At 40.9% G+C, this 58,503-nt stretch overlaps 1 protein-coding gene across 3 annotated transcripts; it reads right to left on the bottom strand.

Annotated features, from left to right (window-relative positions):
- Window positions 1-2,320: 2,320 nt before the first annotated feature.
- FMO4 (flavin containing dimethylaniline monoxygenase 4) lies at window positions 2,321-57,734 on the bottom strand. Of its 3 annotated transcripts, none has more exons than XM_042466072.1 (8): window positions 57,533-57,734; window positions 45,902-46,090; window positions 33,286-33,448; window positions 29,770-29,912; window positions 21,528-21,727; window positions 19,143-19,300; window positions 5,926-5,998; window positions 2,321-2,897 (listed from the first exon to the last, which is right to left on the bottom strand). In XM_042466072.1, the coding sequence occupies exons 1-8, from the start codon at window positions 57,662-57,664 to the stop codon at window positions 2,519-2,521; spliced, it is 1,437 nt and encodes a 478-aa protein (XP_042322006.1). In that variant the 5' UTR covers window positions 57,665-57,734; the 3' UTR covers window positions 2,321-2,518. The 3 variants fall into 3 exon arrangements, 2 of the variants coding, with proteins under 2 accessions (XP_042322006.1, XP_042322005.1); XM_042466071.1 differs by having other exon boundaries at window positions 18,948-19,300; XR_006103786.1 differs by lacking the exon at window positions 19,143-19,300 and having other exon boundaries at window positions 2,820-2,897.
- Window positions 57,735-58,503: the final 769 nt, after the last annotated feature.

Consider the following 58,503-nt stretch of genomic DNA (forward strand, 5'->3'; position numbering starts at 1 on the left):
TTGAGAAAGGGGGGCTATAGAAGGAGGGCTAGATGGGGTACCTAGAGGGGGTTAGGGTTAGATAAAGAGGAGTAAGATAGAGAGGGCTTAGAGGGGGGCTTAGAGACATAAATAATGGAGTTAGATAGAGCGGGTTAAAGAGGGCTTAGATAGAGGGGGGTTAGATGGGCTTAAATTCTAAAGCACCAGAGTTGTTCTCTCTGCAGGGCTCTCAGACTACATACACACTGCAGAACTAACCCAGTCTGACAGTACTTTAACTGTCCTGGATTAATGCTATGGAATTCTGGGAAATGTAATTTGTTGTGGCTCCAGAGCAGAGCTCTGCTTGTTCAGTGCCAGGAGCTGATTTGCCTGTGTAGTTTGGCTATCTGTGAATTTCACAAACCGCTCGGATTCCCAGTGATTGGGCGGTATATAAATAAATCATCATCTTCTTCTTCTTATTATTATTATTATTATTAAATAAGGGGGTTACAGCAGTGGTTCCCAAACTGTGTCCTTTAAGAGATTTTGGACTTCAACTCCCAGAAGCCTCAGACATGTTGCCCAATAGTCTGAGATTCTGGGAGCTGAAGTCCAAAATTACTTCAAGAGCACTGGGTTAGAGAGAGGGGGGAGTAGATAGGGGTTGGAGGGGAGTTTAGATGGAGAGAAGGAGGTAGATAGAAGGGGGTTAGAAAGGGCTCAGTTAAAGTGGGGTAACGGGGAGAGGGAGTCAGAGAGAGGGTTAGAGAGGAGAGGGGGGGGGGTGGGGGGGGGGGGGGGGGGGGGGCGTCGGAGGGGCGGGGGGGGGGGGGGGGGGGGGGAGCCTGGGGCCCAGGAGGGGCCTGGAAGGTGCCCTCTTGCCTCTCCCGGGTGCCAGCCCCTTCCTCCTCTTCTGAGCCTTGCCGAGGCTCTTCCTCCTCTTCCTCTCCGATGGCTGGGTCCCTGAGGCGCCCCTCCCCTTTAGTGAGGCAGCTCTCCCGGCTCTTCAGAGCCCCTTCCTTGCAAGAGCAGCAGGAGGAGTAGGGCTGGGGGGCAGGGGTTCCAGGAAAGGGCCCTTTCCTTCCCCAGGCCAGGCTGCCCCAGAGGCCAGGGCCTTTTCCTCCCCTCTCCCAGCGGCCTGCCTGGACGGGCGGGGGGGGGCACTGCTGCTGCCGACCTGCCTGGCCCTGCTCCTCCTCGCACCTTGTTGCCCTGCCTGACTAACAGTGTTGCCAACAAGCCTCGAAGATAATTCCCCAAACGTTTGGCCAAAACTCACCAAATCCCCCCCATATCTCACCAAATACTTATTTCAACTCTCAAAATTACCATGAAAACCAATCACCAAAATCACACCAAAGGCTCTGAAAAGTACCCATTTTGGTGTGAAAGTCACCAGATTGTCAACACTGTAAAGCCTGCTCCTTGGGAGGGCTGGCCAATAGGGGCAAGGCAGAGCAGCAGAGCCCTCCCCTGCCAGCTCCAGCCCTGGCTGTTACGCTCATCACAATATAGGGATGCAGCAGGGCCAGGAGCCGAGCAGCCACCCGGGAATTGAAGAGGGCATGACGGAACTGGGAACGCCCCCTAGAAAGCAGGGGAGCCACACCTCCCACCGGGTTATGGCAACCCTATCTAGGAGTCCAGGTAGGCTACGAGCTGAACATGAGTCAACACTTCAATGTGGAAGCTAAAAAGGCCAATGCTATTTTAGCCTGCATCAATAGAAGTACAGTGTCTAGGTCAAGGGAAGTAATAGTGCCACCGTATTCTGCTTTTCAGTTTCCAGTTCTGGGCACCACAATTCAAAAAGGATGTTGAGAAACTGGAGCATGTCCAAAGGAGGGAGACTAAAATGGTAAAGGGTCTGGAAACCATGCCCTATGAAGAATGACTTAGGGGGCTGGGGATGATTAGCCTGGAGAAGAGAAGGTTAAGAGGTGATATGATAGCCCTGTTTAAATATTTGAAGGGATGTCATATTGAGGGAGCAAGCTTGTTTTCTGCTGCTCCAGAGAACAAAGACTCGGAACAATGGATGCAAGCTACAGGAAAAGAGATTCCACCTCAACATTAGGAGGAACTTCCTGACAGTAAGGGCTGTTCAACAGTGGAATACACTCTCTCAGAGGGTATTGGAGTCTCCTCCTTTGGAGGTCATTAAACAGAAGCTGGATGGCCATCTTTCAAGGACGCTTTGATGGAGAGTTTCTGCATGGCAGGGGGTTGACTGGGTGACCCTTGCGGTCTCTTCCAATTCTACAATTCTGTGATTCTATTGTTTGCCTCTTGTGTAAAATATCTTTAATGTATGTATTGACCACAAATCATGAATTAAGTATTTACAACAAAATGATATTACACAGTTCTTATTATTATTTATTGTATTATATATAATACTCTGTATAATCAGTATTCTTTTGGTTTTTTGGTTATTATTTTTAGAGTCAGGTCTTATTTTCTTCTTTTTTGTTTTGCTGTGTTCAGTAGACAACTCACCCACATAATGAAACCAAGAAATACATATAATGTGAAAAGGGCACCTCTTATTTTACTTTAGCCTGGGTAACCATGAAAGAGATGAGAATTTTAAAATGACCAGGGCTGTCCCAAGGAAGGAACAGCCAAGGACCTTAAACCAGAAGGAAGCCATGGAATGTGTGGGAGAATGATTGGTAGCTCTAGTCTTCAGGGGCTTTAGAACTCGGTCCCACTCAGTCAGTATTGCACTTCTGGCTTTTTTCCATTTCCCAGGTCCAGTCAGACGATACTGATAAGAAGTGCAGGGCCCACAAAGAATTTTCCAAGCTAGCTTGGGGTCTAATAGGAAGAGCAACAGCAAGTTGGGCTTGACCCCTGCACAAGCAGCAATTTCATCCATGTAGGCAACAAAGCTTGTCTTTATGCTGTCCTTTTCAATGGGAAAACCCCTGCAGTAGAAAAAAAATGGAAATAACATCAAGATTTCAAGCAACTTCAGTCATATTCTAGTTGTGACGCTTAGCACAGACAACAGAAGCCCTAGAATTATAGAATTGGAAGAGACCTCAAAGGCCATCAACTTCCTGCCAAGCAGGAATACACAGTCAAAACAACCCCCTCGCTCACCAGATGGCCATCCAGCCTCTGTTTAAAAACCTCCAAAGAAGGAGACTTCACCACAATCTGAGATAGTGTGTCAAACTATCAAACTTCTCCTAACGTTGAGGTGGAAACCTCTTTTACTAGTACACCCATTTCATTAAAAGCAAACCATAGCGTTTCATGATATACAATCAAAGGCTTTGCTATCATAAGCATAGGCTGATTTTCTTTTGAAATTCTTCATTTTTCCTCTTCCTTTCCTGAACCCAGCTTGCATCCTGGGGGCAGAAAGTTGGCCCCCAGACCAACCATAGTTCCCCACCTCTATATTAGAACAAAACAGGCCTTCCTAACCTCTTTTCTTTCAGAACAAAATGTGATATGCAGGGGGCTAGGAAACCTACAAGTTCCATGCATCCTGAAATGTTGGCATGGCTCAAGAGGAGTCTTTGCCAGGACTTTTCAACCTACCTAATTCTGTTTTCCTCCCAGGAGTTTAATTTCCCCACCAATGCTATGTATCTCACTCTACAGCTGTTATGTGCTTTTTTTTGCAGAAGACCAAATGCAGACTGCAACCATTCTCAGACTTGGCTACTGGGTAAGGAAGGCTTAATTTCTTCTCTTCTTCCAATCTAGAATGTGCAACCAACCATACCATGTTATCATATCAAAGAACCCTTGACATAATATTTGGACCATGATTCTATGTGCTTTTTCAGTAAGTTAGAAGAGCATTGAACAAAATTACTGAAGTGTTTAATATAAAATATAGAAGAAGAATAAAGAGTCTTCTGACATCTTAAAGACTTAAAAGTAATATCTGACATAATTTCATTTGAACAGCAGCCTGCTTCATCACATGTTTTCATGGCTGGAGTACCTGAAAACTCATGGCATATGCAATCAGTAAGGCCTGTTATAGACTGCCAAAATAAAGCTGCTTCGGGTCTCTTTGGAGGTATGCTGTTTAAATGATGCATGCATCCTAAGAATCCGGAAGCTGCACCAAAGCTGCACTCCAGTGCTTATGAATGGAGTGTGGCTTTGGCGCGACCTCCGGACTCTTAGGACACATGCATCATTTAAATAACATACCTCCAAAGAGACCTGAAGCAGCTTTATTTTGGCAGTCTGTAATAGGCCTAAGTCTTTAAGATGCATCAAGACTAGGGTTGTCATATTCCACTTCCTCAAATCTTGGTATCTATTTAGCATATTATGCAAATCATCTGGATTATGCAAATTACCCTAATTTGCATTCTACTGATGTAAATTCTGCACAGTACTTGTTGTATTTGCTTTTCCTCCTCTGTTTCAGTTTTAATACCACTTTCTGCAGTTAAAACTAATCAAACTGAAACAGTGCAGTGTAATGTTTAAAGTGCTGGACTTGGAACTGTGCAACCCAAGTTTAAATGTCTACTTGGTCATGTAATTTACCATATAAACTTGGCCCACCACTGTCTTTCAGCAAACCTGCCTTACAGGTTGCTCCCTTGCTTTTTGAACTTCACCACTTGCATTACTAGGGGCCCATACAGACAGGCCAAAATAAAGCTGCTTCGTGTCTCTTTGGAGGTATGCTGTTTAAATGACACACGGATTTTAAGAGTCCAGAAGCTGCACCAAAGCCGTGCTCCAGTCCTTAAGACTGGAGCATGGCTTTGGCGTGGCTTCTGGCCTCTTAGGATGCATGTATCATTAAAACAGCATACTTCCAAAGAGACTCAAAGCAGCTTTATTTTGGCCTGTCACTCTCCTTTCCCTTTTATTCCCTCCCATCCCTCATCTTGCACCCTCATAATGGCTCTCTCCCTTGCTTTTCATACACTGCTGTTGCTGCTGACTTCTTTTCTCTTATTCCTTACCTTGCCTTGCAAAGTGCACTTTTATAGCTTTTTGTACTCTGCGACTTGCACAGCTCACTCTCCTGCTCCCTTCATCGTCTTTCTTGGCACCCTTTTGATATATTCCTCTCTTGCTTCTTGCACTCCATTGCTCCCTCTCCCATCTTTCCTGCTCCTTCTCTTGTCTTTTCTCGAGCTCTTGTAAATCACACCCTCTTACACTCTGGTGCTTGCACTGCTCACTCCTTGCACACTTGCAGTGTGTCCATTTGCTTCTTGCATTCCACTGCTTGTATTACTCACTCTTATTTCCCTAATGCCCAAAAGGTGAGGCAGACTTGCCCCTTGCAGAACAATTTCTTTTATATTAGAACAAAACAGACCTTCCTAAGCTCTTTTCTTTCTGGGTATATTTTGCCTGGAAGAAGAGAAAGATAAGAGATGATATGATAACCCTGTTTAAATATTTGAAGGGGTGTCATGGAGCAAGCTTTTTTTCTGCTGCTCCAGAGAATAGGACCTGGAGCAATGGATTCAAACTAGAGGAAAAGGGACTCCACCTTGACATTAGGAAAAGTTTCCTGACAGTAAGAGTTGTTTGACGGTGAAACACACTCCCTCAGAGAATGGTGGATTCTTCTTTGGAGATCGTTAAACAGATCCTGGATGGCCATCTGCCAAGAGTGCTTTGATTTTGTGTTCTTGCATGACAGAGGTTAAACTTGATGGCCCTTGTGATTTCTTCCAGCTCTATGATTCTATGATTTTGACAGAAGAATGTGCCCACACTTTGTCCATATCTCTGTTTCTGCAAACACTAGAGACTTTCTTTTTAAAAACACGAAGGCTTGGAATATGAGCAAATTGATTGTACAAACAGGCACTTGGTGGCTTGCATATAATCTGGGTAAATCCTGGTTATTTGGGTAGTATGGCAACCTTGCTGAAGACCCTCAATTGGTGTTTCTGCAACAGACTAACATGTCTACCCACCTTTCCCAGTATACAAAAACATGTAACATACATTTTAAGAAGAGTCTTCTTCTTTTTAGCAACTTCACTCATCAGTCTGCTCACTGGTGGGAGTTTACATGACCCTGGATATAAAAAAAAACACGAACTGTTCACACACAAATGGCTGTATTTAGTTTAATCTGATTTTAGTAGTCTTTCTATATTGATCAGAATTCCTGTAAGTCATGTCTGGCTTGGAGTATTCACTGCCTTTATTGGAATATCTTTGGGCCCAAACAGACAGGCCAAAATAAAGCTGCTTCAGGGCAGTTTGGAGGTATGCTGTTTAAATGCTGCACGCATCCTAAGAGGCTGGAAGCTGCGCCGAAAGCCATGCTCCAGTCCTAAGGACTAGAGTGCAGCTTTGGTACAACTTCTGGCCTCTTAAGATGTGTGTGTCATTTAAACAGCATACCTCCATAGTGACCTGAAGCAGCTTTATTTTGGCTTGTCTGTTCGGGTCCTTTGTTAATCTGTGATCCTGATTAGACATCATGATAGCAATATACCCACCTTGGTTTTTACATATCAAATCAGTAGCAAAAGGATCAGAGCATGCAAAACAGAAAATACAGGCCACATTCTTGCTTTTATAAATAACAGGTTTTCATAGTTTTGGTTTGACAGGGTACTTGCAGAAAAAAAGGTACTTGGAAATTAAATTAATAGAACTGTATTTAAGGACAAGGTTCATGGCAATCATAATTCTGACCCATTTGTGTGTAAAGCAGGGGTGGCGATGTTGGATTTTAACATCAGATAGAACTTAGGGGTACATTTAGAACTAAACATTTCTCCTTCTTCTAAACTTGTAGCAGATTACTTTACTTCCAATCTAATCTATTTCTAAAGTAGAACAGGAAAAAAAAAAGAATTTGGGTGGCCAACTTTTGGTAGACAACATGGGGAAAGGATGGTAGAGTCTGATCCTCTCACACATACTGTACATCCCTTTTCTTGGTAAAAGCAGATTCTCACAGACATACAGAATTTGGAAACAATTCATTGGAAATAATTGTTGCAATTTGAATTTCTACATCTTGAAATCTTTATATAGGAGCAGATAATGACCCAGCCCACCATCACCACTGTTGGCACTCAGCTGCATCCACTGCAGGAAGAGAGAAGGGATAAAGTTGAGGGACAGTCTTGCTGCCAGCCAGCAGCATACTCACATGGAATGCAAGGAGGCAGAGCAAGGGGACAGCTCGGCCCACAATCACTTTCATGCGAAACTCACTACTGGGAAGAGGAAAGTGTGGGGATGACAACAGAGCAAGAAGAGACAGAAGTACTGAAGGATGGAGAGCAATGGCAGTGTAGAAACAGAGAGCGATGACCAGAGGAGGATAGAGTCTGAGGAGTAACAGAACTTGAAGGAAGTTGGAACAGTATTGAGCATGATGTATGCTGATATTAGCATTGAGGTGACAAACAATTACTGGGCAGCAGCTGTAGCGGAGGGTGACATTGGTGGAGAACCTCTTGGAGATAACAACAGTGACACCATAACTAACACATGTTCTTACTGAATGTATAAGGAGGCAATAGTGACTCCTTGCAGGAACCCTTCACTGAGGAGTTTATCAGACAAGGGATATTGGAAGTATAATCCAGTGGCAATCCGAACGCAATCATGGGGTTTAACGTTGTTGCATGAAAGATGATCACACGCAATTTCAGGCAATGGCAAGCTATTTTCGGGCAATGGGAAGTCAGTTTGAACACAATTCGAATTCATGTAAATTTGCTGAACTAGCGAATTCACGTGAATGCATTCTGGTCCCACTTTCTTTTCATTAAAAATTAAGAGAAATTCCTTCCGTGTGATAAAACTTCTGAGAAAACTCTGTGATGAGACAATCCAAAATGAAACAAAAGGTACTAATAAGACACAAGCAAGGCACTAAAAGGGCAGAGCAAAAGGTAATTATAAACAGGGATGGAGAAAAAGGCACAACTGAACTCAGGCAAAAAGGAAAACAAACAGTAGACATGCTCAAAAGCTAAAAAGTACCAGAAGCTGCAATATACATAAGAACATGAAATGTATGAGTCAAGGGAAGATAGATATAGTAAAAAAGGAAACAGAACATATAAACAGCAAGACTAGGGTAGGTGAGCTAAAATGGACAGGAAAAAGACATTTTGAGTTGGACAAGTCCACAGTGCATTACTCAGCAAATGAAAAGACAAGAAGAAATGGGGTGGCATTAATAGTGAGATGAGACTTAGTAAAATCAATCAAAGTATACAGCACAAAGTCAGATTACATCATGTCAATAAGACTTCAGGGGAAACCAATTAACATTGCCATAATTCATGTCTAAGTGCCAGCCACAGATGTGGGGAGGAAAAAGGAAAAAAAAAAAAGAAATTGAGAGATTTGAAAGAATTTGACACCACACTAAAACAGGATTTCTTGCTAACCATCGATGATTGGAATGCAAAATTAAGAAGAGGAACAGTTTCAAAAACAGAAGACCTATTTGGACTAGGATCAAGAAATGAAGGAGGAGATCAGCTGACAGAGTTTTGAGGCCAGAAAACTATTCATAGGAAACACTTTCTTCATACAACCTGAGATGAGATTATATACATGGACATCACCAGATATATAATACAAAGATCATATAGATTAAATAATCAGAAACAGAAGATGGAGAAGCTCTATATTCATAGCAAAAACAAGACCAGGCACAGACTGTGGCACAATCATTGAACTATTAATACCAAAAATTAAAATAAAGCTGAAGAAGAATACAAAATCAATCACCATGCCAAAATATGAGCTGAAGAACATCTCAGCTGAATTCAAAGAAAAAGTGAAAAATAGATTTGCATTGTTAAGCATAATTGACCAGGAAGCAAAAGAACTATGAACAAAGAGTTAAAGATGCTGTGGCCAAAATTAAAGAGAAGAAAAACAGATGGAAGATGAAAGACTGCGAGCAGTGAAAGAAAGAAGAAAAGCAAAAAGAAAAAAAAAGTAGAAAGAGAATTATTATAATAATCAATGCAGAGAAATTGAAGCTAAGAACAAATTAGGAAGAACCAAAGACCTCTTCCACAATAACTTAAGAAATGAAAAGGAAATTTTAATCAAGAATGAGGATGTTACTTGACCAGCAGAGGAACATAATACACTACAAAAGTGAAAATATTTTTTTAGGCAATACATTGAAGAGCTATATAAAAGAGAAAGAAGGATGAATCATAAATGGGAAGAAGAATCATATGAAGATAAAACTCAAATTTTGGAAAGTGAAGTTAAAGTGGTAACCCAAGCAACTGAGAAGAATAAAGCATCAGAGAAAGATGATATAACAATAGAATGGTTGCAATCTATAGATAGAATCGACTATAATTCTGCTAACAAAATATAGTCCACAGATTGGAAATGATCAATATACATTCCCATCACTTAGATGTTTATCACACTATGCTCTTAAAGAGGTACTATTCCAGTGTGACTCCTCTAGCAGCCTCCTGTTGCATGCTGGGATTGGCAGTTTTAAGGAGCTGAACTTCTCTGCCTGAGAATTCTAAATACCCCTCCTTAAAACTGCCAATCCCAGCATGCAACAGGAGGCAGCTAGAGGAGTCACACTGGAATAGTACCTCTTTAAGAGCTCGTCTGATAAACACCTTAAAAAGGAGATATAAAACAGTACAGTAACTACAGGACTATTGCATTATTTCTCATGCATTGCAAAGTTATGTTTAAAATTCTGTAGCAGAGACTCCTATCTAGGATTGCCATATCCCGTTTTTTCCTGGGACATTCCCAGTATTTAAGGCACTTTGGGATGTCCCATCAGGTTTTGGGATCATGTCCCGGACCTAGCAAGGCCTCCCTGACTCTGACGCAGTTGTGTGGGGCCTCAGCCAACTGGCTGTCCGGGAAAGCAGCCAAAGGGCTGATAAGGCAGCTAGTTCTCAAACAAACAACCCCCTCCCAGCACAGCAAAGTCAGTGTAAGCTACACAGTCCTAGAGAGTTGCAGTAGCTTTACCAAAAGGGATTACCAAGAGAATTGTCAGACGGTCTGAGGTTCAGGGTAACAGATAGGCAGGTCGATGAAGCAGTCCAAGGTCAAGGTTTCCGGGTATTCAAGACAAGAAGCCAAGGAGCCAGAGACAGAGTCTTTCCCCTAAAAGAGTCAGATATCCACTGGCAAAGAACCACACATGCTCCAGGTGCTTAAGAAGGCAAGGAGCTGGCCTTCAGCTGTGCCTGATTACGAAGACGCTTCTGATAAAGCCTCCGAGATCTTCGAAGGCCCTCTCTTTCTGCTCGACGCTCATTGAAGGTAGGCACACTGCCCAGATGCTCCTCCATGTCCACAGCCTCGGCACCAGGCAAACTTGACTGCTGAACCTCTGGAGGGGCCATAGACTCTGCTCCAGCAGAACTAGGGCCAGCCTCTGGCTCCTCCATTACAGGTTCAAGCCCCTGGGGCTCTGGCTTCTCCATTATAGGTTCAGATCCCAGAGGCTCTAGCTCATCCTCTGAGTCCTCCAAGCCATCTTCCAGGCTGGGCATGACACTGGCCAATAAGTCAGCCTCCAAAACATCCAGGGGTCAAGGCCTCCCTGCTGTGAGAATTGCGTATTCTAACCAGACCTTAACAACAACTATTGTAAAAACAGAAATTTATTATCAAGGAAAGTAGAAATACACTGAATCACGTCTTTGCTGAATCTGGAGAACTCCAGCACTTTAAAATCCCCCAGACCCCCCCCCTTTGGTTGCTTTTTTCCAAAGGCACTTTCTTCTGGTCAGCTTTGATGTAGAATTCCTCCCTTTGTGCTGAAGGGGAGAAGAAGGGGGGGGAGTAACCATTTGGTTCCTAGTTCCTTTGACTAGGAGAGATCTAAGGATGTATGCATCTATGGTATCTGTTACCCATCCAGCCCTCATAAAACTGCCTGTCTGCGATACGTGACCATCCGGCCCATTCCCCATGGTGGCAGTCCTCCTTCCCAAAAATGCCTATCTATCTATATCTCTACTCCCTCTCTATATATGCTTATCTATCTCTATCCCTATTTGTGTGTGAGAGCCTATTCACTGGCCCCCATTCTGCAGTTTATCTATCTATCTATCTATCTATCTATCCATCCATCTATCTCTACAAGGTCTATCCATCTATCTATCTATCTATCTATCTATCTATCTATCTATCTATCTCTACAAACCTCATGGCAGAATACCCCCTGAATGGCTGCCTGAAGGTGGATTCTGACACCTGCCACAGGGCCTCTGCCAGCTGGAGGAGATCCAGAGAGAGTGGGAGGCCTAGCCCACAGGCTGTGGCGGTGGGGGTGGTCAGATAGGCAAGCAGACCTGGCTGGGACCTCTGGGGGCAGCCTGGTGGTCTTGGGGGCTGCAGGTGGACATTGAAAGCTGCCATCACCTTTAGTTGGTCGTGTCCTCCATTTTTATTGAATGTCCTCCATTTTGTCCTATATTTTGTCCCAATTTTGTGGAAGAGAATTATGGCAACCCTACTCCTACCACATATGAAGAGAGAAATTTCACAGTTGCAAGGTGGGTTCAGGAAAGGAAGAGGCACTAGGGTGCACACTGCAAACATATCATGGATCATTACACCAGGGAATTACAGAAGAAAATCAGCATGTGCTTTATAGACTACAGAAAAGCTTTTTACTGCATAGATGATAGTGGCCAAAAAGACAAACAAATGGATCCCAGAACAGATCAAGCCTGAATTTTCTCTGGAAGCCAAGATGAGTAAATTGAGGCTGCTGTACTTTGGCCACATCATAAAAAGGGATGACTCACTAGAAAAGACAATAATGCTAGGAAAGGTGGAGGGCAGTAGAAAGAGAGGAAAACTATATACCAGATGAAGAGAACAAATCAAGGATGTCACAATCCTGAGCCTGCAGGACCTGAACAGAGCAGGGGGGCTTGGAGGACTTTCACTCACAAGGTCCCAATGAGTCAAGGCCTACTTGAGGACACTTAAAAACAACAACAATGGACAGAGGACTTTCACATGGGGAAAATCGGGGGTTTAAACAGTGATTATCCCATGAAAATTGCGTAATTGCAATTATGATTTTCACATGATGTCATGACTGAAGACCCATTATCCCAGGAATTATCAGGTAATAAGCAGCAACAAATCATTCACAGGGAAATTCAATGGTTTTACCTGAGTTGGATTGGCAATTTAGGCCTTAGTCGTTTAATGTGAGGGAACCATTGGATGAATTGCCCTGGCATGTGATTTACCATTGATTTTTGCACAACACAGTTAAAAAAAGTATTTCATGAATGTGTTAGAACATCAATCAACTAGACTCATATCGACTTCCCAGAAAGCCTTCACAGGAGCTGCTCCAAAACTGTCGAACGGTCTTCTGGAAGAGATCCGTCTTATTACCTTCTTGGAGACATTTAAGAGGGCACTTAAGATGGATCTCTTCTGGTGAGCTTACCCACCTGACCTTATGTAAGAGACACCTTCAGACCATTCTATGAATCTATTGCATTACCACTTGACGATGAGTTAGCTTTTAAGATTAATTGTATTTTTATTGATGTATTTTTATATGTACTTTATTACTGATGTATGCGTTTTAGCAGACTGTAATCCTGCCTTGATCCATCTGGGAGAGGCGGGAAAATAATAATAATAATAACAATAATAATAATAATAAATGTTCAGAATCATTCAAAATTTCTCTGATTAAGACTTTCACATTTTCTGTTCATCATCTGATGTTTATACCACTTCTTGATACACTTTAAAATTACATTGGATCAGTGTTCTGTAAATGGAATGAACAGATAATTCTGTTGCAATCTAAACAAACTTTGTGGTTGTATGCCTTCAAGTCATTTCCAACTTATAGTGACCCTAAGAGCCAAAACACACTGCCAAAAGAATCCACTTTGAAGCTAGTTTAAGTGCCCTGGCTCAATGCTAGGAAATTCTGGGAACTGTAGTTTTATGAAACATTTAGTTTTTTTCTGTCAGAGCTCTGGTGCCACAACAACCTACAATTTCCAGGGCAGTTAACATAGTCTCAAACTGGATTATTTCTGCAGTGTATTTTGGACCTAAGACTACCCTATCATAGGTTTTCTTTGCAAAATTTGTTCAGAGGAGCTAGTACTACTGCATCTTTTTTCTCACCCACAGCTTTCTTCCTCTCAGTTGGGCCCCAACCCTGCTATCTTCTGCAGCAAGGTTGGACCTGCTAAAAATCTTTACTATTTTGTAATACAGAATTTTGTATTGAGAAACTGACAAAAAAGGAAGCTACCAAAAAAAAAGAAGTCAAAAAATGTGCAGTATTATTGAGTACTGGGGCCCCTTCCAGACTGTTCAGCCCAAGTACCGATCCCCTGTCTCATCAGCCTTGTGTAACTGATCAGCGTATCTTTTGATGGGGGTAGAAAGAGAAGAAAAATGCAAATCAGTGATCAAGTTTAGGCCATTAGGTCTCATACTTTAGGACAGACTTTCCCAATCTGGCAGTTTCCACACACATTAGGCTACAGTTACCACAATTTCCAGCCACCAAGATTAGGGGATTAGTAGAGCAAGCAGTTGAAAAGTGTAAGGTTGAGGGAGGTAACTTGAAAACTACAAAAATATTACTTTTGAAAGAACAAATACAAATATGCCACTAGAGGGCAATAGTGACAAGCCAACAGAAACCCCATGCTTTCTGTGGATCCCATGATTTTTTTTAAAAAAAGATAACCATCTAATTAAGGAATTAATTATTGGTTTATGCAACACATTAGATTTTGTTTGGGGGGACTTGTTTATTTTGTCTCCCCCCCGCATTTTTTCAAGAAAAAAAATGAAAAATTGATTATGGAATGTTTTCTATTAGGTAAAGGTAAGTCCCTTGCAATGAATGTCTAGTCGTAACCAACTGTAGGGGGTGGTGCTCATCTCTGTTTCTAAGCTGAAGAGCCAGTGTTATCCGAGGACTACTCTGGTGGTCATGTGGTCAGCATGAATGCCCCAAACGCTGTTACCTTCTCGCTGAGAAGTGGTACCTATTTATCTACTTGCAATTGCATGCTTTTGAACTGCTATATTGGCAGAGGTTGAGACTAGTGACAGGAGTTCACCCCATTATGCAGCACTTGGGCCTCGAACTGCCAACCTTCTGATCTTCCATTTGTCAGAACTGGTGTTTTAACCACTAAGACATGCTTAAGAAAAGATGTTTAGATATTTTTACTGGGTCCACATTATTTTAAAAATTTATCTAAGAGTACTTTTACATAATATTATGTATAGTATAATGTTACAATTCCTGGTCTTGGTTTCCTTTTCTGTGCTGTTTATGGCTATGAATATGTTATGTCTGCTTGACACTATGGACAACTACTGGAGACAAAATATTATTCTCTGTTTTACTAATGAGAGGCCCCTTCCCCACCACCACTCCCTTTGTGACGTGTCTTTTTAGATTGTAAGCCTGAGGGCAGGGAACCGTCCAATTAAAAAGATTGTATGTACAGCGCTGTGTAAATTTACAGCGCTTTATAAATAAAGGTTAATAATAATAATAATAATAATAATAATGATTGTGTCTTCTGTTTTTAATTTGTGTGTGTGTGTTTTATTTTTGCCTGCTCTCAAACTGGCAAAAACAAAGAGGTTCAAGTTCAGGTTTTCTTTATAGTGCAGGACCTTGTAATTCCATTTGTAAAAATAAATACATAATTTTTTTAAAAAGTAAATTCCATTTGTAATTATTTTCTAAATAAATTGTAATTTTAATATAGCAAACATGACAATTTTATCCCAAACCAAGTTATACAATGAATTTTATGCCCCTAAAGAAAAAAAGTGACTTTTAAATTGTACAGTGGAAATACTGCATTTCTTCAAGTTTTTTAATGTAATGGCTTCAAAATTCTGAAAATTTTACACCTCTGTCCCCAACCTTTAATTGCAATGAATTAATTCTCCATTTTCTAAGAATTATTCAGCTCTATGAAATGTTTTTGAGACAATGGTCCAAAACACACTGCAGCAATAGTCCAATCTGACACCACTTTAAGTGCTTTGGCTCAGTGCTAGGGAATCTTGGGAACTATCACTTGTTGTCACACCAGAGCTATCTCTGACAAAGGGGTTTATCACACGGGAAGTTTACCATGTGTAAGTCAACATTAAATCGTACAAAACTGTGCAAAACTTGCAATCAGCGTTCATACCGGTGTGTGATGCTCCCATTTGTAAACCATAATGGAGGCATCGCCACTCACTTGTCCACTCAGTAAAGTGTGCATGGAGCTGCTATTTGGCAAAAACGGAAGTTCCTGTTGTTGCCAAATGGCGGGTCCAATGCATGCTTTACTGATGGGACAAGAAAGTGGCGACGCCTCCTTGATGTTTTACAGACGGGAGAAATGCACACTGGTGTGAATGCTGATCACAGGTTTTGCACGATTTAATGGCAATTTACACATGGTAAGCCTCCTGTGTGATAAACTCCAGAGAAGGCTTAATGTTTTATAAAACTACATTTGCCAGGATTTCCTAGCATTGAGCAAGGGCAGCTAAAATGGTCTCAAACTGAATAAGACCACATCGAGTGCATTTACCTTAGCTTGAAGACCAAGGAGAGTCTGGGGATTTTGTTGGTTTATTGTCCACCCTGTAACCTAACAGACTTCCTAGCCGAGCTGACATAACTAGTCTCAGAGCTGGTGTTGGAGTCGCCTAGGCTGCTAGTCCTGGACGACCTCAACATCCCCCTTGAGACTGGGCTGACTAACCTTACTGGCGCGGCTCGAGAGTTCATGCTTTCCATGACAAACATGGGCCTCTCCCAGATAGTCTCCGAGTCTACACATTGCGCAGGTCATGCCCTCGATGTAGTCTTCTGCACGGAACAGGCATATCTGTGGGCAGAGATAATTAGTATCTCTGCTCTGTCATGGACGGATCATTTCCTGGTTAAGGTTGGACTGAAGGCCACTATCCCTGTCTCCGGGGGTGGAGGACCGATTAGAATGGTCCGCCCTCGAAGGCTGATGGAACCCGTCAGGTTCCAAGAAGCCCTAGAGGGTATTATGGTTGACAGTGCTGGCGATTCTGTCGAAACTCTGGTTAATACGTGGAATATCAACCTTACCAGAGCTATTGACATGATCGCTCCCAAGCGTCCTTTCCAACCTGCTCAAAATTGCAACGGAAGATCTTAGACAAATGAAGCGGGTTGGACAACGACTAGAGTGCCATTGGCAGAGATCTCAACTCATATCCGATAAGACACTTCATGGGACCTTTCTTAGGTCCTATCTAGTGGTTATAGATGCAGCTAAGAAATCTTTCAATTCTGCATCTATTGCGTCTGCAAAATCTCGTCCAGCTGAACTGTTCAGGGTAGTGAGGAACTTAACCCAACTACCTCCTACCCAGAACCCTTTATTAGATTCTTCTGAAGCCTGCTGTGACGTTTTTAATGATTATTTTGCAGATAAAATCTCTCGAATAAGAGCTGATTTGGATGCCAATTTGAGGACACAGGCAACTAGAGAGGCATCCAGTGCCTCTGCCATTACTGTTAGACTGGATCAATTTGAGTCGGTAAGTACTGATGATGTGGACAAGCTTCTTAGTAGTTTGAAAAAGACAACTTGCCCTCTTGACCCTTGCCCAACCTGGCTGGCTATCCAGGGGGAAATAAAATCATGGTGATGCTGAAAAACATAATTAATGCATCCTTCAGGGAAGGCTCCCTGCTCCCCTGTCTCAAGGAGGCAGTAGTTAGACCACTCTTAAAAAAGCTTTCCCTGGACCCCCTGTATAGAAATAACTGTAGACCAGTCTCGTTATTACCATTTTTGAACAAGGTGATCGAGAGAGCGGTTGCCAATCAACTACAAGCAGTCTTGGAGGAAATGGATTTTCTGGATCCATTTCAAACCGGATTCAGGATGGGATACGGAGTTGAGACTGCCATGGTTATCTCCGTCTGGGCATCGACAGGGGAAGTGTGATTATCTCCGTCTGGGCATCAACAGGGGAAGTGTGACCCTGTTGGTACTCTTGGACCTCTCAGCGGCCTTCGATACCATCGACCATGGTATCCTTCTGGAATGCCTGAGAGAGTTGGGTATTGGAGGCACTGCATTGCTGTGGTTCCGGTCCTACCTCTCAGGCAGATTCAAGATGGTGTCGCTTGGGGACAGTTGTTCAGCCAAGAGGGCACTCAAATCAGGTGTCCCCCAAGGAGCTATTCTGTCCTCAATGCTGTTTAACATTTACATGAAGCCGCTGGGTGAGATCATCCGGAGACATGGGGTGGAGTATTATCATTACGCTGATGACACCCAAATATACTTCTCTATGTCTCGGACTGAAGCAGTGACTAAGGATGGCGTCTCTCCTCTGAATGCCTGTCTTGGGGCGGTAATGGACTGGATGAGGGAAAACCGACTCAAGCTGAATCCAGGTAAGACGGAGGTACTTGCTATAGGAACCCCAAATCCAGGAATGGAATTGTGTCAGCCAGTTCTGGATGGGGTCACACTTCCCCTGTAGGATTCTGTTCGCAGTTTGGGGGTGCTCCTTGACTCGTCGCGCCAACTGACAGCTCAGGTAGATGCGGCAGTCAAGAGCGCCTGCTATCAAGTTCGTCTGATACGCCAACTGCGCCCCTTCCTGGAGCCGAGGGACCTAGAAACAGTAGTAGATGCACTGGTAACCTCTCGATTGGACTTCTGTAATGCGCTCTACTTGGGGCTACCCTTTTCCAAGTTCAGAAACTTCAGTTGATACAAATATGGCAGCCAGATTGATCACGGGAACTTCTAGGAACGACCATATAACACCGGTCTTGAAGTCCCTGCACTGGCTGCCTATTAGTTTCTGGGCAAAGTACAAGGTGTTGGTGATTACCTTTAAAGCCCTACATGGCTTGGGCCCAGAGTACTTGAGGGAACGCCTTCTTCCCTATTGTCTGTCCCGCACACTAAGGTCCTCTGGAAGAAATCTACTACAGCCAAAAAAATCTAAGCTAATATCAGTTTCCCAGAGGGCCTTTTGTACTACTGCTCCAAAACTATGGAACAACCTGCAGGAGGAGATCCATCACATTCCCACTCTGACAGCTTTTAAGAAAGCACTCAAGACGGATCTCTTCCGGCAGGCCTTTCCAACTTAGTTACCCTCCCCAGATATAGAGATATTTGCCCCCTCATCTGCCTATTCTTCCCTGCCTATCTTTATGTCTATTTTTTATTGAATATTTTAAATGTTTTTAATGTTATATCATCATTGTTTGATGATGATATAACATTAAAAAAACATTAAAATTTTTTTTTACTGTAACTTGATGTGTTTTATTGTTGTAACCCGCCCGGATTCTCCATGATTGGGTGGGCTAGAAATAAAGCTATATTATTATTATTATTATATCTGCCATGTGTTTTGGAGCAGCTTTGCCATGGCAAGATTTGTTCAGAAGGGGTTTGCCTTTGCTTTCTTCTGAAGCTGAGAGAATGTAACTTGCCCAAAGTCAGCCAGTGAGTTTTCATGGCTGAGCTGAGTCCAGTGACGTCACTTTTTAAAAAAGATCCTGGCACACATACTTGCAGAAGAACATCTGAAAATCTGATAAACTATTAAAATCTACCTAAAGTCAGGGATGCTGTGGCTCAAGTGATTAAGACACTGACTCTGTTGATTGCAAGATTGGCAGTTTGGCAGTTTGAAGGTGCATGATGGGGTGAGTTCTCATCATTAATTCCAACTTCTGCCAACCTAGCATTTCGAAAGCATGCAAATGCAAGTAGACAAATAGGTATCACTGTGGTGGGAAGGTAAATGGCATTCTGTGCTATCATGTTGGCCACATGATCACAGAGTAGTCTCTGACAATGTTGGCTCTTTAGCTTAGTAACAGAGATGAGCACTGCCCCTGTGGTCAGACACAACTTGACAACTTTATCAATGGGGAATATCTTTACCTTTACCTTAAAATCATAATCCTTTTGTCTCTAGCTTAGATTTCTTACCATTAAATACTCTTGTGACCCATCGGGCTTGAAGTTCTGCCACAGGTAGAATGGATCCATTTATTGCTATAAAACCAATGATTGCCAGTGTAGGCTTCTCCAAGTGAGGAGGGAAGATGTGCTTATAAAGAGATGTGCTGCTTTTGCAGATATTATGAATAGGCTCTTCCAAGAAAGGAAAGGAAGCACTGTAACCTGTAGTAAAGATGATAACATCTATATGATTCTCCATTGTTCCATCTTCAAAGATGACTGAAGTCTCAGTAAATTCCTTCACATTTGGCTTCACCACTATAGCACCAGAGAGGATGCAGCTGGGCAGCTCATCATTCAAGATCACAGGTGTCCATGAACTATTAAGCAATTGAAAGTGAAAAGGAATCCCATGATGAATTTGGTGAATGTGTGGGATTTAGGATTAACAAATTAAAATCAACCTTAATTACATGTAATATGATGAAAAAAATCAGGATTGGCTACAGAAGAAATAGGAATTCAAATTCAGAAAAAATTTAAATATTTGGGAATATATATCACAAAGAAAAATGGAGATCTATTTGATAACAACTAAAGAAAGTTTTGGCAGGAAGTCAAGAAAAATTTAGAGAATTGGTCGCAACTACAAATATCTTTGTTGGGTAGAATAGCTATTATAAAAATGTGTGTGCTCCTGAAAGTTATTTTTTTTTGTTTCAGAATCTACCGATTGTGTTAAATGATTCAATATTTAAACAATGGAAGAAAGACTTACTAAAATTCATTTGGGCAGGTAAAAAAAATCAAGAATAAAATGGAGTTCCGTAATAGACATAAAGAAAGAGGGGGTCTAGCTGCACCTGATCTGAAACTATATTATCATGCATGTTGTGTTCATTGGATAATGGACTGGATATATCTAGAGAATGAAACATTATTACATTTAGAAGGATTTAATATATTTTATGAGTGGCATGCGTACCTATGGTATGAAAAATTGGCATACAATAAAGAATTTAATGATCATATAATTAGAAAAGCATTATTAAGAGTTAGGAAAATATATAAAAAGAAAATTTACAGATATATTCCAGAATGGGGTTGCCTGCACGAAGCTCTCCTGAAAAGTGTAACATTGACAGGCAGAGACTGGTTAAAATATCAATAAATTCTAAAAGAAGAGAATGGGAAAAAGAGGAATAAGACAAGAGAAGAATTAGAAGAAGTGGAAATAAGACTGCAATAGTTTCCGTACCGTCAACTGGTGGAAAGGTATAGAGTGGACAATAGGCAATTTGGAATTGGAAAAGAAAAGACAGAACTAGATGAAATTATCACCAAAAAAGAAAAAAAGGGAGGATTTTGAAATTGTACAAATTATGCTTAAAATTAGATTTAGAAAAGGAATTACTTAAACCTTGTATGATCAACTGGGCAAAAAACATAGACCATACTATAGATTTGGCAAAATGGGAAAGAGCTTGGGGAAAAGATCTTAATTTTACACTATGTATAGATATAAAAGAAAATTTGTTAAAAATGACACATAGATGGTATTTAACACCATCAAGATTAGGTAAGATTTATAAGTATAACAAAGGGCTATATTGGAAATGTAATGAGAATATTGGCAATTTCTATGATATGCGGTAGTCTTGTCCCAAAGTTAAAAAATTCTGGAAAGAGATACATATGGTAATACAAAAGATATTTCAAATCAAATTTAGTATAGAACCGTAACTATACCTTTTAAATATGGCAAAAAATAAAGATGTAAGAGAAACATTAAAAACAATATTTTATGTACTTAATTACAATAGCAAGAATGTTGATAGCACAATATTGGAGGAATACAGACATCCCCAGTGTGGACATATGGTTGCATAAAACTTTAGATATAGTATAAATGGACAGAATTACAATGGCCTTAAGAGACAAATCCATAAAAGGAATACAAATATGGGCTCCACTAGTGAACTTTTGTAAAGAGAGATGGTCAAGTTAAGCTTCTACAGACAGAAGATTGGTTATTTGTATTAGTCTTATTTGAAAACTTTACATGAAGATTTTTTTTTGTATGTAAACCAGAAAAGTGCGTGAAGTAATGCATGATCTACATCAGTTAACAAAATATATAAGCATAAGGTGTGAGTAGAAGAAACTTGGAATTTAACAATAGAGAAATATATTAAGCAGAGCTGTAATCACTGTTCTACTGTTATCAGCAATGGGGGGGGGGAGAGAAGGGAGAGATAAAGAGAACCTGTGAAGAGATTGATGAATATGTAAAAACCATTTTTATATTGTAAACTTTCAATAAAGACTATTTAAAAAAATAATGTAATCATCAAATAATGAGCAAATATTTGACAAACCTGGCTGGTGATCCAGTGATTTTTAGAATTGGTATTTATAAATTGTTCATTTCATTCAAAAATGAAATAATCTTGTTCTAGTCTTTTTCAAAATGCATTGAAAGTGATTCTCAAAGCACAGATTTATATCAGCTCATAAATATAGTTACTTCTTTTCTAGAGCCCCCCACAACTACTGTAAACAAGGCTTTCTGGTACATGTAATTTCATTCACAGTCAAGGAGAATACCTTTGAATGGGAACTAATCCATAGTTTTCATGGTTAAACCATCGATTGAATATCTTTGCCTTCATCCTGCGCAATATGCATCCTGGAAAGAGCCACTGAATGTATGTCATCAAGCGAGTTCCCAAGACCATGTCAGAAGGCCAGCCAGATTCTGCAAGGCGACTGAGCACCCATGTTCCACTTCTGGTGCTAAGGAAGACCTAAAGGGGAATCAAAGCTGAGTTTTGATTGCTCATGACAAGTGATCTAGTGTAATCGCTATAGAATGGAGAGCCAAAACTTACACATGCCACCATGGTGTAGTGATTTGAATGTAGTACTAGGATATGGAGATCATGGTTTGATTCCTCACTCAGGCATGGAAACTCACTGGGTAACGCTGGCAAGTTATACCCTCTTAGCCTCTTAGAATACCCTATACCCCTCTCGCTGGATATGGGGTTTCATAATTAATATCTTGTGTCGGGCATATTTTGAGAGGTCATGATGGCCAGTGGTTAGTAACTCAGAAGTTGCACATGTAAGGAATCACAGTGACCTAATGACATGTGGGAGACCTAGATAGGAATAAAATAAACACTAAATATGTTCGCTGATCACTTCATCCCACCTCTCCCAGGCTCTTCTCATTTCCTTATGCAATTGAAACAAAGTGAATCCCATCACAAAAACAGTGAAACACTCACCACCTCACTCTAGGTCATGTTCGACCAGGGATTGTCTCAAATCCAGTCAATGTCTTATTACTATGGAGTTAAAGCCATCAGCCATTCTGAATCCCTTTTTTCAGTTCCATGGGAAAACTATCAAAGTCTTTGTTACACCATGAGGTAACATGGTGTGCACAAGGGCATTAAATAGGATATAAGTATCCACTCCAAGCATAGCCATTTTGCTCACAGACCCTGTGCTCACAGCCCCATGTATGTCCAAACAAAGAGTCTCTATTAGACAATGGGTTTTGCAGCTCCAATCCGGAGTCACTTCTGGTCCATCCATGCGAATTCACGTTAAAACGTGATATATTATCACACATGATTGCTTTCTATGGGGAGTACTTCCAAGCCAGATCCAAAGCCAATCCAAAGTGACTCCTGATTTTTGTGAATTCAGTAACAAGCGAATTCACAAAAATTGTTTCCAAGCTCACTTCGATTTCAATCCGAATTGCTCTGGTGTGGAAGATCACCCTGATGTCCCTGGCCCCTTTCGTCCTGCTCCTTCGTCCTCCTCCTCCTCCTGCACCCCAATCCAGTTCTCCCTGGCCCCTTTTGTCCTGCTCCTTTGTCCTTCTCCTCCTCCTGCACCCTCCTGCATCCTCCTCCTCCTCCTGGATATGGGTAAGGAGATATAGTTTACTTTCTAGCCAGCCCATCCCTGTCCCCTCCTAGCAGATGAAACCTCCACCCACCACTTGGCCAGAGAGCACCCTCCCCCAATGTACAATAGATGTGCACAAGGTGCTCCTCTCAAAGCCATGCAGTTGGTTGGTTTTTTTCCCCCCGGGCCAGGAAAAGGAGTATTCCCTTCACATGCAGGATGGGGAATTAATGATAATACTGAGCAATCTCCTGTGCAACACTATGGCCAACATCTGCCAGACGTTGATAAGAGAATTATGCTGGAGCATCTACGAATGCTTAGAAAAGTGTCTCTAGCACAACTCTATAGTCAGCATCTGAAAGAGTTGTGCCATAGGACCTATAGATTCCTAGACAGAACATATTAATCAAAACCACAAAATAAAAACCACAAATCATCAAATCTGCAATAGTCTAAGCCGCAAATATGGAAGGTCAACCATATTTTTCTTTTATACATGGGGTTCTGAGAACAGTACCTACTGGAAAGCTAAAGTTCAGGTACATGGTGTCTGCAGTGGTAGGAATTTATCAAAGGTGGTGATATTTGGTGAGGATAGAAGGTGAATAAAATCGCACAAAGAAACCACAAAGGCATCTAGGAGGTCTCCACAGTAGGTAGCCACAGTAATGGGACAGGAGGATGTCTACATATTTTTGGCAGAGACTGGCATATCTGGAACCCTTGAGGTTCACCTATCATGGGTTATTGTTTCCATGTAGAATTCCTGATGAAACTGACTAGGATTCTGGGAGCTGAAGTCTAAAACATCTGGAGTACAGTTGGCCCTCCTTATAGGCGGGCTTGCCTTCCATGGCTTTGAGCTTATGCAGAAGGTAAGCCCCAGCAGAAATAATGGGGTGCGTACTCATGCCATTATTTTCTATGCGGCTTGAGCGTACACTCTTTTTCCCATACGCAGTGTGTGTGTGTCCAGAATGGACAGTGGACTATACTTGTTAGAATCCTAAAGTATTCTACCAGGTGTATTCTAACTGTGGATGATGGGGGGGATGGGTTGTGCTTCGCATAGCTTGTAGAGATGGTGATACGTAGTGCTAGGCTGGACCAGGTGTGAGTTATCTAGTGTCCTTGAGAGGCTGGCCTGCAGAGACTTGGAATGCAGTTTCGTTTCTCAGGGGATAGGGATGGAGGATGGGAACTAGTGCTGGGAAGGAGGGGTCCTGCTGGGGGTGGAGTGCTTTGGCTTAGGGGGACTTATGCATTGCTTTTGCTGGGAGGGGTCAGTCTCAGCTTAGAAGCTGGGTGAGGAGACATGGCTGATCTTGGAATTGAAATGGACCCCGCCAAGGTACAGACTGTGTTGGATTGGGCGCCCCCCAAAACCAGAAAACAAGTACAAAAGTTCTTAGGATTTGCAAATTTTTACAGGCATTTTATCCCAGAGTTTGCTAGAATTGCCTTGCTGATAACGGACCTGCTTAAGACAAAAACATTGGAAACGAAAGGGATGGGGGCAGGTGCCAAAGAAAGAAAACAGCCTAAGCCGTCTACACCCATTCTCTGGTCAGACAAATGTCAGGAGGTTTTTGATCAACTGAAGCGCCTGTTCAGCACTGAACCCATTTTGTTGCATCCAGATCCTGATAAGCCATTTGTGGTACAAGTTGATGCCAGTGACTATGCTATGGGGGCTGTTTTGTTGCAAAAAGACAACAATGGGTTACTAAGGCCCTGTGCTTACCTTTGCAGGAGATTCCAAAAGGGGGAGGTAGGGTGGCCCTGCTGGGAAAAAGAGGCCTATGCCATTAAGCATGCACTAGACAGCTGGAGACAATTTTTGGAAGGGGCATCCCACCAGTTTGAGGTGTGGACAGACCATCGTAATCTGGAGGCCCTACAAGCTCCTCGAAAACACCCCCAAGCAAAGGCGGTGGGCCAAAGACTTTTACAAGTACAAGTTTAAATTAAAGTTCTTTCTGGGCCGACAAAATATTCTGGCTGATGCTTTGTCCAGACTGCCTCAGCACATGGGGAAGGAGACTGTCCCCCTTGAGACTATGTTCACACCTGAACAGTTGGGCCTAGCGGTGGTGACACACAGTCAGGCTAAGAAGGAGGGAGACAAGGGGATAGGGATGGAGGATGGGAACTAGTGCTGGGAAGGAGGGGTCCTGCTGCTCGGGCTTTTGCTGGATTTGGAGTGCTTTGGCTTAGGGTGATTTATGCATTGCTTTTGCTGGGAGGGGTCAGTCTCAGCTTAGAAGCTGGGTGAGGAGACATGGCTGATCTTGGAACCTTCAATAAAGTTCTGTTGTTTCATTAAACAAGCTGACTGGTTGATTGTCCAGGATTATGGTCCCACACTCTGACAATACTAAAGTTTGGGAAACACTGAATGCCAGCTGCTACACAGATGCATCAACTAACCTGGTTTCCTGAGTTGCAATTCAAAACTTGAACCACTACACTGCTCTGGCTCTCTTACTAATACATGGTACAGTATATGTGCAAGGAATCCTTTCCATTCATGCACACTTTATATGCTGCAGGACACACCTTTGGTACAGCTACAGATGTGTGTGAAAATGCCTTTTCACACTGACAAGTGTGCTGACACCACAGAGGTGCTCAGTGCTTCATCAGAGAAAAGCAGATTAGGTAATCTTGGGGCCCATTCACATTACAAAAAAAATCGGTTCTGAAACCGATTCAATCATGTGAAGTTCCTACTCACCCCGAATCTCACACAAGCGAATCCGGAGCTTGCACACCCGTTCCGTGTTAAATGGCCCCTAGCGCGGGTCTTTTGAAATCGGCGCAAATACCGTTTCTTTTTAAAAACCCCGGGTCCTGGGAATGAGAACTTTGGCCTCAATCACGATCGAGGCAAATTGAGGGAGGGATTTAGGCCAGAGGGTGGGCAAAGGGCAAGGCATTTCCTCCCCTCATCGGAGGGGAGGGGGAGGAGGAAAGAGCCCTGGGAAGAAGGGAGCAAGGGAAGGCATTCTTTAGGAGCCTCTTTTCCCTGCATCCCCTGCCCAAAGCCCTCTGTCGCTGGGCATTCCTTCCCTTGCAGGAGGAAAAAATCAGGTCATGAACGGAGCTCATGTCAGGCAAACCCCCCCCCCTTTTCAAATTCAAACAATTTTTTTTGAGCGAACATGCGCATTGTTTATATTCCAGAATGTTGCAAACAATCAATGTTACATTTTTAACAATTTTTTTGAGCGAACATGCGCATTGTTTATATTCCAGAGGCAGATGGAGCCAGGCTTGCACTTGGATATCCTTGGATCTCCTTGCTTTCTGCAGAGGGAGAAGCTACAAATGTTGCAAACAATCAATGTTACATTTTTAACAATTTTTTTGAGCAAATATGCGAATGATTTGTCTTCTTGAGCAGATACAGCAAGGGAAGCAAAGGGAAAGCTAATGTTGCTTTTAAAAGCAAAAACAAAACAAAACAAAACAAAACAAAACATGGCAATCCCATCCTTTGCCTGGAACAGGGGCAGATCTGACCCAAAAGCCCACAGGTTTATAAAAAGAGAGAGAGAGAGAGAGAGAGAGAGAGGCATCTCTCTCCCTGCTTCAGCCACTGAAACCCCTGTGCCTGGCTCTTTAAAAAGGGAGGACACTTCCCCCGATGCCCTGCAAACGTCACCATGACGTTAGCTTGATTGGTAGCGGCCAATCTACAGAATGCATTCGATTTCTGTCAAAATGCATTCGATTTCAAATTTGTAGTGGGCACTTGCTAACGGAGCGATTCGGGGGAGGGGCATCCGGATCATCCCAGTTTCCTCCATGTCTTTTAGGCCAGTATGAATGGGGCCTTGGTTTTTGAAAGTAACACATTTGAAGGAATTTCAAGTGAAGAGTTTTTACAATTTTCTAGAGAATTCATGGCCTGGTTAACAGTGGCGGGATATAGACCGCCCAAAAAGGGCGGTCTGCCACTGCCTCCATTTCCGCCAGCGGGAAGCCTCAGCCCCCAAACGGCGAGGCTTCCCAGCATCGGAAAAAGAACCTGCAAAAAGCAGGTTCTTTTTGCATTGTGCTTGTGACGCCTGAGTGCGCAAATGGCACACTCATGATGTCACAAGTGCAACGTGACGTGCGGATGCTACGCGTCCATCTCATCAAAATGGTGGCACCCCCCTCACGTACTAGGCATGAGGCCAGTATGGATGGTGCGTCCTTGGCCAATCCCTAGCATGTGATGGGGGCGCCGCAAAGGCACATCTAAATTGGGCCAGTGCTGACAATTATAACAGAGTAATTTTTACTTTATTCTGTGTACTTTCTGCCCACTGGTATTTAGTTCGCACAACTGTTTTGTATGTGGGAAACAGTGCACTTGAAACTGATTTGCTTTCTTGGAAGCTTCACAACATACTAATTGTGGTGATATTGCTGTCATTACCACAGTGGCTGATGTCCACCACCCCCCCCCCCCCCCCACACACACCTTCTTGATGGAGGCAGAGTCTGCGTATGGAGTTTACCACATGGGAGACTAAGTGCCCAAATCCCATACAGAAACTGGATTTAAATTCTGGGAATATCCCACAAAAGTGGGATCATTTTCAGACACATCAGGGCCATTGAGCATTAATCTGACATTAACCTGCAGAGAAAGTGGACAACATCGGCTGTTTTTGACTTTTGGGAAAATCCTGAAAATAAAAAGCGATCGATTTTGTCCACTTTCTGTGCAGGTTAATTTTGGATTAATGCTCAATGCATCTGAAAATGATCTCTTTTTTGCAGGATTTGTGGGTTGTGTACAGGATTTGGCCAATTCCCTCTCATGATTCCTCCCAATTTTTGCCCTCTCCTGCCTCTATGCAGGGGGTGATGAAGGTGGCGGTTTGGGGAGGAAGGCTGCCTCTCCTCCTTGGTTGTGAGACATCACTCTCTGCATGTCCCTCCCTGGGCTAGGTTCTCTCTCTTGTTTCCTTCCCTCCTTCTTTCTCTCTCTCTCTTTCCTATCAGTTGCTGTGTCTTCTTGTGAAGCCTGAAAGAGGACTCCTTCCTTCCTCTCCTTTAACTTGTAAAGGGGCACCTCCCTTGGCTGAAAGCAGCTTTTGTAGCCCAAAGAAGAACCAGATTTAGAATGGAGGCTGGGAGGGAAGTGCAGGAAGAGAAGCTGGGTCCTGCGAGGGCATGGCAGCAGCCCCAGAGAGCAGCCTTACTTCCCCTCTGCCACTGTGTAATTCTTCTTCTCCCCCCCCCCCCCCCACCTGTTAGCATTTATGTGTTCCCCTATATGTATAAAGTTATACATGTGTAAGCTTTGAGATTATTATGTATAAATGATATGCCATAAATTTTGTGTTTATTTTCAATATTTTCTGTAACAGTGAAAGTTGGCTGGCATTCTGTATGGTCAACAATATTGTCCCATATGTTGTTTGGTCACTAAATCTTTTCTCTTGCTCAGATCCCCATCCCTAAAGTGGGGACTAATTAGGGATGTCCCTTATTAAAAGGTACACCTCTTAATGAGGACCAGAAATCCTATTCCTTATAGGACTGGTAGGTGTCCCTTAAAAAGGCTGTGACCTATTTGAGGGTAGGAAAACTTCTGCTTTTATATAGACTGGAATAAAGATCCAAAAATGTTATACTGTATATACTCATGTATAAGTCTAGAAATTTTAGTAAAAAAATTGGAACCTAAAAACAGAGTCGACTTATCCATGGGTCAGTATGTACTGTACTTTAAATCTTATATTTAAAAAGAACCATCCTCTGTGAAAGGCAAGAATATAATTTGTCCTGGAGGCATTAACCCCCCTCTCCCCTCCCATCTATCTCACCTTTAGTGTGAGCAAAAACAGTTATGCCTTTTTGTGTAAGTTTTTTGGCATCATTTTTCTTTTCCTTTAAATTCTTTATTTCATGCCCCTAAATTTTACCCTTGACTTATCCATGGGTTGTATCAAAATCCCTAATTTTAGCCCCAAAACCAGCCCTTGACTTATGCATGGTCAAGTGTATATGGTATATTTGGATTTGGGCTCTTCATAAAGACAGAAGTGTGTGCAAAAAGCAATTTATTGTTAATGTATATTTCTATTTGTATTTAAAATGTTCAGATGTGACAATGGTTTGCTAAAGTAAAAAATGGTTCCTGTTGATGGCCAGGAAGACTAGGCTTGAAAACAAGATGTTCAAGGACAAATGGCCGAAACAAAATGTAAACATGATATGCTTGTTGTTTGTACTGTGATTGGTTCCCTATGTGGGAAGAGGCTGGACAATTTTTGGGAATTTTTTTCCTGGAGAGAACAAAGGACTGTTCAAGAAATTGTTGTTGAGCATGGACTCTGGAAGAGAAGGATGTGATATACAGTACTTATAGTTGTTAGTTTTGTAAATAGTAACTAAGACAAATAAACCCTCATTGAGTGAAGTCTGCTAAAGTCTGTTTCATTAATTAAGCAGCTATTTCACTAGGCATTGTTCCAGAAAGCTTTTCCTGTGCTGGAGTTTGCTTTGATCCTGAGTTCCAGAGGAGACTGCATCTGATCCAGTTGGTACCAGCTCGGGGCTTCGAGGGCAAGAGATATCACCCATCACAAAGATTTTTCTAACATTTATGATTGTGGACAATATGTTAATTTTATAGAGAAATACGTAGCTAAGTTAATTGATATCAATACTTTCATTTAGTATTTAGGTAGAACACAAACATGTTTATATTTACCCCCTGATTGTCAATCCTGAATATCATGAATTCTGATTGTCTTTTATTGCTATTTTGATAACCTGGCAATGCAAAGAATAATAGGTATGATGAAGCTTACAGGATTGTTCTAAGAACGACACAATAATGCATATAGACCACTGTGTTGTTAATACTTTGTGGCAAACCCCATACAAACCAGTTTAGCAGCAAATTATTTACCTTAGCAGCTGTGCGGCAGACCTCTGAAGCGATGTCCCCTCCAGTATTTCCAGCACCAATTACAAGGACATTTTTCCCTTCAAACTCTTTTTGATCTCTGTATTCCCAACTATGTAAATAGCGACCTTTGAAGTTCTCAATTCCTGAGGGGAAAAAGGCTGTCTTATATACACTTGTTCAATAAAATATTTCTTACTAGACAAGTACAAGAATGAGGGATGTGAAGCACTTCCAACAGCCAAATCCAGCATCATGGGAGTTGCAGTTCAGTAATATAAATAATAAATAAATAAAAAATAAAATTTTTATTTATATGCCGCCCTTCCTACGATCAGGGCGGCTCACAGCAGGTTAAAATACATACATAATAAAACACATAATTACATAAATAAATCAAACCAACAAGTAAAAAGCCCCATAGCCCAACCTCTCGGCCACGGAAAAGGAGGGAGGCCCACAGGATATTTATTCGGGGAATGCCTGTTGGAATAGGAAGGTTTTAAGGTCCTTCCTAAATTGGGCCAGGGTAGTAGACGAGCGGAGCTCTGTGGGCAGCGCATTCCAAAGGGCTGGGGCAGCTGTGGAAAACGTCTTCCGAGTCGTGGAGACTAACCTGGCCCCAGGCACCTTCAGTAGCTGCTGCCCAGATGTTCTGAGGGTGCGAGGCGGAATGTACGGGGAGAGGTGGTCCTTTAGGTATCCTGGGCCCAAGCCATTTAGGGCTTTATAGGTAATTACCAACACCTTATATTGAGCTCGGAAGCGAATGGGCAGCCAATGGAGATCTTTTAAAACCGGTGTTATATGGCTGGTCCTGGGCGCGCCAGTGACCAGCCGGGTGGGCTGAATATGTGGTGGGCTGAATGTTCCTACCTCTGGCTTAATATTACCCATAGCTAGTACTGTGCCAACGGAGTATCTCAGTTGGAGTCTTATGTTATTATGACAAAAGAACTAAGAGAAAAACACCAGGATGGCCCATTCTGCTGAAATGGGAGTATAAAATATATGTAATTTTCATCCTTAAAATACAAGATTTATTCCCAATGTTCTGAGTAGATGTATGATTGCATTGTTAATGAAAATGGAACACTTACATGTGTGTGTGAGGAGAAAAAAACATCTCTCTCAAAATAAATTAGACATTAAAATATATCTCCCAAAAAATCAAATCAGGAATGTTTCTCTGCAATATTGGTCATATTTTAGGGGAATTATAAGTGGAAGGGAATCCGTAGAGAAAGAAAGTTTGAGAGAGCACCTAGTGCACATTTTTGGGAGTACTGCGATTCAAAGGGAACCTCAAGGACAGCCCCTTGTGTGGGCTTTACCCACACAAACTGTATAAACCCGACAATGAGAGGTGAGGAAGAAGAGGAAGTCCACAGCAGAGACTGCCATTTCCTCACAACCAAGGGTGGGATTTCCATCCTCATTCCTCTTAACTGGCAAGGCTGTCTCCTTCCCTTGCTTTTTACAAGCTGTGTTTACTTCAAGAAACAATTGGACACACAAAGAACAGATTGTTCTGTTCCAAAGACACTGCAGCAGTGTGTTATTTCCTGAGCAAGCTGAGAAGGGCAAAACTCTGCACTCTCTTCTCTGCCCCTCCCCCCCTGCTGAGTTAATTGAATGTACACTACTTTTGCACTTTGAACTCAGTTTGCAGCTACTGAAGGGGGAAGGGGGAAGGGGGAAAGAGGAAGGAGGAGAGAGAAAATGGAACACCAGAGGATTAACCATGGCTGCCCATACCAAACTGGGACAGTTGCAACTATGCTTGTGATTTTTTCAGAAGTAGCTCTGTAGCCAGCATGTTGTAGTGGTTTGAGTGCTGGACTAGAACTCTGGAGACCAGGGTTCAGATCCACACTCAGCTATGAAAACTGAACTCACTGGATGACAAGTCACACTCCCTCAGCCTCAGAGGAAGCCAAAGTCCTTCTGAACAAATCTGGCCAAGAAAACCCTGTGGCAGCCTTAGGGTTGCCATAAATTGGAAACTACTTGAAGGTGCACAACAACAAGCTGGCTATTGCCTAACGGAAGAAGTATTTGATGGAATAGACCTTTGAACTGAACCCAAAGAACTCTTGCACAAGCAAATCTACACAAGCTGTAAATGGGAGTGGCCATGGTGACAGTATGGTCAGGGTGCCAGTGGTAGTTGGAGCCAGTTCAAGACTCTTGCCTTGCCACTAATTAATTCTAAGTAGCAAATGTGCTGATCATAGTTATTTTTGAAAGCAGGGGAGATTTTCTCAGTTATAGCTATCTGTCTCTACTGTCCTTAACAACATTTATTATGTTGTAAAACATAATAAACACAGTACTATAAAATATTGTGTCAGTACTTCACTTTGCATCTTGGTGGGGTAAGCTCTAGTAGTATAGTCAGCCCTTCTTATACACGGATTTCTTATACACGGATTCAAGCATCCACGGTTTGAGAATGTTCAAAAAAAGTATAATTTTCAAATATCAAACCTTGATTTTCTATTTTTTTATAAGGGACACCATTTTGTTATGTCATTATATTTAATGGGACTTAAGCATCCACAGATTTTGTTATCCACACGAGATCTTGGAACCAAACCCCAGCGTATAACAAGGGTCCACTGTAATCAGATACAATAAAATATACATTTTTTTTTCTATCAGTAATTTAAGGGCCAAGCTACATGTAGTATTTGTTGCACAGATAGCTCTAGGATGTATAGAATTTAAAATATGAGGGATTCAGCTGGCTAGTATGATTAGGACACCGGGTTAGTCTCTTATTTCCCTATATGGTCATGAATACTCACACCCACATAAGGCTTTGTATTGACATTTGGTCACATGAATTAAACAGAAGCTGGTCATTGGGAGTACTTTGGTTGTTATTCTTGTGTAGCAGGGGGGTTGACTGGATAGCTCTTGTGATCTCTTCCAGCTTTGATTCTATAAGTCATGTTTGATCCTAAGATAGGCTTGCCAAATCCTGGGAACTGGTGGGACTATGTTGCTTTCTGGGAGGCGGTCACGGTCCCGTCCTGCTCTCCCTCAGTTCCTGGGACAGGCAAGGCCTTCTCCAGAGGTGGAGGAGCATCCTCCGACTCTGAGAAGGCCTTGCCACCGAGCTGGGCTCAGCGCTTTGGCCTGGGCCTTCCCGTGGCTGGAGGAGGCCCAGGCCGAAGCGCGGAGCGTTGCGCGGCCTCCACCAGCCCTGGGAAGGCTTCGGAGGCATCGGCATGCTCGGCACTTCGGCCTGGGCCTCCTCGTGGCTGGCGGAGGCCCAGGCCGAAGCCCCAAGCATTGCACTGCCTCCTGGGCCTCCCCAGGGCTGGCAGAGGCCCAGGAGGCAGTGCAACGCTCGGCGCTTTCGCCTGGGCCTCCCTGCATTTTATTTATTTATTTATTTTGTCCCGGTTTGGTGGGAACCAAATATGGCAACCCTATCCTAAGATAAACATTATACAGTAACTTCTACTGAACTCTGACTACCTATGTGCTTGACTTACCAGGGAGACTTACCCGGAAATGAATCTAGTGGTAGATTTGGCTCTGCATAACGGCCACTGCAAATCATAACAGCGTCGAAGATGTCTGATGCCTGCTGCCCACCAGTCTCTGTATGAACTACCCACTGTCCAGTAGATGTGAAATCTGGGTGTTTTCTGATGCTATATACTGTAGTCTTGTAAAAATCCCCAGAAAAGAATAAATAATCCTCAAATCATTATAAGTTACACTTTCTGATGTCATCTTTTGACAACTTGCTGTATTTTGGGAGCTTTGGTAGGCATATTTGAACCTTAGACAATAAGCACATGGAGATTGTAAAAACAAAACAAAACAAAACAACCCCCTCACAAGTCTAAACAAGTAACAAAAACAAAATCAGAGCACTCAAAATCAAGAGAAATCCATTGCTTACAAACTTTGCTGTCCCTTCAGCTTTACCTAGCCTGGAGGTTTTTCACATCACACAAATAAAAGAGGAATCATAGCACTATAACTGGCACAGTAACATCCTATGGAATCCAAATATTTGTAATTTAGGAAGTTTTATTTTGTAACCAAAAAATTAGTGCCTCATTAAACTCCAGGTCTCAGGATTCCATAGCATATTGACATAGTAGTTAAAGTGGAAACACTGTGTTATAATTCTATAGTGTGAAAGGGTTCATGGTTTAACCTCCAGGTTTTGATGGACTCTGCAAAGGACCTCCAGCAGGCTGGCCCCTTTCCTTGCTTGACTGTGAATGAGAGAGTGAAAGCAACAAGGATTTATAGCAGAGTGATACAATCACTGCCACCACCTTACATACGCATACAAAATGTATAGAGGCCAAAGAGATATTTCAGGAAAATAAGACAGGAGGACCCAGAAGTAAATGAAAAGTTCAGCTGTTTTTATTTAAAAGCCTGCTTTTGCTTCAGAGGAGCAAATCTCCCTGGTCTGAAGCAAAAAACAGAACCGCAGAGCAGTCTGTACCAGGAGCAAAAAAAGAACAACTTTATTGATCAGATTCTGCCCTGTTCCCTGCTCTCTTTTCTCACTATGGTGCTAGATGGTTGTGGCTACTACTATCACACAGGTCTGCTGCTGACATATGGGCCATTTACTTCTTGTGCTCTCAAAGATAATTTCCATGTTATTTCATAAAATGGGAAGAAAATATGCATCAGCACAGCACCATTTTAATAGTCCCCAAGATATAATTTGTTTTAGATTTTATTTGTTCCCCCCGCCCCCTAAAAACCCACACATACTCAGTGCTGCCACAACATGTGGAAGTTTTTCTTCCCTAAACCTAGTCCTGAAAACTTTCAGGAAAATATCCCAAATGCTACAACTGGGTTCAAAAACACTTGCACACACAATCCAAAAGAATTAGCTTTATTGTGTATGTTAGAAATGTGCGGTTCTTTTTAGCTTTCCAGCCCACAACATTCATGTAAACACAGAATGAGTAAAGGACAAAACACTCTTACGTTGTTATCTGTAAAAGTGAGCTGTAGTCACTAAAAGCCCAATTTGTTTTACTGTTGTGATATCTCATTTTCCTAAGTCCAATAATAGTGTTTTGAGATGAACCTTTAGAACTCAGGTGTTGAGGAGAGAGAAGAAAGTGAATTTGTGTTTTTAGGGTGAACTTGATTATTTGCTTGTCCTGTTTGGCGACTTGTGTGGGTTTTTTGTTTGTTTTTGACAATGTGCTCTCCCTGAGCACATGATCTAAGGTAGTGATGGCAAACCTTTTAAGAGACCAAGTGCCCAACCTCAGTGGCATTCCTACACCGGCTGTCACTGGATGCTAGGGGAATTCCAGGGAGTGGGAATTCTGGGGGTTGGGCAGGACATCCAGGAAGGGAAATCAAGCAAGGAAAAAATGGAGGATCTGACTAAATAAAAGCTCAAAACAAAAAGAAAACAAAAAAGCTATTCATAGAAATATTAAATCAATCCTTCTCTGCCCTGCTCAGAATGGAGGACCTTTTGGAATCTCTCCTGGACAGGAGGTTGAAATGGAGGACAGATCCTGAAAAGGAGGACCAAGTCTGGTCACCCTGAGCTAAGGACATCCATATAGATATAAATCCATGCATCCCAGCCATGCTGAAAAATGGGACCACCCGATTTATCGAGCTGGTCCAGGTGCTGTGTATGTGTGTGGGGGGGAGCCCAGCCGGCTCTCCCTGGTGGTCCAGCGGTTGTGCAGCTGGAACAGCTGGGCAAGGCTGTGGGGCCCCGTTGGGTTGCGGCCCCACCACGGCACTTGGAGTCCACGTGGTGTGTGGACTTCAACTTCCAGGAGGCCTGGGAGCGGAGGCGCCATGCTACTTTCCCAGACTACTTCCAAGCCAGGAAAGTCCAATTCCCAGGCTCTTCGGTGAGGGTGGAAGTGGACCAGATTGGTAGGTGGTGCGGGAGCTACCACCTGCCGATTGTCTAGGAGGCTGGGATGGGCAGGTCCTCCCTGGCTTCCTGGCTGTTTGTTGGTTGGCGGGCCTACATAGGCCTGCACTGTGCCGGCTTCCAGCGCCATTTTTGCACCGGCTCCACAATTGGCTTACGCTTTGTAAACCACTTAAGGAGTGCTTAGAAAAGAAACACTGGCTTAACTGACTGGAAAGCAAGCAGTTCCAGTTCGGGCCCCAGGATTTGCCTTTCAGCCTGCCCTAAGTGGGAGACAGCACATCGATCACTAGGTTCCAGCTCATGCTGGTGCTGTGAATGGCCCTAAGCAAAGCAGGGCTCCCCACAAAAGATTTTGGAAGCCATTCATTTCGTATCTGGGCTGCAACAGCTGCAGCTCAATGCAGGATCACAGTAGATGCCATTAAGCGATTGGGCAGATGGAAATCCAGGCCTTTCACGGGATACATCTGACCCCAAAAGGACCTTTGCTGGGACCCCAGGGATGGGGGTCTTAGAGGCATTCATATTTGATGGCTTTCGGCAGTTGAGGGTTGGCGGAAGGTGGGCCTTGGGGGGCCTCGCCTTTTGTGGCAGTAGCATATGCCCTGGATTTGGTGGGCGTGGTTTCCGGTGCTGCAGAGCTCTGGATTGGGAGTCCCATCGGGACCCGGTGGTGCTGAGGGTTGCGATGTCACCGGTGGGGGGGAGGTGACATCGATTCAGCATTCCCCGGTGACATGGGGTGAAGATGTACATTTGCGCATAACCGGCTACTTAAGTGGTGGTCATACTTTAAGCCAGTTACTCCTCTGTTATCCTGAAGCCTGGCCGTGACCAGGCAATTTGGCTCATCAACCAACACAGGTTGGTGGACGTCAGATCCAGACCTCATGCTTTCAGGTCAACTCTCTTTCCACTTGTTTCCTGTATTCAATAAAGTTGTGGCCTTTTTCTTGCCAATTGGTTGTCCTTTGTATTATTTCCACCCTCTCCCCTTCCCTAGCAATGGGGGACTTTTTGAAATCCCTCCTGGACAGTTCCTGGTTTTTTTGGAGCAGCAGCAGCAGATAAGCTTCGCACCCAGAGCTCAGGGTGTTTTTCTTTCTGAGACAGGAGAAGGACAGGAACTGTGTTAGGCAGTTGGCTGCTTGAGGACACAATGTAAATGTTAAAAGGGTTTTTTCTCTTAATTTCTGCATAATGGGCAAATGAAAGTAATAATTTAAACATAGACTCAGTCAAGGATTTGTGGCTAGTAAAGTACAATTTTAAGTCTGTGTCTTGCTCAGCTCTATAAAGATATTGTAAGCCAAAAAGCCATTTTATCATTCATCAGAAAGATAATAAAGTGAGAACCATCATGGTTTAATTATTTGAGTGTTGGACTCAATTCTGGAGACCAGGGTTCAATTCCCAGCTCAGCCATGAAACCCACTGGGTGGCCTTGGACAAGTCACACAGTCTCAGCCTCAAATTATGGGAATGACAAAAATCCACTCTGAACAAATCTTGAAAACTTGAAGACACAACAACAATATGTAACATAGATGTAAATAAACCTGATGAACTGAATTGATGTTTCTGACTGTTGTTAGCTTTTATGTTGTCATTTCTTCCACTTTTCTTGAACGTTCCCATTTTAAGCATGGCTAAAAACCATGAATTTACATTTAATAAATATAAATAAAATTTTTATTTACATCTCATCCCTCTGTCTGAGACAACTGGGGCGGCTTACAAGTTAAAACAGTACTGTCTCAAATCCCAATATTCCCCCACCCCTAAAATAACAATTAAACAATTCACAGTTTAAAACATACCTTATAATTTAGGAGCTTACAACAAATAAGCTGGTTTTACCTCTTCCGGCTTGAATTCAGGATCTGGGATGACCCCAGACATTATCATACCTAAATCATCACCTATCTAGCTAGGATACCACCACCAAGATGCATCCTGGGTCAAAGTGCCATTCAGCCAGAACTTTTTTTTAGTCTGGGAGCTTCTGACTTCAAAAATTGGCTGGCTGAGCAAGGCTTCAACCCAGGATGCATCCGGGCAACAGCATCCCAGTTGGATAGGTGGCAATTTAAGTATGATATCATCCAGGGGCATCCTGGATCCTGAATTAAAGACGAAAGAGGTAAGCCTGTTCATTCTTGGCATCAGAGGGAGCGATCAGGCAGACCCAGCAACATCAGGGACTGCCTGAAGGAAGAAGCTCCTCCCTCTAACTGTCATCTTGGCCTCAGAGGGAGCGATCAGGCAGACCACAACATCAGGGACTGCCTGAAGGAGAAGCCCCTCCCTCCTCAACTGTCATTTTGGCCTCAGAGGGAGCGATCAGGCAGACCGCGCAACATCAGGGACTGCCTGAAGGAAGAGGCCCCTCCCTCCTCAACTGTCACCTTGGCCTCAGAGGGAGCGATCAGGCAGACCCAGCAACATCAGGGACTGCCTGAAGGACGAGACTTCTCCCTCCTTAATTGTCACCTTGGCCTCAGAGGGAGCGATCAGGCAGACTCAGCAACATCAGGGACTGCCTGAAGGAAGAGGCCCCTCCCTCCTTAACTGTCACCTTGGCCTCAGAGGGAGCGATCAGGCAGACCCAGAAACATCAGGGACAGACAGCCTGAAGGACGAAGCCCCTCCCTCCTTTAACTGTCACTGTGTATTTTGTATTGTATTCTATTTCAATTTTTACTGTACACTGCTATGATCATTGCGGAATAGCAGTCTATAAATAAAACGTATTATTATTATTATTATTATTATTATTATTATTCATGGGATAAGCTCCTTATATGGATGTTTTTAGCTTTTATTTTGTCATGTCCTGAGCTTTTCTTGAACGCTCTCCATTTTAACTATGGATAAGAAGCATGGATTAATATTTATAGAAGTGTTTTCTAGTGCTTATTTTGTAATGTCCTCCATTTGAACATGGCTAAGAAATGTGAATTGACATTTCTAGTAGTGTTTTTAGCTTTTATTTGGTCAGGTTCTCCATTTTCCTTGAATATCCTGCCTTTTTAGCATGACTAAGGCCCCAAACACCCTACAGAAATAATCCTGTCTGAGAAAGCTTTAACTGCCCTGGCTCAATGCTAGGGAATTCTGGGAATTGTAATTTATGGTGACACCAGAGCTCTCTGGCTAAATATTTCACCAACCTACAAATCCCAAGATTTCATAGCATTCAGTCCTGGTAGTTAAAGAGGCACCAAACTGGATTATTTCTGCAGTGCTGATACAGACCTAACACCAGTGGCCGAATATCACTATTTTGTGGATTTTGGATGTTACCGTACTTTGCTATATGCCAACAAGAGCCAGCATGGTGTAGTGGTTTGAAACAGAAACCTACTGGATAACCTTGGGCAAATCACATTCTCTTATGCTCAGAGGACAGAAATGGCAAACCCACTCTGATGAAACTTGCCAAGAAAACCCCATGATAGGGTTGCCAGTAACGACGTGAAGGCACACAACACCCCCACACACCCCCAGGTCACACTCTCTCAGTTTCAGATGGCAATAGCAAACCACCACCACCTTGACGAAGGTTACCAAGGAAACCCAGTGATAGGGTTGCCTTAGGGTCACCAGAAAGGACTTGAAGGCACACAACCCCTTCCTGCCAAATCTGGGGGGAGGAGGAGGAGAAGGTAATAGCATCATACCTAAACTAGCTCTTTATACATCATACCTAAACTAGCCTGTGTTATAGGCAGGCGTGACTTACATGGCTTTCAGCATACACTGAAAACTGCACCGGGAGAAGACTCGAGACCCCCCCCCGGAAGGGGTAATGGTGTGCGCACTGCACTGCAGCGCAGGCACAATTATTTTGAATGGGGCTTGAGCATATGTGGAATTCCCCTTATACGGGGGGATCCACTGTAGTTGCTGCCTCCAGACTTAGAATCATAGAATTATAGAGCTGGAAGAGACCACAAGGGCCATCTAGTTCAGCTCCCGCCATGCAGGAACACATAAAGCACCATCAACAGATGCCCATCCAGCCTCTGTTTAAAGATGTTCAAAGAAGGAGACTTCACCACACTTCCACTGTCAAATAATAAATAATAAAACTTTAATTTATATCCCACTTTTTGTTACCACAATCGAAGCAGCGTACAACCTTTAAAAAATACAATATATACAATTCCCCCCCTTAAAAAGGATTAAACAATTCTATCCATTAAAATTACAGATGATAAAATCTAAAAACAATAATACAATAATAAAATAACGGTGGGCAGAATCTTCGCTTATATATGTCTGTGGGGGGAGTGTTACGTGGCCGGGTTCTATTCTGGGAAGGCCTGCCGGAAGAGATCCGTCTTGACAGCTTTCTTGAAGCTCTCTAGGTTGGTAATTTGACGGTTGGTGAAATATTTAGCCAGAGAGCTCTGGTGTCACAATAAATTACAATTCCCAGAATTTTGCCCCAACATTAGCGTCCAGGTGGGCTCTTATCTGAGAGATTTTACCTACAAAGTAGTTGTTAAATGCATCACAGCAGACTGTTGTCGGGTTAAGTATAGGGTTCTGGGTAGATGGCATTACCATCAGTTCCCTCACCACCCTAAACAGTTCTGCCGGACGAGACTTTGCTTTTATTGCCTCTCTATAAGAATAAAGAAATTTCTTATGACAAGTTCTGTCAGATAAGAGTCCAGTTGAGCGACATTTGCGTTCTAGTCGTTGTCCAACCCGCTTCACATTCTTCAGCTCTCTGGTGTACCAGGGCTTTTGATTCAAAGCAGGTGGGAAAGGACACTTGGGAGTGATTGTGTCAATAGCCCTGGCAAGATTGGTGTTGCATGTGTTCACCAGAGCTTCGACAGAACCACCAGCATTATCAAACAACAAACCCTCTAGGGCTTTCTGGAATCCAATTGGTTCCATTAGCCTTTGAAGGCAGACTATTCTAATAGTCCTCCACCCGCGGGGAGACAGACAGTGGCTCTTAGTTCAGCCCTGACCAGGAAATGTTCCATCCATGACAGTGCAGAGGTATTAACTACCTCTGCCCACAGATATTCCTGTTCCATACTGAAGACTGCATTGAGAGTATGACCTGCAGAATGTGTTGGCCCAGTAACCAATGGTTACCCATGGCTCTCATGGCTTCCATGAACTCCCGAGCCGCACTTGTTAAACTGATCTCGAGTGGGATGTTGTTACACCAGATGTTTCCAAAGGGCAGTGAGACAATATCTAATCTAGTCCACACCCGTTATTCAGTGTCAGCTTTGCCCACGAGATGGAAGAAAAAATAAAAAGAGATAAAAACAGTCTTGGTTTGAGTCTTAACTTGGCACTAGAGCTAACTTGGGCTTCCGGCTTGGCTGGCGTCCGCTCTTCTGAGGGGATGGAGGAATGGCCTTTTAACACTGCCACTCTTGCCACACCCCTTGCTCCCAGCTGTTCACTGCTGCAGCCCTCAGCGTCCCAATGGTGAAAGGATAGCTCTAGGCTTGGGCTTCTGGTTTGGCTGAGTTCACTGGCTGGCTGGCTGGCTGGCTGGTCTTCCTGAGGGCTGGGGGAATGGCTTTTAAAGCTTACCACTCATGGCCATGCCCTCCCACTGCTGCCTTGTCTCTGCTGCCTTCTTTGGTCCCAGGTGGAGTTGGGAAGAGAAAGGGCTGTTTCTGGCTTGGCTCAGCTTTCTGCCTGACTGGCTGGTCTTCCTGAGGGTTGGGGGAGTGGCTCAAACAGCTCTTACTGTCAGGAAGTTCTTCCTAATGTTGAGGTAGAATCTCTTTTCCTTATAGTCTGCATCCTTTGTTACAGATCCCATTCTCTGGAGCAGCAGAAAACAAGCCTCTAGTAAACCATGAAGATGATACATATGTTGTATAAATATCTTAGCCAGCTGGGGAGTGGTAGGAATCATTACACAAGGTACTAAATGAGCTTGTTTTGAAAACAAATCTCTCACTACTCAAATCATAGATTTTTAAAAATGACTTTCAGGTAGATAAAGTCCATGCTAATTTCTGACCATGGCCATGATGGCATGGGCAAAGCTTGTAAAAGTCTCCAGCATGTCTAGATGTGGTACAAACAGGACAACCCTTGATATAGTCCTCTATATCTTGCCTTAACTTAGGCCTCCAGAACTGGTGCTTGATTAAATGTGATGCCTTTACATATGACCCGCCACAATAGCATCTTGGCATTGTTTTAAAATACATTGTCTTAATGTCTCTGGAAAGTAAATTCTGTCCCTTTTGTAGGGGATGCCATCCCTCATGCCAGCTATTTGTTGTGTCTTTCAGCCACTCATCCTCTCTATTACCACAGTGCTCTACAGTAACTTTAGCAATAGGAAGTACATTTTTATACTGCTCATCAGTGCACTTAAGCACTCTCTAAGCGGTTTACAATGTGTAAGATAATTTCCCCTAACAAGTTAGGTACTCATTTTAGTGACCTATAGAAGGATGCAAGGCTGAGTTGACCCTGGAGCTCAGCAGGATCGAACTCACAACCTTGTGGCTGTGAATGGCTGCAGTAAAGGCATTTAACCACTGCACCACCAGGGCTTATTTGGAGGCTGAGCTTTAGCTTGGCTTTGAGCAGCCACTGCCAACCAAATGTGTTGGGGAGTAAACATCCAGGTGGGATACAAACCGCCATATAGTACGTCTTCTATACGTACTAGGGTTAGGAAGGGGCGGTGCTTCCGCACCCCCTAACCCTAGTACGTATAGAATACGTACAACATGGTGGCGCCCCTTCCACATGGGGGCCGCCATGTTTACGTACTGGACGCATAGCGTCCAGACGTGTCGCGGCGCCTATGACGTCGCGAATGCGCCAGCGGCGCCTCGCGACATCATAAAGGCGCCGCAAAAAGAAGCTCCGAAATGGAGCTTCTTTTTTGCTCCGCGTGGGAGCCACGTGATTTGGCTGCTACAGCTCCCTCGCGGAGCAAATGGTGCCTGCGGGGGAACGCCGCAAAGCGGCGGTCTATATCCCGCCCCAATCTATGACCTCCTTTCTTTGGCTATCATGCTGTAGCTGGACAAAGTGTCAACCAAGATCCCCCCCCCCCAAAGCAAGTTAAACTTATAAAATAACGTGACCCATCTGATTTGTTTGGGGCTTAGCTTGCATGGGGTTTTTAATGCCTCCAAATTCTTATGGTCACTCCACACCTCAAATGGAACAGAAGCTCCATTTTGCAAGTACTGCCAGGCCACCAGAATTAGCTAGATCATTTGCATGTCTTTTTCTCAAATGGGCTAGTTCCTTTTTGTCTCTGGAAACTTTGTAGACCGATAGGCACAGGGCCTTAACTTAGCTTGATTGTCCTGTTAGAGTTACTGCCTCTTCTGGGCTTGATTCCTCATAACTGCTGCTGTTTAGTAAACTTCATACTGAGCCACATGGCTTCCATGTCTGCAGCCATATGCACCCATCTGAGCAGGGTATCAGGGCTCCCTATGTCAGTGACCATTCTCAGATGTCGAGATCCAAGCAGTCCTGAAAATGCTGGCTCTTTGTGATTTCCAACCAGTTAGGTATATTGGACCAGTCAGGTATATAGTCTGCCAGATGTTGGAATTCCACCACATACTTTGCTACTAATTTACCTCTGTAATGCAACTGCTGGGTGTTTATACATCTTTCTTTTGCTGGAATGGATATTCAAAGCAGGCACAGAGGCTGGTCAAGAGGTACTTAAATCTTCTGATTTGGCTGCTTCAGTATTGTATTCGTCAACCAGCAACTCCTTGGCTTCTCCTTCCAGCTGCATACCTTGTCTAATTAAAAATGATAATTGTAAGCCACTCTGATAGCCTTTAGGGCTGAAGGACAGGGTATAAATACCATAAATAAATAAGTAAATAAATAAATAAATAAAAAAAATTATCTTCTTCCAACCAGAAGGTATGTTAACACCCTCATCAGAGGCCCCTGCTTACCCCTCAAGAGCCAATGTTGCTGATTTCTCTTGCTGCTCCACTCAAGCCAGGATTTCTTGTCTACATCTCTTGAGCTTTCTCATCTGAGTGCATACACTTGAGAACTTCACTTTCCTCTCTCCACAGCTGGCCTCTCCTCTCCGGAATAGGCTGAAGGTTCCGCTTGGCCTGACACATCACTTTTCCTAGCGGCGATGCTCCATATGCCTTTCATGACTCTGCTTCCAGCACCCATGCTCTCTGCTCTGTAGGGTCACCGGCTTAAGAAGGTGCCTGTCTGGCAGCCTTCAGATCAGCTTTCCAGACTGCTGTTATCCAACTCCCACCCCTCTTCTTGCAGTCTTTAGTCATGGTCCTGGTGTCTGTGCCCTCACTGCTTAGTTTAGGTTCAGGTTCTCTCTCTGAAGACATGGTTACTCCAGGTAGAGTCCTGTACTTGAGTTCTGGCAATCTGTGATGCCCTATGTCTATCTAACTGTATCTCATTAACCAGGCTTCATGGATGAACCAGAAAGAGTTCATTGCAGTCAGAAAAGAAAGCCATTTCTTGCCAGAACAAATTTCGAAGGGTCAGTTTCAGTATTATAATTCCCCTCTATGTCTTCAGTTTCTTTTTTTGGCCAAATTACCTTGGAGACTTGCAGTAACACAGCTAGTGTCTCATGCTCTCCCTCTTTCTCACAAGTAGGCCCAGCACCTGCTTATAACATCAAAACAGAAACTTACAATAGGAACTACATCCAATTACATTTCTCCTGCCATAATAATGTCATGGAATAGGGAACTTGCATAGGGACCCCAGACAATGACCAGAGGTCTGGGAAAAAAAGCTGCATCTAGGTCTTGAAACCAACCTTGTAGAAGAGAAGATTGAGATGTGACATGGTAGCTATCTTTAAATATCTGAATGGATGGCATGTATAAGATGGAAGAAGCTTGTTTTCTACTGCTCCAGAGATTCCAATGGATTCAAATTACACTATCCTTATCTGAAATGCTTGGGACCAGAAGTGTTTGGGATTTGGTGTTTTCTTTTTTGAATATTTGCATATAGTAATGAGATATTTTGGAGACTGAATGGACATCTTTCAGGAATGCTCTAGTTGTGTATTCCTGCATAGCAGAGGATTGGACTAAAAATCAGACCTGCACAACATACGGCCCACATGCCACCTGCGCTCTGACCAAGGGTTTCAGGTGGCCCATGGGAAAAAGCCAGGCAGGGGGGAGGAGGATGGGTAAACACATCCTGCAAAGCTCCCTTGTTGCTCTGATTTCTCTTGGGAAAGAACTGGCTGGAGGAGGAGGATAGAATTAATAGTAATAATATTAATTCTTATTAATTATTAGCAATAGCAATAGCAGCTTCATACTGAACTAAGCAGTCTCTAAGCAATTTACAACTGTAAGCTTATTGCCCCCAACAAACTGGGTACTCATTTTAGCAACCTCGGAAGGATGCAAGCCTGAGTCAAGCTTGACCCCTGGCTAGTATTGAACCTTATGGTTTTGAGTAGAGGCATTTAACACTGCACCACCAGGGCTCCTATTATAATAATAAAAATAAATAAATTATTAATTTAAATCTATCTGTGGCCAAAGAAGGTCAGCCTATTTTAATTTTGGCCCCTATTTACTGCCAAGTTGTGCTGGTCTGGACTAAATGATCCTTTTCATTCCTTCTAACTCTAAGATTCTAGAATTCTTCTAATTAGCGAATCTTCAACGTTACTGCCCTCAAATCTGCAATTGATGTTTGCACTCTTTCAGATAAACTGTACTACTTCAGTACTTCACAGTGGTGAAATAATGCATGAAAGGCACTGGCAAATCATAAAATTATAGCTTCCTGGGCTTACAAATCCACATAGTGAGACAAGTCAGTTATTAGACTTGAAAATTAATGGAATTCCATTTTCAGAGGCACAATGTTTCTGAATGTCAGATATTGAGGACAGATTGCAAATGAGGGCTGCAGACTGCATACCCTACTTGTGAATTTTACCGAGGCATCTGGTTTGGCCACGCTTGAAAAAAGGATGTTGGACTAGATGAACAATTGGTCTAATACAGCAAATTTCTTCTTATATTTGTAATGTTCTAATGTGGTTTAAGTTTATAATGCAAATGTAATATAACAGCTTTAATTGAAAACAGAGACTGGCAGGGAAACCACAATCCTGTGCATTATATGAGCATGAAAGAGGCTTTATGTAACCATGGAAAAGCATAGAAAATTATTGAAAAATAACAAAATATCTACCAGTTGTATTCTCCTCACCTTAAAGTGTATATAGTCAAGAAGCTGGAAATGTTCTGCGTATGCCCCGAGGTACTTCAGGAGCACAGAGTGGTGTAGATAGTTAGGGCAATCCTCTGGGAATGGGAAGTCACTGAAGCAAGTCATTTCCTTCGAGGTATTGGTTATCACAGATCTGTACACAGTGATTCTTCTCCTTTCAGGAATTTCCTGTGCATTAGGACAATTACAACAAACAATAAAAAGACTGAAATCTGTAATAATAATGCTTTGACATTATGCTACCCATATGTTATCCATTTTATCAAATACGTAACATATTTACCTCTGCTTCTGCTGTTTATTTCTGCTGCCTCTAGTTTGAAAAGTCTTAATTTTGTATTATTATACATTTATGATTGTGAGTTGTCCAGCAAACAATGGACAACCATATACATACATAAATAAATATTCTGAAATAATGTTTGAGAATTATGCTGGTTTCAGATAGATTTCACTATCACAACACCCTCCAAAGAACTCAGAAGATTAAATCATATTAATGTCTGAAAAACCCACAGTTTGAGGAAGGAATTTTCTAGTTCATTTTTGTCATCCCAGTTTGGAAATAATTCTTTAAAAATCAGAAATCAAAGAGTTTATTGTACAGTTGTCCCTGTACATTTGTGGCTTTGACTTTTGCGGATTTGATTATAAGCATTGTCCTAATCTTCAAAAAAGGTAAAAAAGAGGATCCCAACAACTATCATCCAGTTAGTCTGACATCAATGCCAGGAAAGATTCCAGAACAGCTCATTAAACAGAGAGTCTGTGAACATTTAGAAAGGAATGCCATAATCACTAAAAGTCAACATGGGTTTCTCAAAACACAAGTCATGCCAGACTAATCTGATCTTTTTTTTCTCTCGATAAAATTACCAGCTTGGTAGATGAAGGGAATGCAGCCGACACAGCATATCTTGATTTCAGTAAGGCTTTCGACAAAGTGCCCCATGATATTCTTGCAAACAAGATAGTAAAATATGGGCTAGACAACACAACTGTTAGGTGGATTAGTAATTGGTTGACCGACTGATCCCAAAGGGTGCTCAGCAATGGCTCCTTTTCATCCTGGAGAGAAGTGACCAATGGAGTGCCATAGGGTTCTGTTCTGGGCCTGGTGCTATACAACATCTTTATCAATGACGTGGATAAAAGAATAGGGGGCATGCTTATCAGATTTGCAGATGACATCAAATTAGGAGGAATAGCTAACACCCCAGAGAACAGGATGAAAATTCAAAATGACCTTAATAGATTAGAAAGTTGGGCCAAAGCTAACAAAATGAAGATTCTCTAAAGATGCCAGCCACAGATGTAGCTGAAACTTCAAGAATAAACTCTTCTAGAACATGGCCACATAGCCCAAAAAATCCACACAAAAATTATGGATGCTGGCCATGAAAGCCTTTGACTTCACAAACAAAATGAATTTCACTATGGAGAAATGTAATGTACTGCACTTATGGCAAAAATTTAATGCATAGATATAGGATGGGGGACACCTGGCCTACATGTGAAAGGGATCTAGGAGTCCTATTAGACCACAAGTTGAACGTAAGTCAAATGTGTTATGTAATGTAATATGTTATGTGGAAAAATTTGAAAAATAAATAAAGAAAAAAAATGTGTGATGCGGCAGCTAAAAAGGCCAGTACGATTCTAGCCTTCATCAACAGAAGTATAGTGTCTAGATCAATGGAAATAATAGTGCCACTCTATTCTGCTTTGGTCAGGACCCACCTGGAATATTGTGCCCAGTTCTGGGCACTGCAATTCAAATAGGATATTGAGAAGCTGGAGCGTGTCCAAAGGAGGGCGACAGAAATTATGAAAGATCTGGAAACCATGCCTTATGAGGAAAGACCTAGGGAGCTGGATATGTTTAGAATTGAGAAGAGATGGTTAAGAGGTGATATGATAGCCCTGTTTAAGTATTTGAAGGGGTGTCATATTGAAGTTGGAGCAAGCTTGTTTTCTGCTGCTGCAGAGAATACCACTCGGAACAATGGATGCAAGCTACAGGAAAAGATTCTATCTAAACATTAGGAGGAAGTTCCTGACAATGAGGGCTGTTACACAGTGGAACACGCTCCCTTGGAGTGCGATGGAATCTTCTTCTTTGGAGGTTTTTAAACAGAGGCTGGAGGGCCATCTGTTGGGGATGCTTTGATTTTGAGTTCCTGCATAGCAGAGGGTTGGACTGGATGGCCCCTGTGGTCTCTTCCAGCTCTATGATTCTATGAATCTATGAATCTATTATTATTTGCTGTTTTGATTAATATACTCTCTGTAGGAATCTCTAGTTCTTCCAGTAAAACTCTGTCTGACATTGACCAGAGTGTTGTGCTGGAGAGCCAGACTTTCCTAGAGAAACCACTTCTCTAGCCATTTGTAGTTCTTCCAGCATAATCAATGTCTGACTGATGTTGAGCACAGGGTTGCACTGGACGACCTGGAGATTCCTAGACTGGTGTTCTTTTAGGTGAAAAGAATAGTATTTTTTTTTTTTTGGTGGCTTTTCCACATTCACAAGGGTCCTTCACCCCTACCCCCAGTGAATGTGGAAGGACCACTGTAGTTGTATTTAGCCAACAATGTGATTATCCTCATTCTTTACAATGAAAATCAATTGGGGGAGGGATATGAGGTATTTGTGTGTTGGCCGATCCAAATAATTGGGCATTATAGTCTGCACTGTAATGGGGAGAGAATTAGAGCTTGGAAAAGTTTTGAACAATAGTTTCTATAATATCTCCTACAGTTATGGGATCTGGGAGTTTTGATGTTTCGAAGCCCTGACAAAATAGATCGATACAACTGCACCAGCATTTGTAGTCTTTTCTAGGAGCTGGCTCTGAGGACTAGTATCACACCATAGTGTTTGTTTTTTCCTGATCTACACAGAAAGCTTCTTCATCAGACCATTTGGTTGGATTGCAACCTTTAAGGAGCTGAACTGGAAAACTGATCGCAGCTTCTCTTCACTATATCCTACTCATAAACTATACCAAGATACTTTGTCCCCATCAATGTAATATTTTCTATTTTAGGGCTTTCAAATTTGAATCCAGTTGTTTATAAAAACAACACCAGAACAACATACAGTTTCAACATCTCATTGTTAATATATTAAGAACAGCTTCCTGCATTGCTAAACCTTTCCAACTTGAAGACAGATGAAAGGTTTCTCCTTTAAGAAAGTTTTCTTGTACTCCAAATTTACAAAAACTTTCCTATGTGCAGCTGTTGTCCCAGCTGCAGCTACTCTGCTTTTATTTGTCTAAGATGCCCCCCAAAAGGACCAGGCAAAGATAGACTGATGCTAGGATGTTTGGTGATCAGGATTTGAATTCTACAGAAACCCACAAAGCAAGTCACAAGGAGAAAACCCTAATACTGTGCCATACTATACTATACTATAGCAGGAAAGGGGGAAAATATAAATTTGAAGGCAGCACTCTTGCCCTGAGATTTCTCCTTGGGCAACACTAGTTTTGACCCAGCTAGGATCTTCTTACATTTTTAAATACTGTTGTCACTGTTGTTGTTATCTTTTTTTGTAATAATTTTTATTGATTTTAAAACAATGTTGTTATTTTCTTTATTGATATCCTAGCTTTCCCCCAAAATTGGAACTCAAGGGGGTTTGCAATTTTCTTAAAAAGTACGATACAGCTAAAAACATTCAAAAATATTGAAAAGAGGAAAAATCCTATACAAAATACAACAGTATAAATGCAGAATCAGAATTGAACAAATGGATATATTTATGGGCTCTTTATATTTTTCTGACAGAGAGAGTTGGCTGTGTCTATTAACAGGACAGAAAAGAGAGCCTGTATCTGTGATAAAAGTTAATAATTTTCTGATGTTAGCATTGTAAGAAGCAATCCATAAAATACTGCAAAGCAATTTACCAAGATAAGTTTTTTTTTGGGGGGGGGGGGGTGGGGCTATGTGGCCATGTTCTAGAAGAGTTTATTTCTGATGTTTTGCCAGCATATGTGGCTGGCATCTTCAGAGAATTCTGGAAAATTCTCTGCTGGCGAAATATCAGGAATAAACTCTTCGAGAACATGGCCACATAGCCTGAAAAACCTACAAAAAACTAAGGATGCCGGCCATGAACGCCTTCAACCTCATAAGTTACCAAGCCTTCTTCAATTTTACTTTTATTTTTTAATTACTATTTCCCTCCTGTAGACACCACAATCTGCTGAATCCTAAATTAGTGTTTCTACTCAAAAGTAAATCCCATGAATGACAATGCAGCAACCTTGAAAGTTTTACAAAACAGTTCTTGTTGTTTATAGATAGAAGCAAACTCAATTGACCCCACCTCCATTTCACTGCTCAGTTTAAGTACGGAAGCAATCATGCAATGAAATCATCCAGAAAATCAGACTTCCAATTGAAGTGCCCATCCCATTACTTCATTTGCAAATGGACCATCTGAAAATTCTCACATTTGGGTGAGCAGGTGGCAAATTTCTTGGCTTGTAAATAGAAATTTAAAGGCGTGTAAAGGGATTGAGAAAACAAACATATATGTTTAGCAAACTGCAACAAATTATCGTCATATCCCTACAGCTAATGTTCTTTCTCTTTTTTAAAAAATAGTCTTTATTGAAATTTACAATATAGACTAAAACAAAGATATTTGCTTATCATCTTCTTTGTCATATTCTCCCCCTACCCCCTCACCCATATGTTTGACTATAGAAAATACCATCTTAACAGCTGTTCAAATATATATTCCTCTATTAAAACAGAAACTGTATGTAACTACAACTCCTTCATGACACATTATCTATGTATATATATAAATGTCTATATAAATTGATAAACACAGAAGATTACACTTTTATCTAATGTCTTTCCTTATATCTCCACCCCTTACCAATTATATTATAGAAAATGTTTATTTAACCAAAAAAAGATAAAATTTACTAGAAAAACTGTTTAAGTTGTCCATTTATCTTTGCAATATTTTATTAGGGGATCCCAAATCTGATTTACGTCTTCAGCTATGTCTCTTAATGTCATCGTAATTTTTTCCATTTCCACTATTTCCAGAGACTTGTAGAGCCATGTATCCACCGTGGGGACTTCTGAATTTATCCAGAATTTTGCTAAAGAGATCCTTGTGATTTTTATTAAATACAATATTGGTTTTAATTTCTGTCTTGCTTCCTTACTGTCTACCATATTTAGCAAACACAATTTGGGTTCAAAATTAATTTCAATTTGAAATATCTTTTGTATAGTCTTATGAATCTCTCTCCAGAATTTTTTGACTTTAGGGCGTGTCCATTACATGTGGTAAAAAGATCCAACATTTTCGTTACATCTCCAACATAATCCCGTGCTATTCTTATATATTTTACTTAATCTGGGTTAAATACCATCTGTGAATCATCTTCATTAAGTTTTCTTTTATGTCCATACATAGTGAGAATTTTAAATCTTTTCCCCAGGCTCGTTCTCATTTTTCTAGTTAAGATGGTGAGGGAATAAGTCGCAAACCACAATAGCTGGTGGTAAGTGAGTCCTTTCACAGTAATAAAGCTAATTTTTACAAAAAATTAACAAAGAAGATACAAAATCTAAATTATAAGCAACACATTTTATTGGGTGACTAGAACGGGGTCATTGACCCAGCCTTAGATAGAATCTCTCAGAAAATAATAGATAAGAAACAAGGGAAATTGCCACAATCACTCTTTAATATGCTGGAAACACTCTCTTTAATAGATCCCCAGAGAAATACGATATTAAATTATTTTGAGGATTTATTTAAATGACCGAAGGTAGATATATCAAAAATTAAGAAATATTTAGATGCTCAAAAATTATTAAATTTACGGATAAACAGAAAGAAATCTTAAATAATCCAATTTCTCTAGAAGAACTGACTGACACAATAAAAAGAAGTAAACTGGGGAAAACCTCAGGTCCAGATGGATTTCCGAATGAATATTATAAAAAATGCCAGGACCATATCATAGAGCCATTGCTAAATATACTGAATGGGATTATCAAAGGTAGGGTACCACAAACATGAACACAATCTGATATTAGTTTAATACCAAAAGAGGGCAAAGATTTGACAATGGTCAAAAATTACAGACCGATTGCACTATTAAATACAGATTACAAAATATTTGTATCAATTTTGGCTGAGAGATTAAAAAAAGTTTTATCCAATTGGATTAATAAAGATCAATCCGGCTTCTTGCCTAACAGAATGATTAAAAATAATATAAGAAATCTAATAAACCTAATTGAGATTCATGAGAAAAGTATAGATAAAAATTAGCTATTATATTTATCGATGCAGAAAAAACATTCGATAACATTCATTGGCAATTTATGATTGAATTAATGGAAAATTAGATGTAGGTTTAACATTTCAGAATTGGATTGAAGCAATTTATGAAAATCAGGAAGCAAGAATATGGGTAAATGGAGAAAAAACAAATTCTTGTAGTATCAATAGAGTAGTGAGACAAGGCTGTCAATTATCCCCACTACTGTTTATAGTAGTATTAGAAATACTATTAAATGAGTTAAGAGAAAATCAACAGATACATGGTTTTAAACTGAAAAATGAAGAATATAAGATAAGAGCATACGCGGATGACCTAGTATTAACAATAGCGAATCCGATCGAAAGTAATGAAATGATATTAGATATCTTCAAAAGATTTGGTAATATAGCCAGATATAAAAATTTGAATTGAAATTCGGCCTACATGGATACCTTCTCTATGACAAAACAAAAGTGGATAATAATTTCAATAACCATATTATCAGGAAATCCCTGTTACGGGTTTGGCTAAAATTTAAGAAAAAATGGTGCCCCGGAATTCCTTTATGGGCGTCTACAAATGAGGCAATGTTTGGGAGAGAATGATTGGGTGACATATAACGATATTACAAAATTGGTTGATTTGGAAAGAATAATGAAATCACAGGAAGATTTACAAAAGGAAGAAATTTACAGCAATTGGCTTGCATATAGACAAATTAGAGAACAATTCCTGTATGATATGAGAGAGGGAGAAATTGGTGAAGCGGAAATAAAATTAGAAAAAATAATTAAACAACCGGAGAAACAAATTTCTAATTTATATAAATTGATATTGGAATATGAATTGGAATCTGAAATAATTAAAGAATTCATGATTAAATGGGCTAAAGATCTAAATGAAACAATACAATTAGATCAATGGGAAAACCTTTGGAAGGGAAAAATCAGATGATTAATGTTGATTTGAAGGAAAATATATATACTGTAAGTCCACGTATAGGTGGTACCTTACCCCACTTAGACTAGCAAAAATGTTCAAACAAAATAAAAACATATGCTGGAAATGTAATAAAGACGTTGGTAGCTACCTACACATGTGGTGGAACTGTCCCATAGCAAAACAATTTTGGAAGAATATACATACAGAAATGAAAAAAAAAATTGGATTGAAGGGAAGACCGATGGTTAAATTCTATCTCCTCAATATGTTGGAACCTCAAAAATATGGGGAAAGAATAAATGAAAAAATTGTACTGCTCACGCTGGCAGCCGCAAGAATGATTTATGCAAAGAATTGGAAGAAAGAGCAGTGTCCAAGTATTGAGGAATGGAGATGGAAGATGATAGATTTGTATGAGATGGAAAAGTTAACACACCTTGTTAAGGATAGACCCTTGGAAGAGTTTTATGAAGAATAGGAAATCTGGAAAAAATATTTGAGTAATTTAAAAGAGGATAAAATGTGTACTATTATAGAAATGCAATAGGAGGAATAAGAGATTTTGAAATGAAATTGATGAAGAATGAATTGTGGTAAATAGAAGTGTTTTTTTTTTCTTTTCTTTTTAGGATGTATTCTTATCTAATTTTACAGTTTAAAATATATTGTATATAATGTCTGATCGATTAGTGAATATATCAGTTAGGATGGATAGAATAATATTTGGAATTGGTAAGAGGATAGTTGATGAGGAAAAAGTAGTAGAAGTTAATGTAAATGGATGAGTGGGAGAAATATAATTGAGATAATTTGAATAGTATCAATAAGAGCAATATGAGTAGATAGAGTTCAGTTAGAAATAAAAAATTAATATTGAATGATTGTTATAGTCAGTAGCCTAGGAAGTAACCAAGAATTAACTAAGAATTGATTATAAATACTATATTTGATGTACCATTTTATTGTTATATTGTTATAATTTTTTTAAAATAAAAGTTTAATATTTTTTTTTAAAAAAAAAATAGATCCCCGGAGAAAGAAACATGGAAACAGCAAGGAATCTACCCTTTTATTCAAACCCCCACAATTCAGCTTCTAGAATAGATATCTTTTTTATATCAAAAGAACTATGGAAAAATATTAGAGAAGCTGATATCATAGCCAACAAAATTTCAGACCATAATCAAATTATACTTGAAACATTTAGCCCCAAATTGGAATATGCATGGAAACTAGATGAATTTATGTTAAAAGAAGAAACGGTTCAAAAACAAATTAGAGAACAATTGCATTATTATTTCAAAGAAAATATTGAAGGTGAGTTGAAAAGTAAAACAATATGGGATGCTTCAAAAGCAGTAATTAGAGGATTCCTAATTAAAAAGAGTGGTGAAAAGAAGAAAAAAAAAGATTAAAGAAATTCAGGAAATCTCAGAGAAAATCCAGGAAAGAGAAAAAGCAAAAATTAAAAATCCGCAAAATGTAAAAATTGAGAAAGAAATTAATATGTTAAAAAACAACAACAACTAGATCACTTAACAACTGAAGAAATTAGTAAAAAAACTAAAATTTACAAAACAGAAATATTTTGAACACAGGAATAAATCTGGGAAATTTCTGTCTTATAAAGTTAAAAAATTAAAAGAAAGAAATTTGATTACAGAATTACAAGAAAACCAAGAAAGACATTTAAACCCAGATAAAATTAAGGAGATTATGTATAAATATTTCCAAAACCTATATTCTGATAAGAATAAAGAAGAAAACTATTTAAAAAAAAATAGAGAAATACCTGGGAAAAATAACAAAAATAACTTTAAAAGAAGAAGCTAAAGCTCTATTAAATAACCCATTAACTAAGCAAGAGATAAGAGATGCAATTAATAAAGGGAAAAATGGGAAAGCCCCAGGCCCGGATGGCTATACAATATTATATTTTAAATTATTTCAAGATAATAATAATAATAATAATAATAATAATAATAATAATAATAATAATAATAATAATAATTTTTATTTATAGACTGCTATTCCGCAGTGATCATAGCGGTGTACAGTAAAAATTGCAATACAAAATTAGCCCCTACCCACCCCCTCACTAATTAATTAACTCACTAGTTAAGATGAGTTAACTAGCCCTCTTCAAAAGGTATTTAATTAAATAATTAGAGATGGTATCCCCAACACCTGGAAAGAAGCAAATATAATTTTGATTCCCAAAGAAGGGAAGGACTCAAGCCTCCCTCAAAACTATATACCTATTTCATTGCTGAATACGGATTATAAAATATTTACAAGCATACTGGTAGAAAGATTTTTTAAAAATCTTACAAGGTTGGATAAAGGTGGATCAGAATGGTTTCTTACCAAACAGGCATTCTAAACAAAATATAAGAACAATAATAAATATAATTGAACATTACAGGGAAAAACCCCAGTAAAGAATTGGCATTGTTGTTCCTTGACGCAGAGAAAGCATTTGATAATTTAAATTGGCAATACATGTTAAAATTAATACAGAAATTAGGCCTTGGAGATAATTTAGTAAATTGGATTAAAGAAATATATACAGAACAAACTGCAAGAATTATTGCGAATGGAAGCAAAACAGATAAATGTAAGATTGACAAAGGTACTAGACAGGGGTGTCCTCTATCACCTTTATTATTTATAACATGCATAGAAATACTCTGTAATGAGATAAGATACGTTAAAGACATTAAAGGTACTAGAATAAAAGGACAGGAGTACAGAATTAAGGCATATGCTGATGATTTAGTTATAATAGTGGAGGACCCCTTAGTGAATATTGAAAAAATATTACAATTAATTAATGATTTCGGAGAATGTGCAGGATTTAAAAATAATAAAACCAAATCAGCAATGATTACATGTAATCTGGAAAAAAGAAAGCAAGAATACTTACAAATAAAATCTGGAATCCAAATACAGAAAAAAGTCAAATATTCTTTTTCTATTCTTTTTTCTTTTCCTTATTCTTTATTCTTTATAGATTGTTATACTTTATTCTTAATAAAAAAAAGTCAAATATTTGGGGGTATTTATAACAAATAAAAACAGTGATTTATTTGATAACAATTATAAGACAAATTGGCAAGAAATAAAGAAAAATCAGAAAATTTGGTCAAAATTACAAATATCTTGGCTGGGCAAAATTTCTATACTCAAAATGTGCATGCTCCTGAAAATAATTTTTCTATTTCAGAACTTCCCAATAATTACAAATGATCTAATCTTTGGACATTGGAAAAAAGATATACTAAAATTTATTTGGGCGAACAAAAAATCGAGAATAAAATGGAGCCCATTAATAGACAGCAAAGAAAGAGGAGGTTTATCTGTACCTGATTTTAAATTATACTACCACGCATACTGTTTAGATTGGGCCTGAGAGTGGATATATTTGGAGAATCAAAATTTATTAAATTTAGAGGGATTTAACTTAGCACATGGTTGGCATGCATATTTATGGTATGGGAAGGTTGTCCAGAACAAAAATTTTAATGTATTCCTTATAATAAGGAAAGCACTACTGAGAGTATGGAAAATTTACAAAGAAAAAAAATATATAGAACTATTCCACACTGGGTATCCCTACATGAGGCCTTGTTAAAAAGAATTTGTTTAGAGAGCAGAGATGGGTTAAGCTATAAAGAAATTCTAAAAACAGAAAATGGAAAAAGAATAATAAATAATAATAAAAACGAAAGAAGAATTAGAAGAGAAAGGAATCAAATTACAATGGTTTTCATACTATCAATTGGCTGAACGATATAAAGTAGATAATAAACAACCAGGTTTCAGCACAAAAGAGACAGAACTAGATGAAATTGTTGCCAAAGGAAAGAGAAAAGGGCTTATCTCAAAACTATATGAATTTTGTCTTAAATTAGAATTGGAGAAGGAAATAATTAAACCTTGTATGGTTAGTTGGGCAAAAAAGCTAACGTTCTTTCTCAAAGACAGAAAGAGTGCATTGCATCAGCCCTGCTGATATAAACCTCCGAAATTCTTCCCATTTCCCAAAAGAAATATCCCTGTTATATTCAGAGATATAGCTGTGCTTGGTTTTGAGTGATATTTCCAAGTTACATAACTTAATAAATTTTGACTTAACACCCCTCAGGCACAAAGCTTTAATTTAGTTCCATTCTCCTTCCAGATTTTAGTTGCAGTAATACCCAAGCAGGAAGCTTTCTTTCCTGTTTTTAGTTCAGTTTCATTTTATTTCTAGGCAGGAATCAGGAGTCTAACACAGTTTGGTACTGGGTGCTTTTGGAATTATTTCAGTACCTGTACTTTGTTTAAAGTTTTAAATTGACTTCATGCCACTCACTGTGAATTTCCAGAGTCCACCAATGCCACCAGTCTTTTCAAAGCAGATAGGCTCCAGCCCTTCATTCAGACAACATTTGATGGATGCTAGTCCACTCACACCTGCCCCAACAATTGCTACTTTTAGTACCATGGTCTCTGGTGTCAAGGAAAAGGCCCTTTCTGTACAAGTATCCCTAGAAGAAAGGAATGAAATTAGCTCACAGAACAAGCAGTTCTTTCCACATAAATGCAGTACAAAGGTTATTACAACACTGTTTCTGGCAACGTGCTGTGAAGTTGCATAAGCAGCTGGTATTAATCAACCAGAGAATGTTGTGAAACACATTTAGCAATAAAGCTGGTTAACAAATTCAAATCAGTGTTATTAACTTTGGGGGTAGAGAAGGACTGGATAGCCTTTTCCTTTCCATTCTTCTGTTTCTCATTCAGTTTCTTTTCATAAATTTAGGATTATTGTATTACCTATTTTGCTAGATTTTTTGGCATGTTATCCAGTTTGGATCATCAGGTGGCCCACAAATGAAACTTTAATTTTATCTAACAAGAAACTTCTCTAGCCCTACTGGAAGCTTGAGTCAGGAGGCACATTTTTTTACTTTTCTTCTTTTGAGAGAAACAAACCTGTTGTTGCCTTTCATTGTTTAGTCAATGAGAGAAATGTCTCACAGCTTCATACAGATTTAAATAATAAAGTGATGTCTTCACCATTTATTGGGTAAATGTTGCAATTTGAGAGGAATATTCATCTCCAAATTGAAGAGGAACCATTGCTGAGCACCATTTGGGTTTGGTTGGTCAACCAATTACTAATCCACCTAACAACTGCATTGTGTAGCCCACATTTTACTAGTTTGTTTGCAGGAATATCATGGGGACCTTGTCAAAAGCCTTACTGAAATCAAGATATACTATGTCTACAACATTCCCTTAATCTATGAAACTGATAATTTTGTGTGTGTGTGTGTGTGT

This window comes from Sceloporus undulatus, chromosome 4 (assembly GCF_019175285.1).
Source record: "Sceloporus undulatus isolate JIND9_A2432 ecotype Alabama chromosome 4, SceUnd_v1.1, whole genome shotgun sequence".
Taxonomy (NCBI): domain Eukaryota; kingdom Metazoa; phylum Chordata; class Lepidosauria; order Squamata; family Phrynosomatidae; genus Sceloporus; species Sceloporus undulatus.

Coding starts and splice junctions, on each gene's coding strand:
- FMO4 (XM_042466071.1), bottom strand. CDS start 57,664: ATGGTACTAAAAGTAGCAATTGTTGGGGCAGGTGTGAGTGGACTAGCA. Junction 19,301..21,527: donor GGATTAGTTCCCATTCAAAG/GTATTCTCCTTG, acceptor ATTGCTTAATAG/TTCATGGACACCTGTGATCT. Junction 2,898..5,925: donor AAGAAGACTCTTCTTAAAAT/GTATGTTACATG, acceptor TTTCTACTGCAG/GGGTTTTCCCATTGAAAAGG.